This window comes from Eptatretus burgeri, chromosome 10, assembly GCF_056783735.1.
Source record: "Eptatretus burgeri isolate ZD-2024b chromosome 10, Ebu_testis_v1, whole genome shotgun sequence".
NCBI lineage: Eukaryota > Metazoa > Chordata > Myxini > Myxiniformes > Myxinidae > Eptatretus > Eptatretus burgeri.
Window position 1 is genome coordinate 53693718 of NC_140970.1, and position 72089 is coordinate 53765806.

At 44.0% G+C, this 72089-nt stretch overlaps 2 protein-coding genes across 2 annotated transcripts in view; one reads left to right on the top strand and one right to left on the bottom strand.

Annotated features, from left to right (window-relative positions):
- The first annotated feature begins 2636 nt into the window (after positions 1-2636).
- Positions 2637-45134, top strand: LOC147018595 (uncharacterized). Its single transcript, XM_085898399.1, has 4 exons — positions 2637-2786; positions 4471-4639; positions 42472-42948; positions 43816-45134. The coding sequence occupies exons 1-4, from the start codon at positions 2781-2783 to the stop codon at positions 44295-44297; spliced, it is 1134 nt and encodes a 377-aa protein (XP_085754525.1). The 5' UTR covers positions 2637-2780; the 3' UTR covers positions 44298-45134.
- Positions 45135-57996: 12862 nt separating this feature from the next.
- The window catches only part of TAFAZZIN (tafazzin, phospholipid-lysophospholipid transacylase), a 79856-nt gene continuing 65763 nt past the window's right edge, over positions 57997-72089 (bottom strand). Inside the window, exon 11 of the mRNA XM_085898413.1 lies at positions 57997-58134. Within this exon, the coding sequence (XP_085754539.1) occupies positions 58084-58134 (51 nt within the window). The 3' untranslated portion in view covers positions 57997-58083. The remainder of the gene's footprint in view (positions 58135-72089) is intronic.

Sequence of the window (72089 nt, forward strand, 5' to 3'; positions counted from 1 at the left end):
TGTTAGGGATATGCATCATTAGTTGATTTTAGATTGATTTGCAATCCAATATGGCGGATAAAACAAAAAATGGCCACCAAACTCCACTGAATCTCACTTTGCATACATTTTTTGGCCAGAAAATCTATTTTAGCCCATGGATGAAATTTGACTTTTTCCTGGTTGCCTGGCAAAACTTATCAAATCACTTTCTTTTCGAGTAATTTCCAGTCGACAAAAATTTAACATGACCGCAAAAATCCAAAATGGCCGCCAATACCCGTTGAATCTCACATCTTTCTGCTCCAAAACCATTTTTCAAATGACAGAATACTGTTCTTCTTTTTTCTGGTCACATGTTGGAGTATATATGTATAATTAGTTAATTTTGCAATGATTTGCTGTTGGTGCCAAAATCCAAAATGGCCAGCAGACCCCACTGATTCTCACTTGTGCACCTTTTTGGGCTGGAAAATTGTATTAGACAACTGCTGTTTCTCTTTGCAAACTGTATCTCTTTAAATTTGGGCTAGGGAGTTGCTTATTACATTTAGATACATAGCACAGTTTGTTTTGTCATTATTAATGACACCAATCTGATTATCGACTTTAAAATTACCTAAAAACAACAAATTAATGCTTCTTTTGTAGAAGAAGATGAGCCCCAGAGCTTTACCAACATTTAAACATGACGCTAACTCACAAGTAGTGAATGTTCAGCGATATTCATCCAAGGCCTTTAATTTTACAACATTGTCCATTTACATTCGTGTCATTCACTGATATCTAAATCGGTGTCTGTCTGGGATCCATGTGAGTGAACTTCATCAGGACTGACAGAAGTATCTTAAATATGGTCTTCAACAATGTTGCCATCACCCTCTGAAAATTTGTCCTCCCCTGAGTAGTCGGCTCTTTCAATTGTAATCACTGTGGCTGGAGCCCTTTCTTCTCTTCTTCTTTGGGGATTTGGTCGAGCACATACCTCCTCCACCCTGAACTAGTTTATCAAGGAATGACAAAGCACGCCCGATCAATGGACGTGTCATCTGGAGAAGGGCACTGGTCTGCTGTTTCAACCACGGAGTAGTCCTGCCCCCATCCCATGAAAATAAGTAAACCCCTGACTGATTTAATTGATGTGGCGTCGATAAAGTACAGACATGATGGGCCAAATGGCTCCCTGTGTCCAAGTTATTTTTTCCATCATCAGTCACTCGGTGGTCTCATGTTTAGATCTTCTACCCCCGAGTCTGGGGGGTTGGTGGTTCTAATCCTTGGCCGAGTCATACCAAAGTCTTTATTTAAATTTTTAATTTGCATATTTGGTCATTGAATTGGTTGCTGTTTCCTTGCTTGATGCTCAGAATTTAAGAATATATTGAGCAAACTATCAGAGTAAGGCAATGGCAAACAACCCATGATATTCCTTGTCCAGAAACTGCTTCGGCAGCATGTCCTGGTCATTTTTAGATCCTCGTGGAGGATCTCTAAGTCTGATTCACCTTGTTGTTCTTGTGGACTTTTTTGTTTCACAGCCTCCAGTTTTCATCAAAACTTCCTGAAACTTGGCATATACATGTAAAAATTCCCTGCGCAGACAGTAACCATCTCTGATTTTTAAAATTACTCCTAGAAAAAAAAGTTATGACGTCAAAATATCTCCGCTAATGGAAATCGCCTAAAAAATTATCTCCGAAACGAGGCAAGCTTTTTGAATTCTGTTTGCGGGAATCGAACAGGGCATTAGCAGAGATTAATTACCGCACATATGATACATCACTATGACGTCATATCAATTTTTATAACGTCATTCCTATTTTTTGACATTTTTTGTTTTTTGTTTAATTTGTTTCACAGCCTCCAGTTTTCATTGAAACTTCCTGAAACTTGGCATATACATGTAAAAATACCCTGCGCAGACAGTAACCATCTCCGATTTTTAAAATTACTCCTAGAAAAAAAAGTTATGACGTCAAAATATCTCCGCGAATGGAAATCGCCTAAAAAATTATCTCCGAAACTCGGCAAGCTTTTTGAATTCTGTTTGCGGGAATCGAACGGCATTAGCAGAGATGAATTACCGCACATATAATACATCACTATGACGTCATATCAATTTTTATAACGTCATTCCTATTTTTTGACTTTTTGTTTCACAACCCAGAGTTTTCATCGGGTCTTCGTGAAACTTGCCATGTATATGCAGAAAGTCCACGCGCAGACAGTAACCATCTCCGATTTTGGAAATTCTTCCTTGTTGTTTCACAACCCAGAGTTTTCATCGGATCTTCGTGAAACTTGCCATGTATATGCAGAAAGTCCACGCGCAGACAGTAACCATCTCCGATTTTGGAAATTCTTCCTAGAAAAAAAAGTTGACGTCATAATATCGCCGCTAATGGAAATCGCTTATTCCATTATCTCCGAAACGAGGCAAGCTGTTTGAATTTTGTTTGCGGGAATCAAGCCAGGCATTAGCACAGATAATTTATCGCAAACCTAATACATCACAATGACGTCATAGTCGTTTTTATGACGTCATCATTGTTTTTTTAAATTATTATAATAATAATTTTTATTATTATTATTGTTACGACATTAAATGTTCTGCACGTCCCGCCTAGTCCTCGTCATCTCGTTTAACTCTTCAGTCTGAGTGTTATATTTGCCCGTGTACGTCTTCATTAAAGGTGGTGATTTAAAGCACAGGTGCGTTTGTGGGCGGAGCTTGATGGACCGCCCACCAAGGGAAAGGGGAGGAGCCGGAAGCGCGCTTTGACAATCTTGGGACACCAGCGATGCAGGTGAGTCTCTCACTCGTCCTGAGTCACAATAAACGTTAAATCAATTCTAAACGTTTGTATGTGTTCATGAAATGGGCCAAACGGTTCGTCGTCAAGTGTGTAAAAAGGAGGAATGTTCGTGGGAGAGACCTTTTGGTGGTGGTGGTGGTGGTGGTGGTGGTAGACCAGGACAAACATACCTGATCGGTTTAAGCAGCAGCTTGGCTGCGTGGATCCGTTTCATTCGCTGGGGGTGTCCTGCGTCTGGGGCTCCAAAGACAATTCCATTTACGTGTCATGTCCGTTGAATGGGACCTGGAACAGAATTTCTCGAAAATATATAACATGAAAGTTCAACAGTAAAATGCACAACCTCACCTGGTTATGGGCGGTCTGACGACATGAAGTTAATAAATCCAATAACATGAGGAAAAGGTTTGGAAGCGGAGGGACTGGAGGAGAGAATGGTGACATCTGGGAGAATAGGGCGAGAGGGTGAGATGGAGTACCAAATTATTGAAGGTCCCCCACCTGCAGCACCCTTTGGCAAGAGAATCAAGAGGTTGAGATGTAGAATTTGGCTAGGGTACCGGCACACAGTGGCCTGTTGTTTTTTAAAACAATATGCTGTGCATTTTTACTGTGCACAAACGAGTGCTAGCAGATCGGACAGCCATATTACTGACTTTTATGGAGTTCCCTTTTCCTTTCTGATGAATACCTGGTTGAGAAGAGTCACGGCTTGCGGTTTCAATCCCATTCCTTTGATTGATTTTGATTCCCATCATTCTCAGGATGGACAACCCTGAGATGAGTATGCTCTCGATGAGCGACATTTTACCACCTCGAGGTGTTGTTGCTGTTTGATGACTTCGTACATACCAAAGGCGACCCAAATCAGCCTAAAAGTAGTCAGTGTTATGGTGTTCTGTTCTTTTGAAATGACTACATCCTTCATGCGGAATGATTTCTGATTTTCCGCAAAATTGATGCCAAGGAATTGGAGATTACTTTTCCTGCAATAAGGATCTGCACTGAATGATCATTATTGCAGACGAGGTTTCTCAAATCTTTTCCAAGTCCCTCCACCTCCGACGCTCTGCATTAATTTCATGTGAAACATTACCCGTGACATCAGGCAATGCAAGAAAATTATCTGTGGCCTGGCCTCTCGTGTCTGCACTCGATTTCACAATCTTCAATTACAGTACGAGTAGAGGAGCGCAAGAAAATTTATAACGTACAAGGTGGAGATGTTGTACAGATACGTGACAATGTGGAGGTCACAAGTTTGACTGAAACAAATATAAATTTGAAAATGATGACCATGGTGTATGGATGGTCAACAGCATTGCCATTGAGTCACTAAGAGGTATACAATGCGCGCTATCCCACAGCCAGGGCCGGATTACATTCGACGCACTAAAGGGATCTTTTGGTGTTTGGACACATTTTGCGTGAATCGTGGTTTTAAGCAACATGTTTGAAACGGACACCAGCCTTTGCTCAATAAGAGTTGAACGAGCTTCTAAATGGGAAGTTGAACTTTGAATCCCTTTTTCTCAAGACTTGGATGAGGTTGGATAGCCCACTATACTTCTCAGCAAATTGATGTTAAAGCAAAGGTTTAAAAAAAAAAAAAAGGCTGCTCTGGTAGTGAAGTAGAAAATGGGTAAAGATAGTGATGTCTATGTATGTCCTCCAGGCCAATATATGCTGCCTCTCTCGTGAGGAAGAGGAGTGCCTCAACTTCCTCGATAACACCATCGGCTCTCTGGACGAGTCGAGCCTGGTCCACAAAAACCTGGCTCTTGGCAGCATTAGAAGTCGTGAGGATACGGTGGACCTGCTAACTAATGCAGTGCAACAAAATGGTAACTTGTCATTTTCTCCCTAACACCCCCTTCCCAGTTGGGGTCATCTCTCTATTATATGGGGGAGAGGGAGGAGGTCATTACACACATTCCGCTTAGGAGAGGGGGTGACAGGGTACCATATGCATGAATCCGGATCTTTATGCAATATTAATATTGTTCTCCCTTTTTTTAAACGACTGTTTTGTCCTCTTAAAACTGATCAGTTGCCCTTATTTTATAATTGTCTCGCTGATCTTTAGTTTCACTTTGATTGGCGATGGGCTTTGTGACGAAATCTCACACGGTCCTCTAAATCCAATCACATGGAATTTTAAATGCAGTAATTAGTATAAAGATGCTGTTGATGTTGCACTTCAGGAGACAAATTGATATCGTAGATCTAAGTACTGAAGGCATAAATATTTTGTATATGGTTTTGCAATACGGTGAAATGGGCCAGCTGTGCAAAATAGTACTTAACTCCCCACCTGGTCCTCTTCCCAACTTGCTAAACAAGTTACGGCTGTTTACACACCCTTCCTTACAAAACATATTTACAATTCCATTTGCATTTCACATTTTAGAAGTTATGTATCTAGATTATAATAACTTGTATTGTGTGCCATCAGAGAGCTGGCATACCTGGGCAATGTTTCATTTCGGCCAGTAATACCTGTCTCATTTTGTTACCGATGAGGAAAGCCAAAATTGCACTTCAACTTGTGAAAATGGATGTGGCTGTTCCAAACTGCCCCTTTTTGATGGCAATCCGTGGCAATGCTTCTGGCGATCTCTCCCTGGATTATAATTCGGTTTGGTTGAGATTTTCTCCCATACAAGTTCATTTTTCCTTGTTCGGTGTTGATTCGTAATTCACTTGGTTATGGAGAAGAAAATTCGCTTGAGAAGGCTATTTGCTAAATTTTGTCGAAACAAGTTGGGTGATCACTCGCACTGAATGTGGGAGTCACAGGATGGGGCAACAACGACATGACAGATTACATTATCTACCAAATAAAACACAATGTGTGCTTGTGTATTTGTTTGTGTGATGTCTGTCCTCCTTCAAAAGGATGATTTAAGAAGGGTTTTACAGGCCAATTTTTTTTAACATGATTGTGTGTTCACTACGATCTATTTTTCAGGATTAACAAAAAACTCGAAAAACATTTTCCATTAAAGAGTAATTGCATCTCTTCTTTTGGAAATGTTGATGGTGACTTGCAACCGGGCCTCAATGGCGGTGTACAGAAGCATTTTTAATAAATAAATAAATAAATAAATACAAGGCGCAGAGAGGTGAAATTCGCTGCATGTGATGCGTAACATGCGCAGAGTAAAACGAGTGTTCATTTACATATATGCGATGTCGAATATATCAAGAAGATATAAGCACATCTGACACGAGGCCGAGGCTTCAGGCTTTGGCATGCTCATGAGGCTGTACCCTCGAAATGAAAGGTCCCAGGAGATAAAATAGAGTAATATTTGTACATATAGTGTTTTAAATGAACGCTTTTTCTTGCTGCAAAACATCATATCTTCCAGTGTCTGAATATTTCGAATAAAATAATTCCAACCGGGTTTTTATATTTTTGACAGGCTTTTATACTCGTCTAAATACTAATAAAAGGCTGTGTGCGCGTGCGTGTGTGCGTGCGTGCATGTGTGTGTGTGCGTGCGTGTGTGTGTGTGTGTGTGTGTGTGTGTGCGTGCGTGCGTGCGTGCGTGCGTGTGTGTGCATGCCTGCGTGCGTCCTCCATAACTCCAAAACTATAAAGCCTAGCAGCCTAAAACTTTGCATGCATACCAAGAAAACTCCAAGGAAGAACAAGAGTGAAAATTGCATGTTTGGGTTAATTAAAACACCCCTTTTGAAGATAATTAATGGCCTTATTTAATTATACCCTTCGTCAGGCGATCCTCGGCCATCTTGCTGTTGGGGTCTTAAGGCGTTTCCTGGGTAACCTCGCTGGGGTCTGAAGCCGCCATGTTTTTTGGCCTGCTCAAACTTACCTTAACTTGGAACAAGCTGTTCATTATAGCTACGAATCGCTGGGTACATTGCAATGCTTATAAACACCCGGAGACATCAGCGTTCATTTTATTTCATTTGCGCATGTGCGTTCATCTCTAGTATCTCTTGAACTAAAACGAATTACAAAATTTAAGCTCCAGAATCGAACTTGCAAGCAGTTTCGACTCCGAGAGACGTGTTTGTTTGTTTGTCCAATTCGGACATATGTGACATTCTGGGCGTCTCCGGGAGGTGTATGTTGAACATGACGGTTCGGTGATTGCCAATTGCGTGCCAAGGGAGCTGTTTCGTTGGAGTGCTTGCTTGGATGCTTAAGCCACTTGGTGAGTGCTCTCAAAGCTGCTTGGTTGTTTGTTTCGGGAATAAGTACACTTGCTTTCTATCTCACATCGATTAGACGTATGTTTTCACCTTTGTTGGGTCCCACGGTGCCATGTGGTGGGTGCCTCGGGAGGTGTCTTATCCACTGAAAATGTGCAAGGATCGCTTTGTGTGATCTCCATTTGTAATCCACCTCTCACTTTGACATCGATGCATATTAAAAAAAAAACAACGAGGTCCATCCAACCAGGTGTTCGCCATGTTTGTTTTAGCTGTGAAGGCATTGAGAATAGATCAACATTTTGTGTTCTGTGGCTTTATACATTTTTGAATTGAATTTCACTAATTGCCCACTTTAAATCCTCTTTCAAAGAACGGTTTTTTCAAGGTAAATCTTTGTGTTTGTCATTTTTATTTACTTGATGTGTGTGTACATTTGCACTTGTGTGTGTGTGTGTGTGTGTGTGTGTGTGTGTGTGTGTGTGTGTGTGTGTGTGTGTGTGTATCAACTGTATTACCACAATGGCATTTGGCACTGGTGTGTGTGGTGCTGTTGTTGTTGGTTGTTATCTCCATATGTGGGCTCCAGAATGTGGAATGGAGTCCTCCCAGGGTGGACTCAAAGTATCCACCTTCATTTCAGTAAGGGGTCACGATTCATGGATCAAGCTGTGAAGTTTTCTGTTCTCAAAGTTTTGTGCCGAGGGCTCTCTTCAGGATCGTCGCTGAGCCCCGGACGGCTTCCAACTGTAGTTTGTTTGTAGTAATATTCCCAGGGTTGGCTTTTAATATCTCTGTGAGGTTCTTTGTCATAATTCCCGTAGCTCAAACTATCACTGGTTCAACTTTGACATTCTTCAGCTTCCAGGATCTTTTCCTTTCATTCTTGAGGTCTTGGTGTTTGGTCATTTTTTGATTTCTGCATTGTTTAGTCAAAAATCACTGGTATTAACACCTCACTTAGCAATGCCTTCTTCTCCCTTTTGTACCCAAGTATGATATCTGGTCACAACGCTTTGTTTTTTCGATGTTCACGCTCGATGGGATCATTAGGTCGTACGTGAGCGGTACTTCAATGTTTTCAGTGATTGCTTTTGGCTCATTTTCCCACAAATTTTCTGGAACTGGGATATCAAAGTTTTTACAGATGTGCCAGTGGTTAACATTACAAACTCTGTTGTGTTGTCATGTGTATAGCTGCTCTCACATGAGTTATTCAAATTTATTTGTCTTCAGTCACTAAGCACAACATATCACTCTATTTGCAACCTCCACCCCTCGCCTATCTACTTTTTCCCCTCCCCCCCCCACACTTTCTCTCTCTGTCCCCTCCTCCCTCCCCCTCCGAATAAAATGCAGCACTCTCCTCCCCCACCTCTATCGCTCTCTCACTGTCTCTGTGTGTGTGTCTCTCTGGCTCGCACCCCTCAACGTTTTGTGAGGTGTTGCTCTCCCATATCCACACCCCTTCTGAGCTTCCCCTTCCTCACCCACTCCTCACTTCCCCTCCCTCTCTCCTCTCACAGCTTCTCCCTTCCCTCCGTCATCTCTGCCTCCCCTCCCCCCTCTCTCTCCCTTTCTCTTTCTTCACCCCTCCCCTTCACACCACCGTCAGCGAAGCGACGGGTTGTATTTGCGAGTAGTAAATAAACGTCGAAGAGGATTATAACTTCACGGTGATTTTGTCACGAATTAGTAAGTGCTGGAGTAAGACGAGTTCAGTTAAGTTAAAATCGATACCAAAAGAAACACAAATGAAAAGATTTGACATTGATAAGTTCAAAAATATAAATCGGAGAAAAGTCAAAGATCACTGAAGGAGGAATATTCAATGTACTATTTGGCCAAGAAGAGCTTGTGATGTCATTGAAAAGATGTGCAGGCATTAAGAAACAAAAGAAAAACTCCTTGGATAACAAAGAAAATGTTGACCCTCAAGTTACCAGAGCAAATATCTTATCATTAATAAATGACGTCAAAGATAAAATAAAAGATTCCAACAGATTAACGCAGGAAATTAATTAAACAGAAGACTCAAGACTGCGGAGAGAAATGGCTGAATGGCCAATGTGAGAAGATTGAAAATGCCTCTCAATGAAATAATACCCATATAAACCGTTCAAGAAGACGGAGAATTTGTGCAGCAAATTTACTACTAAATTACATATTGTTAGACATGGAAGAATATTAAATGTTAGATATGCAAGAGTGTGACGTAAACTAACTCAGTGGTTCAAAACTACAGTCGGAGGAAGAGAGTGATGCAATCTACCATTTTACCTGTTCTGAAAAGCACAACCTGATCCTAGAAGGTATGATGCAAAAAGCTTTGGAAACAAGAAAAGCACACGTGTTCATCAATAGTCAGGTAATCAATAATTGAAGGTTTGCAAATGACAGAAATCTGATAACCGAATCATTAAATGATTCGAGATCACTGGGCAAGTATATTTAGCATTAGCAGAAGAGTCTGACTCGGCATAAACGCCTAAAAACATTAACAATAGGGAAACATCAAGAAGAGCTGAAAATCAAGCTGGGAAATCAATAACTAGCATGAGTACAAGGTTTTATGTACCTAGGAGTGACAGTGACCGAGGATGATTCAAGCAAATCAGTTGTCAAATAAATAATTGGGTGAGCCTCAGCAACATTTAGGGAAATAACTAATATCTTCAAAGCAAAGTCGATGTCAAAGTTCACCAAAATCAGACTGTACGAGGCATTCGTGATTCCAGTTCTATTGTTACATTTATCTGAACCCAGGTGGCCAAAGATGTTGGACCAACCTTGGCTCAACACCCTTCGAGCTGTACCGACAGTTAGTCAGATTCAGTCTGGTGTCATTAACTACCGGGCAGTGTTGTAATTGAGTCCACCTGGTGCGAGTCCGAGTCCAAGCTGTCCGAGTCCGAGTCCTGTGCTGAAAGTGTATTGCAAAGTGGCAAAAAAAAAAAAAGAAGCAAATTTATTTGGGCTTATGTAAATGAAGACAATATATCAAAACCGACTAACAGTGTAACTTGTTACTTGCATCAAGATTTTATTTCATATTTTGGCCCTCGTGCTGTCGTTTTCTCAAAAACCTACTTAATAATAAATAACGAATTTTTTTTTAATAGTTGGAGTATGATTCCCGACGCCTCGATTAAAGTATAAAGCCTTGGTCGACCTTTTATAAAATCGATTAACTAACTTAATTAAACGCTTGTCTATGGATGATGTTGACATGTAGAAATTAAATGTACATGGAAACTACAAATCTCGAGGTTAAATGTTGAATAAAAAAAATGAAAGTTTAATGAGGAATAAAAGAGAAATTAGGTTGTATTTTAACAAAAAAAAAATCAACATCATTATAAGTGCTTTATCATCAACAAACGTTATATTTTTGGCAAGAGGAGAGATGGGAGACTTTTATATTTACATATATTTTATATTTAATTAAAAAAAAGACATTTCTGTGCTTTCAAGGGTTTAAAAACAAAACATTGCAAACTTTTAAGCAAGTTGACCAATATTACGTCCCACTTTAAAAGAAAATGATAAAAAAAACATCTGCAGATCAAACACGAAACGGACAAATTATTATATTTTTGGCAGGAGGAGATAAATGTGATCTTGCATGTTAGCTTTCATCTCTCTGTGAGTTTAAATAAAGATGTTTGACTTTGAAGTATTACATCACAAAAAAAATACAGTAAACTTTGCACAGGGATTAGCAACTCCAGATTGTCGGGAGCAAATTTGAAAAACATTGTTTTAAAAGACATTTTTTGGGTTACTTTGTGTTGAGGAAACCGATTCTGACCATATTTAGAAGATTCTGTAGCTTGTTTAAAATCGTGAATTTTGCTCCTTGTTTATGCTCTAATTCGTTTATTTATTTTGTTGTATGGAACATCTGATCACTTTTTGTACTCGTACAAATCCCCTTCACACGTGATATGAATTGTTTTAAAATTGCGCATGGAATTACATGACCCTAAGTTTCCATCCATGTCATTGAATTGCAATAGTTATTAATTTCAAAGCTTTATACATATAGTATATTTTATTTTTTCATAAACCCCACCACGAACTAACTCTATGCCTAATGCTGATAAATCAATGTTTATCGTGCATAAATTATGTGCATAAATTAGGCTTCATTCTTATGTGCATAAATTACTAACCCTAACACTGTGGCCCTGCAAAACTAACCCGATATGTAACGTGCAATAAATAAGATATTAGGTATGAAATTGAGAAATTGCACCAGTTGAATATAGATTCACATATACATCTGTCACTGTTTTTCTCTGTTTAATTGTTTGCCGTGTAACCACTTGCAAAACAACTATCTGCTCGCCATGTATGATCGCATGATCTCTTTGACCCGATACCCATGGGACTTTTCTTCCTGATACTATAAATGGCATCCCTTGTTATTTACAAAATGTATTTAGAAGATGTTTCATGTTAAAAGGTTGGAATACGGTATGGAAAGGATGCTCCAAACAACCATTTTACTTTTTTAATTTCTACGGCACACTAAAAGTTTTCCTGTCCACTAAATTTTGCCAGAATCAGACCAAGTCTGAGTCCTGAAAAGTCAAGTCCGAGTCCCCCCCCCCCAAAAAAAAATGGACTCGAGTCCTACATCACTGTGACTGGGGAATGCTCGACCACAAAAGAGAATGAAAGAATGATATTGGTGGAAGAAATGAATTTGTTGAGGAGAATCTTGGGAGCATCAAAAATTAAGAAACATAGCCATATATGTTTCACCATCGTACATAGCCATATCAGCTAAGGAGACAACTTCAATGGTTTTTGTGCAGATTTAAAAAGAATGAAGCCTAAAAAAAATTACCATTCTATGGTCTTGCACTGTTAAATACAACGAGAGAGAAGGAGAGGCCATCTACCCAAAAGATGGATTGATTGTATCAGAGTTGATGAAGAGATAACTTGAAAATGCAGGAAGTGATTGCTATGACCAGTGATCAAAAAGTGCAATCGTTTTCTCCAGCCTCATAGTCAATCATAAAGTTGACTGATGGAAGACAATGGATGGTGAAGCATTAATTGTGGGAACAACTTCTGACTGTGTTTGATTAATTTGTTCATTTCGAAGGACACTACAAAGCATTACAGTGTCTACAGAAAGTCTACACGCCCTTTCAAAATTTTCACCTTTTGTTACCTTATAGCCTGGAATTAAATTGCTTTAAATGAGACTCTTTCCACCTTTATTTACACATCGTTACCCACAACTTCCAAGTGAAAAACAATTTCTACAAATTTCAGAAAATTAATTGAAAATCCAAAACTAGAATATCTTGGTTGGATAAGTGTTCAGTGTTCACCCCCCTGAGTTAATACAAGGTTTAAGCTCCATTGACAGCAATTGCAGCTGAGTTTTTGGGATAGGTCTCTACCAACTTTTCACACCTTGATTGGGCAATATTTGCCCATTCTTCTGTACAAAACTGTTCAAGCCCAGTCAAGTTGCTTGGGGAGTGTTGATGGACAGCGATCTTCAAGTCATGGCATAGATTTTTGATTGGATTTAGGTTGGGACTCTGACTGGGCTATTCAAGGACATTTATCTTTTTGTTCCTTTGCCACTCCTGTGTACCTTTGGCTCTGTGCTTCAGATCGATGTCATGCTGAAAGGTAAACTTCCCTCCCAATTTCAGTTTCTTGCAGAGGGCAGCAGGGTTTCCTCTAGGATTTTTCTATATTTTACTCCATCCATTTTCCCTTCTATCCTGATGTGTGCCCCAGTCCCTGCTGATGATAACCATCCCCATGACATGGTGCTGCCACCACCATGCTTCACAGTGGAGATGGTGCTCTTTGGATGATGTGCTGTGTTGGGTTTGCACCAAATGTAACGTTTTGCATTTTGGCCAAAAAGTTCCATCTTTGTTTCATCAGACCATAAAAGTTTTTAATGTGTTTTTTTGCATACCTCAAATGGGACTCAAGGTGGACTTATTTGAGTAATGGCTTCCTTCTTGTCACTCTCCCGTACAGGCCTGACTTGGTGAGTGCTTGGGATATTGTTGCCACATGCACACAGTGACCAGTCTTTGCCATAAAGGCATGTCGCTCTTCCAAAGTTGCCATTGACCTCTTCTTGGTCTCTCTGATCAGTCTCCTTACTTGGTCATCCAGTTTGGAGGGATGGCCTGATCAAGGCAGGGTCTTGGTGGGACCATACTATACGCCTTTCACTTCCGAAAGATTGTTTTGACTGTGCTCCAAGGGATATTCAAGGCCTTGGAAATATTTTTATTCCCATCGCCTGATCTGTGCCTTTCCACAAATGTATCCTGGAGGTCTTTCGAAAGCTCTTTGTTCTCATGGTTGAGTTTTTGCTGTGAAATGCACACAACCCAGCAGAGGAAACGTGCTGGAAGAGCTGTGATTTCATTCTGAAATCATCAGAATCATCACAATTTAACACAGGTGGAGGCCAATTAACTTGGTGTGTGATTTTGAAGGTGATTGGTTACACCTGAGCTAATTTACAATTGCTATTATAAAAGGGGGGGGGGGTGGACACTTATCCAACCAAGATATTCTAGTTTTGTATTTTTAATTAATTTTCTGAAATTGGTAGAATTTGTTTTCACTTGGAAGTTGTGGGTTGCGATGTCTAAATAAAGGCGGAAAAAGTCTGATTTAATGCAATTTAATTCCAGGCTATAAAGTAACATTAGGTGAAAAATTTTAAAGGGGGTGTAGACTTTCTATAGGGACTGTAAAAAAACCCAAATACACACTCCTCCTCCTCTTCCTTCATATGTAGCACACGGCTGCGGGTAGCATCACTGGCAGAGGGCACAGCCCAATGTGCCTCTGATGCTGTGCCCCTTTTCCAGCGGACTGGTCCTCATTTTGCCAACCTCTGAAAGTTGACAGGCTGAGTCAACCCCACCTGGTGTTAATTCAATGGTTAAGGAGCTCAAACTCAGGACTCTGAGATCCTTAGCCAGCCACCCTCACCGCTAAGCCAACACCAGGCTTCCAAATATACACTACCAGAGGAACCCTAGCCACAAGCGTCATGCGTGGGACAGATCCATATATTCTGAGTGCAGAGGAGGCAAGTGATACTACCGTAACGTGAGTGACAGCCAACATAATGCAACTTGGAACCCTCATGAGGAATAGGAGAAGAAACTTATCGATAACTTGAAACAGAATCTCAAATATTTCTGGCATTATGTTAACTCAAAAGTAAAGATCAAAAAGAAAAGCATCGGTTCTTTGAAGCTGGGGGATGGAATGGAAGTGATTGACAAAGATAAGCTGAAGCATTCAACAAATTCTTCAGTAATGCGTTCACCAATGAAGACTTCAATGGTGTGCCTCTGCTAATTGGCAGTTCAACCAGGCACACCTTGAAAATATGAAGATCACATCAACGATCATTGGCATCTCCCACAATGAGGCCGAGTCTTTGGGCCTCTCACTCTCTCACCGCAGGCAGGTCGGTGGTCTTTCTGTCTTCTACCGTCTCCTCTCCGGTCTCGCCCCCCTTGCTCTGTCTTCAATATGTCTCCTCCATATTTCTGCAGGGCGCTCAAGGTCTGCCAGCAACTCGCTTCTGGTAAAACTACCAAAATCACGGATCACTGCTCACCTTCACTCTTTTATTCCTCTTTTTCCCCGCCTTTGGAATAAACTCCCACGCTCTCTTCAATCCCATTCTTCCCTCCAGGTCTTCAAAACAGCCGTTCACCACCATCTCATATCTTCCCCCATCCAAAACCTCCGTCTTTTCTACCCCCCGTTAATCCACCCCAAATCTAGCTCCTTCAAATTCCCTGCTTCCCTTCCTGAAAGTCCCTGTAGTGTCCATCTTGTATACCCAGTGTTCCCACCACATCCCTCTTCCTTCCACAGATCTCCTCATGTCTCTGTTCCCCACTGTTTTGTCCTTCCCTCTCCCACCCCTCTTGTCTCATGCCCCCCCCCCTAGCTGTGCATCGTGTGTTAGCTCTCACACGAGCCTTGCCAATGTATACAAAAAAAAATTAACTAGAAACGTCACAGAACATGATACCCCATACCGTGTTCAGGTATATACATACCTCAATTTTAATAAAATAATGATTTTAAAGATCGTTTAAAAAAAAATAAAAATCCAGAAGTCTAGCATGTCTGAAGCAGTCTTATTCACAATCATTATACACTGTAATAATATGGCATTGAGTCACAGTTTAAGAGATGGAGGCTTTATTGAATGCAGCGTCAATCGGCATCATGCAAAACCTATCAGTGGCCTCTTCTTCACCCCGACACTGCACCTTCTTGCATGCCATGCCCTCTTGTGCTATATTATTAATATATAGCATGGTTCTTCGAAGTAGTATGATGGCAATTTGTGTTGTTCAGTTTTCAAGTATATAATTCAATATTATATAAAGGTTTAAAGGCATATAAATAAATTAATTCCGTGCTTTACTGCTGTTTTACCCAGTCTATTACATCACCTTATCTAACACGTGACATCAGTTATTCGTGCCTGTTGTTTGTGTTCTTTATAACGTCCTTAAAAACAGTAACTTTCCTGTTGTGAATGATTTTCAATTTTATTTGACTGCCAGGCAGGCAGAGTAAAAAAATATGATGTCATTCCTCTCTGCGGCAGTCCTTAGAGCCAATCTGCAATCCAGGTCTTAGCATAAGTTGTTTTGAGTCTGCATTTCAGGTATTCTTGCGAGTGTTCCGATGAGTGCAAGGTGAAAAGCGTCAGCAATGTCTGTTCTTTTTTTTTTTTTCCAATATTTTGATTTGATACCTCTAAGTGATTATACACTTGAATATGTACTATCTGTGTTAAATGCAAATGATAAGAATGCACAAGAAAGTAATAAACAACAGTCATTTTTAAACAATCTGATCTTTGACCACCAGTTTCGATGCTGTCCTTGTCATTCAACTCTGGACATGTTTCTGCTCCTTTCCCAGCAATGGATGGAGACCCTCATTCTCAAACTAGAGATCACTGGGACCATCTCACTGGACGTATCGTGTGCATTGAACGTAGTCTGGCATCCTACTTTGTTTGCCAAGCCCTTTGCCTATGGCATAGAAGGCTGCCTTCATTCCTGGATTTCTGACTTCCTCCACTCATGCACTCAACATGTTGCCATCAATGGGACTCTCTCCTCCCCTCTCCCAGTGGAAACTGGAGTTTCCAAAAGCAGTTTTTTGGGACAATTTCATTCCATGTCTTTCTAAATTGACCTCTCCAATGCTCTGGAAAACCCTCTCTTCCTTTTTGCATACTCTACACTGTGTTGTGTCACCCTCTGATAAGCAGACAGCAGCTGCATCTCTCTGCTTATCTGAAAATGGTTATAGGAGCTGGTCTGATAAATGGAACCTGTCATTCAATCCTTGAAAATCTCCGTCTCACTTTATCACTCTGGAATCATCATCAAAAAAAAAAAACATATCTATATCCTTGGTCATCCTGGAAGAGGTTCAATGTCTTCAACTTCGAGGCCTTCCTATCAGCCATAACCTTTCTTTGGCCAACCACCTGTCAAAGTTAACCTCCAAAGCCAGCCGCAGACTGGGAATCTTCAGCTGCTGCAGATGTTTCATTGGGAAATTGGAACTCGGTCTAAAAGGCCTTTGTTCATAGCTCAATGGAATACTCCTCTGCTGTGGGTTTGCACCTCAGCTTCAAATCTATCTCTCTTGGATGTTGTGACTACTAAAGCTCTCATTGGAATTTCCTGTGGTGAGGCTGAAGCACAAGGTCTGTTGCTTTCACATCCAGGTGTGGCATTAGTCATTTGGGGTCCCGTGCAAAACACAATAATGGCCGAGTGGGGCTCCTGTCAACCTGTCAATCTGTCATCACACTAATATACGCATTTTGATGTCCATCTGTCTGACGTCGATGTATTCGGTCGTTACTTATGCAATCTCAACCGATTAAACGTACCAAGAGGACTACGGGTCAGATGGCAAAGGTTGCAGTGACTTCATTTGCTATCCTCACCAGGAATTCCGAAGGTGGTGTGATGCAAATTATCTTCGTCAATGTATACCATGTCGCGCTGCTCCCAGTGGTGGTGGGAGAGGGTATTACGAGTGACGCTTCAGAACCCTCGATTGTATCACGACTCACGAGTAAGACTCCAAGAGGACACGAGTAAGAGGTTATTTTCGCACTCGCTTAGCCTATGTTGCTTTTACCTCGTTTTCAAGAAAATCCGGAAGAATTCCTATTTTATTGCTTTTTCTGCATTGGAAAGGTGTATATATTGTTACTGCTGTGGAAATTCGCAGATAACCATAAAGGACCTTAGATCAGTTATGACGATAAGTAATTGTGTAGTTAGATTTCCCCACCGTTGTTTAGAGGGAATTTCCGTGTTCACCGGGCTGTGATCCTTTGAGTTCGCCGTTTTTCTTTTCTCTATCATTATTTTGGACCAATCATCCCCCAACAACCAAATCGCCACCACCAACATCATTCCCAAACAACCACAACTCAACTCCCACCACCTTCGCCTTTCTACCGAACATCGTGCCATGGGTTGTGAATGGGTTCCTTTCGCCTCGAAAAGCGGATCAGGAATGATTCACGCCCACTTTTCATCCATCCAATGGCTGAGCATCAGGTGGTGTAGCCCCGCCTCTGAACCTGCTGTGATCCACAAATTTGCATATACGCCCCTCCCCCAGCCTATATAAGTGTGAGCATGGCGCAACTAGTGACAGTCAAACAGTGTGTCGGTCGTGACAGTCAAGTGGCAGTCAAGCAGTGTGTCAGTGTCGGCAGTCAAGTGGCAGTCAAGTCTGGAGTCGGTGGAGTGGAAGTCAAGCAGTGTCGGCGGGGCAGTCAAGTCGAGTGCAGTGTTGGCAGACGGCGGCAGTGTCGGTGGGGCAGAGTCGGGAGACGGAGCTCGAAGCAGACGGGAAAGGCAGACGGGGAGCGCTCGAGAGAGCTCGCCGGCCACGCCAAGGGCACGAAGCCAGGCGCAGCTACGCTGACATCGCGGCTTGCCCGCCATCGCGCCACGAGGGCGTGGGTAAGACCCTTCGGTCTCGTGGACCTGGCCGCTCATCCAGGTTCCACGCACATTTGGTCCACGGACCTGTCTACCACCCTTGCCTTTGAGGGTGGCTTTTTCCTTTGCTTTTGTGTTAATGCATGTGGTGGCGCCATCTTATAAGTAGAATTGTCTAAGTGTGCGTGTGGAATAAAGACTTTATTCGGTTGTAACTCTGCCTTTGCTTGCTTTCACTGTATGCGTGCCTCAATTACTGTATGGCTGTAAAATACGTGCTTGGCTGAGTGTGCAATAAATGTGCTTGTTGAACTGTTCCCCGTTTCGTTGCGTCCTTTCCCTTGTTTGAAAGTTCCATCTTGCATCACGGAAGGAATTGGTAGGAGGGGTGTAAGCACCCGGTAAATAATCACGTCTGTCGGGGCCAGCGATAACACCGCTCGGTTATCACTGAAGCACGGAACGGACCGCTTCAGCAGTTCGTGTCCGAGGCCGGCCAGCGGCGAGGTACGATCGCCCGTTTAACTACCCACGCAGGGACTTTGGTAGGTCGAGTTTGGCGAACAACCCTATCCTGCGCGGGTGGCCGATTGGCACGATTGTGGTGGGGTCGAAAGACCCACCCGTGACTAGCTCCTGGCGATAGTTCCAAGGAGGGTCACGACTGAATTGTCCGTTCTGGTGGGCGACGCGGTCGCGATTTGAGTTACGTGGCCGATCGCACGCCGGGCGGACCGAAATTCGTAACCATATACACAGCAGCTTGAGCATTGTTCCACCTTATCGTGCCATTTTTCCAAGGATATCTCAGAATAATGATAATAGCATATTAATAATAAGAGCATTACAATATTGCAAAATAATAATTGATCTATAATTCCAGCAGTGTGTGTGTGTGTGTGTGTGTGTGTGTGTGTGTGTGTGTGTGTGTGTGTGTGTGTGTGTGTGTGTGTGTGTGTGTGTGTGTGTGTGTGTGTGTCTGTGTGTCTGTGTGTGTGTGTGTATGACCGCTGTTTCTCAACAACCACTGGTCCGATCTAATTGAAACCTGCAAGCTATATTGCTCGGGACCTGAGTATGTGTCTTTTCAAGGTTTGATATTAATCAGACTAGTGCTTCCCAAGTTATGGCCATTTATTTACCAAACCAATGACAAGACACGTTGCTGCGTCGGCGTGGCCGATGGGGAAAGGGCGCCATTTAGTTACCATGGCGTAGGAGTGGCAATGGTCAATGGCAGTGAATGTCATGGCAAGTAAAGACAGGGAGGCAAACTTGATTTTAATTAACTCTGTGTGTGTAAGTATCACAGCAGTTGTTACTTCAATGCAAGCGATAATTTGTGGAATGATGTGAACATTCCGTACGGGCACGCACCACTTCCGGATAGTGATGACACTGCATTTCAATAATTTCTCGATTTCTTATGCGCATTTATAGATAAACACAATGCCCAAATCCAGTCGTCGTTTACGAGAGCGAAGGAACGGCCTGTGTGGTTGTTTGAAAGTTGTTTTGGGGGGGTTTGCACGTACGGCCACACACGTACGGGCTCGCGAGAGCGAAGGAACGGCCTGTGTAGTTGTTGTTTCTGGCTCATGATTTGAAAGTTTTTTTTGTTTTTTTTTTGCACGTACGGCCACGCACGTACGGGCACGCGAGAGTGAAGGAACGGCCTGTGTGGTTGTTTGAAAGTTGTTGTTTTGGGGGGGGGGGGGTTGCACGTACGGCCACGCACGTACAGGCACGTGAGAGCGAAGGAACGGCCTGTGTGGTTGTTGTTTCTGGCTCATGATTTGAAAGTTTTTTTTTGTTTTTTTTTTGCACGTACGGCCACGCACGTACGGGCACGCGAGAGCGAAGGAACGGCCTGTGTGGTTGTTGTTTCTGGCTCATGATTTGAAAGTTTTTTTTTTTTTTTGCACGTACGGCCACGCACGTACGGGCACGCAAGAGCGAAGGAACGGCCTGTGTGGTTGTTGTTTCTGGCACGCGGTTTAAAAGTTTTTTGTTTTTCTTGCACGTACAGGCACGTACTAGTAATAATAATAATCGTAATCGGACAATAATTGGCAGTATTACAAAGAGTAACGTGATCCCTCCTGGCTGCTTCCATTGATAAGTTTCAAATTATTTTATGTGATTAGAATAATGATAACCTCCTTATCTCACCACCAGCCATAAACACAAATTTGCCCAAAAAGCTGATCCGCGGGGTGTGTTCCATTATCAATCAGCGAGCTATCACTTGCCTAGCTCGCTGTTCCTTATCAAACATTTCGTTGGACCGCTTGCTTGAGTGCTGAAGTCACTTGGTGAGCGTTATACAAACTGTTTGGTAAAGGAACACATGCCAGCACATGTGCTCGGCGTCGGACCCTTTTCTGGTTCTGCTGTTTGTCGAATGAAAAGTGAATTTCGGAAAAACACATTTAGTCGATTTATTTTGCCACAGTGCTTTCTTTCCTTGAGATGGAGCGGTCCCTTTGCGCTGTGTTTATCAGCGCTCACAAGTTTATATGTTTTGTCAGAAAAGTGAGACTCTACCCTCGAGGACCCCATCTCGAAACATTGTGAACCACGATCAGTCATGCTGGGGGGGGGGGGTCCCTCGTCATCTCGGGGCCCCGTACAATTGCGCAGGATGCATGCCCCTAACGCCACCTCTGTTCACATCGCAGGCAGGTCGGCGATCTCTCTATTTTCGTATCGTCTGTTCTCCAACATTGCTCCCTCTGCTGTCTCAGTCCTCCGATCCCTCCCAGCAACCGCACATGTTCTTACGGAACCCCCCCCCCAACCTTCTGGTTAAACATACCATAGAACAACCTCTGGAAGGTGGTTCCATCTCAATCTTTCCTCCAGGACTTGAAGAAATCAGTGCCCTACCATCTCTTGTCGTTCCCCATTCTGACCCGTGATATCTTTTACCCTCACAATAACCTTTCTTCCCTCAATCATTTTACTTGCTGGTTTGTTTCCTCACCGTTTTCTTCTCCTCTTTCTTGTTCATTTATTCCCTTGATGTTTGTCCCACTGTCAGTTATACTTTGCTCTTCCATGAACCTCACTCCTGTAGATAATAAATAAATAAAAACCATTGCACTGACATACAGGGTGGGAGAAGGGGCTATGAGGGGGGGGCATACTATTGTCAAAACGGTTATATCCGTGTCCACAGATGACTCTCCCACCCCTGTCAATGGGTCATCAACACCACAGTGTTTCTTCAAGTAGCCCTGGGCTGCGAACGGTCACTTCTATCCTCTTACCTTTTCAGGCTTTTGCTTCCTGTTTCCTCTTCCTAGCATCCTCCCAGCAGGCCTTGTGTTATTTTTTGTTGTTGTGTCTTATCCTTGCAATTATTTCTCCCATCTGATTTTCTTACTCTTGGTCTTTCATTTCCACAACCAGCCCTCATCATTATAGTTGATGATTGTCATCGGTTATTTATTATTTTGTGTGGTTGAGTTTCTATTTCTGAAAGTTTTTAATTTTTTTTTTTGGTTTATAATGAAGGTCGGTGTTGCTTCACTTCTGTAGTGAAATTAGTCTTTGTTATAATTGAGGAGGTTAAAAGAGCAGTTTTTCCAATCCACTATGACGATACAGTACTTATGAATCACGTGTCCTAAAAACCTACTCTGCTCCTCTTGCACTTCATATCTCCTTGTCCTTTTCACCCTGTCATTTGCCCTTGGTCATATTCAATTTGCTTGGAAATCAGCCAACATCACTGCACTACATAAAAAAAAAACAGGTGCAAACCCGGTCCTGTTAACTACAGTCCATTTGGCTTACTTCCAATCAACAACAAGGTCATGGAATCCATCACCACACTTGATATGAAATCCTTCCTTTTCTCAAACAACCTCATCTCAGGTCACCAACTCAGATTCAGACCAGATCACTCCACCTTGATCATGGTGCTTCTGCTCTCCTAAAAAATGGATGAAGGCCCTCAATATCAGACATGAGATCAGGGCCATCTCTCTGGATATATCTTGAGCTTTCAATACAGTCTGGCATCCTGCTTTGCTCTCCAAACTCTGCCTATGGCATCCAAAGCCAACTCCACTCTTGGGTTATTGAGTATCTCTACTCAATGGAAGTGAGTAACCCAAGAGTGGAGTTGGAGCCAACTTGTGGCGGTCAATGGAATCCTTTCATCTCCTTCCCCGTCAAGGCTCGACTGCCCCCAAGGCTCTCGGCCCAGTTATCCAGTGTTCGTGGCCCAGTTATGTTCCTGGTCTTCATAAATTATCTCTCTGACTCTGGAAAATCCTTCATCCTCTTTGCGGATGACTCCACCCTCTTCTGTGACACCCCTCATCATTCCAACAGGTAGGCTGCAGCCTCTTTCCTCTCTTCAGATCTCGACAAAATCACAAGCTGGTCAAACACTTGGAATATGTCTTTCATTCTTGACAAATCTCACACTCACTCTGTCTGTCTGCTTGCTTGCGCTCTCTGTCTCTGTGTCTCTCTCTCTCTCTCTCTCTCTCTCTCTCTCTCTCTCTCTCTCTCTCTCTCTCTCTCTCTCTCTCTCTCTCTCTCTCCCTCTCTCTCTCTCTCTCTCTCTCTCTCTGTCTTGCTCTCCCCCCCCCCCCTTAACAACTCTCTCAAAGAAGTTCAGTCACTCACTCTCCTCAGTTTCACTATTAGCCATGATCTTTCTTGGGCAAACCACATTTCAAAGTTGACCTCCAAGGCCAGTCGCCGACTGAGCATCCTCTGTCGTGCAAAGTCCTTCCTTGGCACACCTGAACTCTTACCAACCTACAAGGTCTTCATCCACAGCCCGATTGAATACTGCTCTCCCCTCTTGGCTGGTGCCCCTGCCTCACACATTGCTCAGCTGGACTCTATGAAAACCAAGCCCTTCAAGATTATTGGAATCTCCCACGATGAAACTGAGTCTATGGGCCGATCACTTTGTCATCGCAGACAGGTCGGTGGTCTCTCTGTCTTCTTCCACCTCCTTTCTGGTCTTGTACGCTTTGCCCTCTCCATGGTACCCTCTGCCCTCTCCATGGTACTCTCTGCCCTCTCCATGGTACTCTCTGTCCTCTCCATGGTACCCTCTGCCCTCTCCATGGTACTCTCTGCCCTCCCCATGGTACCCTCTGCCCTCTCCATGGTACCCTCTGCCCTCTCCATGGTACCCTCTGCCCTCCCCATGGTACCCTCTGCCCTCTCCACGGTACCCGCTGCCCTCTCCACGGTACCCGCTGCCCTCTCCACGGTACCCTCTGCCCTCCCCATGGTACCCTCTGCCCTCTCCATGGTACCCTCTGCCCTCCCCATGGTACCCTCTGCCCTCTCCATGGTACCCTCTGCCCTCTCCATGGTACCCTCTGCCCTCTCCATGGTACCCTCTGCCCTCTCCATGGTACCCTCTGCCCTCTCCATGGTACTCTCTGCCCTCTCCATGGTACTCTCTGCCCTCTCCATGGTACTCTCTGCCCTCTCCATGGTACTCTCTGCCCTCTCCATGCTTTTTCGCCCCGAGATTTCTGCAGGGCTCACACAGTCCACCAGCAACCCCCTTCTCGCAAAACTCCCAAAATCCAGAATTACTGCTCACGTCCACTCATTTGCTGCTCTTCTTTCCCACCTGTGGGATCATCTTCCATATTATTTCATCTCATTCTTCCTTCCAAGTTTTCAAGACTGTTGTTCCACATTTAATGTTTTGGTTCAACATGGAAACGATGTAGACAATCTGAGGTTACTGACAAGTCTCGTGTACATATTTTCAAGTTGGTACACGAGATACGAGAAGTAAATTTAACATAACTTTATTTTTGTTTGGAACAAAACCAAAAATGTCCACTGTATGAAGTTGGCAAAAAAGAAAACTTGAATTAAACAGCTTTTCAGAACATGCAATGAATGAAACCCTGTGTCTTAGTTCCTTGAGAGCTTCAACTCCAAGGTTTATAAGTAAATATGGAACTTGACACAAGTTGAAGTAATGCAAGACATGTGCAAGGAATCTGAAGGGGTAGAGCATCCCCTATGGTCAAGTGATTCTCGTCCTGCTTACAGGGGAATTCGTGCATTGCGTTCCTCCAAGGCCATCCCTCGGTGTACTGCAGTTAGATCGGAGGGCGGTGGGCTCTTGACAGAGGAGTCCGAAGTGAAGGTCCGCTGGGCCGGTTATTTTGAGTGGCTGTACCAAGCTGATCCACCAGCTGTTGAGTTGCATGTCAGGGATGTCAGGATATCCCTATTGCTGACCCTCCAATCAACTGTGATCCACCTTCATTTGTGGAAACACGGACTACGGTGAACCGGATGAGATGGGGTAAAGCTCCTGGGACCTGTGCCATCCATGTTGAACCTTTCAAGGCTGGTGGAAATGCCGTACTCGTGTCATTGCATGCAGTTCTGTGCTCTGCCTGGAACACAGGAATCATCTCAACTGATGGGAATAGGGGCCTTGTTGTCCCTCTCTGGAAAGGGAAGGGTGATCGCCAGGACTGCAGTAACTACCGAGGGTGACGCTGCTCTCAGTGCCGGGCAAGGTCTTTGCTCGGATAATTCTTGATTGGGTTCGCCACCATCTGCTTGAGCACCAGCGTCCAGAGCAGTCGGGCTTTACACCGAAGAGGTCAACGATTGACCGTATCCTTGCTCTTCGGGTCCTCACTGAATGCAGACGAGAGTTTTGAAAGGGGCTGCTTGCAGCCTATGTTGATTTATGCAAAGTGTTTGATTCAGTGAATCGGGATGCCCTCTGGAGGATATTTGGTCTTCATGGGGTGCCACCACAACTGATCAATCTGATGTCTGAACTATACTCTGGTACTGAGAGTGCTGTGAGATGTGATACCATCTCCAACTTATTTCCAGTTGCTACTGGAGTTTGTCAGGGGTGTGTACTGGCCCCCACACTTTTCAGCGCCTATATGCACTGTACTGGATTCTGGGAAGATGTCAGGGAGATCAAGTTGCGGAGTATCATTTGGCAATGTCAAGATCTCTGACCTTGATTTCACAGAAGATGCAGTCATCTTTACGGAGACTCTGGACATCCTTTTGGGGGCCCTCGAGGAGGTGCTGAATGAGGAGTTGGCGCCACTGGTATTACGCGTTTCATTGGTCAAAACTAAGATCCAGGCTTTCAATAACATATTGGATGCTGATATCTTGTCTGTACCCATTTGTGGTGAGGATGTTGAAGTCATGGAGAGATTCACTTTCCTTGGCCTTGGTATTCATATCTCTGCCTGATGTGAGCCAGAGGTCAATAGATGTCTGGATAGGGCCTGGGGAGTCATGGGGTGTGGCACTGTTGATACCTGTGCAGGCGGACATAGTCCAAGTCTTCAAATCCTTGGTGCTTCCAGTCTTGCTTTATGGATGTGAGACTTGGACTCTGACCAGGGATCTGAGATAGTGACTTAATTCCTTTGCTACCAGGTCTCTTTGGAGAATCCTTGGCGATCGCTCATTGGACTTTGTGTCCAACGAGCGGTTGATAAGAGAGACTCTCAGATGAAATTTGTTACCTGCATCGTCCGTGAGCATCAGCTGCGGCTGTATGGACATGTGGCTCATTTTACTGATGCTGATCCTGCTCACTAGATTCTCTCCGCAAGGGAGCCTCATGAGTGGAGGAGGCCAATGGGTCGACCACGTGTGTCGTGGTTGCAACAGGTTGATCAGCATCTCAAGGAGATGGGGATGGCCAGATGGAGGCCCCTGGTGTACTGGCGGAAAGTGTACACAGTGACGCGCTGCTCTGGCGCATGCTCCCATACCTGACCTGACCTGAAGTAGTATTGTTACGAATCTGGAACCCATCGCACACAACAGCCAGGGTCCCTATAGAATAGTTATATCGGTAAGTGTGTGTTTAGAGTTAGGGCCCCCTACCTGTGTCTAACGGGAATTACGTGTGTGCGCTGTGGAGATTCGTTTACAACAACACTCCTTCACCTCGCTTCCTCACACCGATGCCATTGTCTATGTGTGTTTGACCACGTACGTGGGCGGAGTTTCCTCGGCCACCAGAGCTCCGACTCCGCCCCAGAGAGATGGAATGTTCCCCGTGACCAATGAGAGGAGAGACGTCTCAGACACCGACTTTCTCACGAACCCCGAACCAATGGGAGGCGAGACGTCTCAGACGGCAAACTTTCCCACAGCCTCTCGACCAATGGGGGGCGTGAGACGTCTCAGACACCAATGTTCTCACGAACCCCGGACCAATGGGAGCGAGATGTCTCAGAAGGCGAACTTTCCCACAGTCTCTCGACCAATGAGAGGCGAGATGTCTCAGACGGCGATCCTTCCCATGACACCCCAGCCCGCAGGAGAAATGCAATATAAGAAATGCCAGGGCCTTGGAAAGAGCGTCAGGGTTGGGCGATCAGGTTCCAGGTGCTGGAGATTGACTCGTCTGGTCTGGTCAGCTTGGCAGTGATCGGGTTCGAGGTGCCGGAGATCGACTCGTCCGATCTGGTCAGTTTGGCAGCGATCGGGTTTGAGGTGCCGGAGATTGACTCGTCCGGTCTGGTCGGCTTGGCAGTGCTCGGGTTGTCTCTCGTCTCGTCCACCTGGCGTCCGACGCTTTTCCTCCGTCCTTGGTGCTTGGAGTGGCATCGTGTTGCGGCTTCGATTCCCGTCGAGCCGGATCGTCAAAGACCACACAAGGTGGACAGGTCCAAGCGCAGGCTCTGGTCTCCAGCTCCCTTTCCTCGAGCTGGAAGACTTCAATAAAGAAGATTGGGGTCTGTGTGTGTGTGTGTGTGTGTGTGTGTGTGTGTGTGTGTGTGTGTGTGTGTGTGTGTGTGTGTGTGTGTGTGTGTGTGTGTGTGTGTGTGTGTGCCTGTCTATAAGTAGCAACTGTTAAGTGCTTTTTGCTTGTACATTGACTGCATTTCTTATAGTCGGATAACCCTGCCTTTACGTGCTCCCCTCATTTCTCTATTGTTTAATAAATATCCCCATTTGTGAAATGTATCAGCTCGTTCATGTCCTTTCCTCCATTGGCTTAGCGTGCTGCGTGTTGGAAAACTAGCAAGGCCGTTGTGCTGCCGTAAGGGGACCTTTGGACCGACGGATCTCGATGACCATCCGCTCGGGTCACACACGGTTCGAGTACGCTAGCGGCTCATTCCGTACGGGTGCCGTCGAGGGTGGGGAGATTCGGTAAATCGCCACGTGGATATCTCGGTATTTTGAAAATTGGCAAATAACCCTGTACCACGTGGTAGAAATATTGACGCTTCACGGTCCAATAAGGGACCCGTATTCTTCGGAGTTTTCCGAAGAAGTACGATCTACATTCCGGGTGATCGGTGGAGCCGACCCTACTGCTCCATCTAGCGGTCATGCTCGTCGCCGACGCCCGGCCCGCAACAGTATTACGGTGACACTTGAGACTTGGCAAAAGTGACCTGTTCACATCTCTGCCACTCAGGTTTTAAATGAAGTCGCAGAGTCCTTTCTTGTTGAAACAAACAGGAAAAAGGCACTGCCTGACTGAGGTCTGCATTGACTGAGGTCTCAAATGTTGCCTCTGCATCTGCAGTATGTGCTGATTGGGAAGTCGGCAAGCACACTTCACCAAAAGCACCTTAAATGGATGAACTCCTTGTTGCTTTAAATGTAGTCTTCAATTCTTACAGCTTTGCCTCTTAGTGAAGCAATGATCACATCATTAATACTGGTGGAGCCTTCATCTGTGTTGTCAGAAGCCTGTGCTGTCTATTTTAAGTAACGACATGGTGGAAGATTTGACACACAGCGAAGCTGTATTGAAGGGGAGAGACGATGAGCTCCCAAACAGTGAAGATCAGGGAAGCATTGGTGACTGGGAGGGATATCAAGGAGCAATGATGATCTTGGAGTCAGAACTGTCTTCAGGGAATCATTCTTGCAATCCTGACTATGAGATATTAGAGTTCCTTGAAAGAGGTTCACATCGTCAGAAGAAAGTTGAAACTGCCTTAAAGCAGTGGAAATATTAATTTATGAGTGCATTCCCTGTAGGTACTGAGAAGAGAAGGACAGAAAGTAAGACTTCAGACTCTGCTGAACAAGTCCAAGTCAGGAAGTTTCTTTTACAGCTGTTGAGTTTTGGGTTTAAGCATGAATTGGCTTAGATTGTGGGTTTTCTCCTTTGTAAAGAAATGGAACTCCAGTTTATACAATGATGGTAATCGGTATTTGTCTGGGATCATTGAACATTAATGGGTGGAAAGATGCGTTCTGGGTGCATCAAGTATTGTCCTTCTGTTTGAAGGAGAAACTTGGACCCTCACAACTCAAGAGGTTGCCTTCTGATGGAGAAGTCAACAGCAAGGATTAAAAAAAAAATAAAAAAAATTCAGTCATTTAAGGGATACATCCTGCAGAGAGTGGCTTTCTTCTTCTCATTAGTCTTTCAACCTGATGTACTGTACGTTGTAAATTAAATGAGGTCAGTTTAGGTCGTTTGGTGCGCGTGAAAATACAGTTTGAAGATTTTTATCAACGTCATGAACATTTCTGCGTCATGTGTTGGAGCCGCAAAAGTGCGTTTCTTCGACGACATGTGGACATTTATGCTCATCTTGCCTGGCGAGGAATATGTAATTCTTGGAGGTGAATTTAACTGCACTCTCCAGGTCGTCAAGACAGCTGCCCTGACTTCACCCCACTGCTTTACACCCATGGGCTGGACATCTGACCTGACTCCACTCGAATAAAATCATGCGCCGCCATTCCATGAAACAGCACAGATCGGCAGGCCTTTGGCCTGGGTGTTAGTCCATGGCCCTGTTGAATTGGAATGATCCCAGGTATATAACCATGATACAGTGCCTATCGAAAATCTACACCCTCTTTCAAAATTTTCACCTTTTGTTGCCTTATATCCTGGAATTAAATTGAATTAAACAGAATTTTTCCACCTTTATTTACACATCGTAACTCAGAACTTCCAAGTGAAAAACAAATTCGACAAATTTCAGAAAATTAATGAAAAATACAAAACGAGAATATCTTGGTTGGATGAGTGTCCACCACCCTTAAAATAGCAATTGTAAATTAGCTCAGGTATAACCAATCACCTTCAAAATCGTACACTAAGTTAGTTGGCCTCCACCTGTGTTAAATTGTGGTGGTTCTGATTATTTTAGAATAAAATCGGCTGTTCCTGTAGGTTTCCTCCGCTGGGTAGTGCATTTCACAGCAAAGACTCAACCATGAGCTCCAAGGAGCTTTCAAAAGACCTCTTGGATAAAGTTGTGGAAAGGCACAGATCAGGGTATGGGTATAAAAATATTTCTAAAGCCTTGAGTATCCCTTGGAGCACAGTCAAGACCATCATTAAGAAGTGGAAGGCGTATGGTACCACCAAGACCCTGCCTACATCAGGCCGTCCCTCCAAACTGGATGACCCAGCAAGGAGGAGAATGATCAAGGAAGCCACCAAGAGGCCAATGGCAACTTTGAAAGAACTACATGCTTTTATGGTGAAGACTGGTCACTGTGTGCATGTGACAACAATATCCCAAGCACTCCACAAGTCCGGCCTGTATGGTAAGGTGGAAAGTAGGAAGCCATCACTGAAAAAAGCCCACCTTGAGTCCCACTTGAGGTATGCAAAAAAACACTCATGAGATTATGAAGCCATGTGGAAAAAAGTTTTGTTGTCTGATGAAACCAAGATGGAACTTTTTGGCCCAAATGTAAAACGTTACGTTTGGCGTAAACCCAACACAGTACATCACCCAAAGAACACCATCCCGACTGTGCGGCATGGCGGTGGCAGCATCATGTTATGGGGATGTTTCTCATCAGCAGGGACTGGGGAACTTTTCAGGATCGAAGAGAAAATGGATGCAGCAAAATACAGAAAAATCCCAGAGGAAAACCTGCTGCCCTCTGCAAGAAAACTGAAATTGCACACAAAAACCCACATTTATCTTGCCTCTGTGTAAATAGCATCATTAATCGGTGTCGGTGGATGGCGTGCGGTCGTACACACTCGTCTATGTCCGGGCGGAGTTCGAATCCCGTTCCAGCTATGAACTGTCACACGCATCTTTTTTGCTTCATGTGTGTACACCGGGTTATTTCACATACTATACCAGTCGGGGACATGTTTCACAAAGCAATTCTCACTCTTGTTTTCTTTCTTTCTCACTCCTTATCTGTCCTGCTCGTGCTTTCTCTTTGAGATGCTTCACCTTGTCCAACGCAGTTCTGAACATGGATTATCAGGGATGAGGAATTCGGGTATCATTCAATAGAAAACTTGTGATTACTTGAGCTTTCTTGCACCCTGAGTGCAAGCTTCTAAAGCCATTCTAACAAAAGTACTACTACTACTACTACTACTACTACTACTACTACTACTACTAATACTATTACTACTACTACTACTACTACTACTACTACTACTCTACTACTATTACTACAAGCCTAATTACCCCCACCTCATGGGGTCCATTGGGTGGAGTTTTTTTGCCCACGTCTTTCATGAGCTGGTTGGTCAAGTTTAGCATTCACCAAGGTGACAGGAATTTGGAATTTGTTCAGGGTACCATTGATAACTTGCATCCATCCATCCATCCATTGGGACCATATTCTGTGCAGAGCGTTGCTGCTGCTTAAGCAGTGTCCTTGGCTATTGGGTACAATCCTGGATGGGTCGCCACTCCGACACAGGATACCAGCAAGTTGGTACTCATTTTGCCGACCTCGGAAGGATGACAGGCAGAGTCAACCCCACCTGGTTTCAAATTCAACGGCCGAGGTGGATTTGAACTCAGGATCCTAAGATCCCAAGCCCGCCACCCTAACTAGTAAGCCAACACCAGGCAGATAACCCCCGTTTTCTACCCCCGTTAATCCACCCCAAACCCACCTCCTTCATATTCCCTGCTTTCCTTCCTGAATGTCCCTGTTGTGTCCATCTTGTTTACCTCATATACCCTGCCCCATCCCTCTCCCTTCCACACATCTCCTCATGTGTCTATTCCCCCATTGTTTCCTGCTTCCCTCTCCCATCCCTCCTGTCTCCTCCTCCCCTTGTTATACGTTCTGTGTGTTAGCTCTTATATGAGCCTTGACATTGTGTAAAAAAAACAAAAAACACAAAAAGGAACTCCAATTGCTCATAAAATGTGTTTTCTGAATTTGCAGAGATCTCTCTAAAAGTGTAGGGGGCCTATTCTTTACTTTAACAAAGGAATGGTCCTGGAATACGATGCACAGATCATGAGCATGAAGGAAACTTCTGGTGTGTGGATGTTGAACAGCGAGGGTGTGACAACACTACCTTGAGTTAACCCATTCGTCTGTCTGCTCCATTTGCTTCACTCGCTGCTGAAGACCACAGTCACAGAGATGGACAGAATGATAATTGTCCCTCTCCCTGATGGCCATTAATAAGCCAGCTGGCTTTCTACCATTCCCGTAGTTACGTGGTCATTTTGCTGAATACTGTTTCCAAAAGGATAGAATCCAAACCCTTAATATATTGCCGTTTTCTGGTGTGTTCCTGCGTCCATGGGCATGCAATTAAAAAAAAAAAAAAAAAAATAATAATAATAATAATAATAATAATAATAAAATTCAAACCAAACTTAAATTCCAAACCATAATAAAAAAATATACATTTTCTGCTGAGAAATCATAAATGTTTTAAAATAATTTTCTTTAGTATTGTAGTTTGAATAAAACGTCATGTTAGCATTATGTATCAGTCTCACTTGGGACACTTGGAATCTTTGGAATAAGGGTTATAAAGGAAGGCCTTGAGGTGGAGGAAAGAGCTGGAATGGACATAATTAAAAGGGTCGAATTAACAACAAAATAAAAACCAATGTCACCCTCAGGGTGACCCGAATCTTGCCAAAAGGTGACTACGTGTGACTTCTTTAAGGTCACACTGAGGTGAACAGAGCTGCTATCCACCAGGAGCGACTCCTTGAGGAATATCTGCCTACGAGAGATTCCGATGAGAATCGTTCTACAGAGTAACCATGAAAAATATACTTTTTCCTCATAACGTCACCAAATGACGTCATAATGTCTCAAGCTTGACATATCAAGAAAGCACTCATCGAGGTGTTCAATTTGAGGTACTACACGATATGGTTCCTAAAACTTGAAAATTTGACCTTGGGGTCAAATATGTTTGACCTTAGGCGCTAACCATGAAGGTCAAGGCCAATCGCCACCAAAAATTAATCAGCTGAGCGCCAGACCATGAACTATATTCCCATGAAGTTTGAAGACGATCCGATCAAAATTACTCAAAAAATAAGGGTTTCGTCGACTCCCCTGATTTGTGACAAAGTGACCTTGACCTTTGACCTTGACCTTCAAAATTTTGTCCGCTGAAAGGGACCTCTATAGGCCTCTGATATGCGAAGTTACAAAAATTTCCGATGATAACTGTGCTCTGCAGAATTTTTTATACGTGATTACAGACAAACAAACAAACAAACAAACAAACAAAAATAAATTAAAAAAAACCATCCAAGCTGACTAACATATCTTGCAAAAACTTAGTTTTGGCAAGATAATAACTTTTTGCTTTCTGACTTTAGATAATATTTTGAGGCTATCCAAATTTGCACGAGTTTAACCCAGGTCGGTTGAAATTTTGGATCTGTTGAATAGCATCAGCTTCCAAGATGATGAGCTACAAGGAGTCAAAAGGCATCCCCCGGATGGTTCAATTTGTTTCTGTGACTTCTAAATAAATGTTCTGCCTTTAGATAGTACAAGTGACCTGCTTCCTGGTAGTAGAGGGCAATTGAAGTTCTGTGGTTAAAGTAGTCACAGGAGGTTTTTCTTTCCTTCCCCAAAAAGGCAGTCCAGACTTAGACAAGACAGTTTGTCTAATGTGCTTCATCGAATCGGCTGATCTGAGCTGCCTTTTGAATACAAAGTCGAGGGTTGTGGAAGAGCGAAAACACAGAACAGAACAAGAAGAACTCGAAGCGCACTTGGTAGAGCGCATACCTCCGCTCCGTAATGCCTGACCCACGAGAACATATCAGGTCCAATCCATTTTTGAAATATGCTATCTATCCTTTTTTGCCTCATCTCTCAATGGTGAAGAATCACTTAAAAAAATTAAATAATTCTCGTAGTCAGATCAGGATTCGGATCTTCACCAAAATTGAATGAATTCCTCGTCGTCACACACCTAACCTGTCCACCAAGTTTCATCTGAATCCGTCCACAACTGTTTGAGATATTTTGTTGAGGAATTTAGAAATTCCACCTTAGTTGTTGACCTTTTGACCTCAAACAATAGGCTTCTTCCTTTTGACAAGCTCTACCAATGTAGTGAAGTTTCATGAAGATCAGTTTGAAATTGTAGCCGAAAAGGCAACAGGAGATAAGAGAATGCCTTTGAGAGTCATGTGCTGAGTGTGAGAGTTGAGGAAACCAGAAATCCATGGGAGGAGGTGGCCTTGAATGCCGGAGGCTGAGAGTTTGAAGAGGAAAGAAGGATGGGTGCCAGATTGTGTCAAGTGCTCGAGATATGTCCAGAGAACCCTGATTTCATGTCTCAGATTGAGGGCCTCCATCCATTGTTGCATGGACACAAGTCAGCATGTTCAAGATAGAGTGACCGGGTCTGAATCCAAACTGATTGTCCAATACCAGGTCGTTGGAGAAAAGGAAGGATTTCATATCAAGTGTGATGATGGATTCAATGAGCTCACTGATGGATTGTAAGTGACCTAATAGGTCTGTAGTTTAGAGTATCTGTGAGTTTTGTGTAATGCTAGGATGTTTGCTGACTTCCAAGTAGACTGAAGGGGATTTAGGGATAAGTTGAACTGAGCAGAAAGACGATGAGCAAGAGTGGAAAAGCAGGTTTTCAGGACACGCGTGTGCTAACGCCGTCTCGGTCTGTCACAGAATCGGATTCTCAGGTTACAAGAGATTTCACCACTTGAGTGTGAAACACTGTTGAGGACCATTTGGCTGTGAGTGTGTGGGCTAGGTTCAGGGAACACATGGTGGGGTGCAGGAGATTCGGAAACAAAAACAGAATAAACACATTTGGCCTTCTCACCAGCAGAGCCATCTTTTTTTTGTCTTCACATTTGGCTACAGTCGCATGTAACGCAGTTTTCCGTGGGTTTTCATTTATATATATATATATTTTTTATTTTTTTATTTTTATTTTTAATTTGTTTGACAAAATATCCATTCTCCCATTCATGCCTCAAAAATATTTTTCGCTTGATGCTGCGATGTTGTTCTTTGGAAACTTAGTTTGGCAGAAATAACGAGGACATTGTACACTATTCGGAATATACCTAATATAAGTTCAAGGAAATCACAAGTTATGAGATATAAAGTGGAATATTTTACACAGAGAGCCGGCTGTCTTGTGAACAGGCAAGGATGTTAGTTGTGTTCTATTTATAGTTTGCTGCCATTTTGTTTATTTTGATTTTCAACCTCAATAATTTAGCTTTCAGCATGTTACATTCTTTCTTTCTGCATGCCATCTCTGGCATGCCAATCTAAATGCATACTCTTATAGTGCCTTTATGCCTGGTGTTGGCTTAATGGTTAGGGTGGTGGGCTTAGGATCTGAGGATCCTGAGTTCAAATCCCACTCGGCTGTTGAATTAATACCAGGTGGGGTTGACTCTGCCTGTCATCCTTCCGAGGTCGGCAAAATGAGTGCCAGCATGCTGGTATCCTGTGTCCGAGTGGCGACCCGTCCAGAATTGTACCCAATAGCCAAGGAGACTGCTTAGGCAGCACCAACGCTCTGCACAGAGTATGGTCCCAGTGGATGGATAGTGCCTTTGTTTTGGGCTTTGTGACGCTTTGCTTACCTGTCCCTGCGTCCCCCCCCCCCCCCGCCCTCCTCTGAGCCATTTGTTTATCTCCTCTGGCTCTTCACCTGATTCGTTTCATACAACATGCATGTTTTGCCGTATTTCTCGCATTTTAATCGTTGATTGAATTTTTAGATGATGGAATAAAAAGACGAATTTTATTTTGGCAGCTTTCTTGATTATTCCACCTCCAATGTCTTCATCTTTCGCTTGATGTTATACTGCTCTCCCCTCTGGGATGGCTCCCCTGGCTCCCCTGGCTCACACCTTACTCATCTTGATGCCATGGAAACCAAGGCCTGTCCCACATTGATGCTGAGTCTATGGACCTATCACTTTTCAATCGCAAATAGGTCAGTGGTCTCTGTGTTCTACCACATCTCCCCCCCCCCCCCCCAAGGTTTCTGCAGGGCACACATGGTCGACCATCAACCTCCTTCTGGTAAAACTACCTAAATCCAGAATCACTGCTCACCTCCACTCACTAGTTCATCTGTTTTTCCCCACCTGTGGAACCAACTTCCACACCCTCTCCAATCTCATTCTTCCCTCCAAATCTTAAAGTCAGCCGTTCACCACCATCTCACATCATCCCCAATCCAAAACCATGATCTTTTCCACCCTCATTAACCACCCTCAAGCCCACCTCCTTCCAAATTTACAGTTTTTCTTTCTGTATCCTTCTTGTCCACCTCATGCATCCTTTCCTGTCCTTAGTTTGGAAGGAAGGAGTTTGGAAACACTGTCCTTAGTGTTTCCCCCCTCCACATTCCACCCCACACCCATTGTTTGTGTGTCATTCACCTCTACAATTAGTGCCCCCCCAATCTGCTGTTCCTTTTTATCTGTTGCATCCGGATCTGTTCAGTGTTCTCGCACTTACACGAGCCTTGACCGGATACAAATCTTATTTTTATCTTTTATCTTGTACAATGCATCTTTCAACAACTCATTCCCTTTTGAGATGGCAATTTTATGACTACCCCTGAGCGGGTGTTTGACATCATCATGTGCAGCAAAAAAAAAAAAAGCCTCTCCTCGGGCGATGCCTCGATCTCTGCTGAACGTATATCTGAGGTTATTGTTGCAGGAATGGAGGCTTATATCCCCTTGTCTTTCAAATCTATCTGTCTTACCAATTCTTGGTTCAATAATTCCTGCTCTGCTGCCATTCGTACAAGGGATGCCGCATATCGGACATGGAAAAACTCTTCTTCCTCCGACTCGCATTCAGCTTTCATTACAAACAGAAATCATGACAAACATGTTATTCGTGAAGCAAAACATTCCTTTATTTAAAAGAAATGTGACCTCCTCTCATCTTCTTCCACTAATAGATCTTGCTGGTCCTGAGCTAAAAGTATCTCCAACAACTTCTGTCACTCTACCTTTCCTCCGCTTTTCCGTTCCGGTGATACCATCGTTGTCTCTCCGACCGATAAAGAAAATCGATTTTGAAAAATTTTTCTCCTCTAACTCCACACTGGATGACTCTAACATTCCATCTCTCTCTGATGCTCCTCTCGCCAATCCTATGTCCCTCCCGAGAATCTCTTTTCATGTAGTCAAAAAATACTCCTCAAATAAAGGCAAGGCCTACGGGCAGGATGGCATTCCTCTCCGTGTCTTGAAGGAATGTGCTGCAGAACTTCCACCCGTGCTAACTCGCTTGTTTCGTTTTTGTTTAAAAACCCAAACTCTTCCTCTTTCCTAGAAACATGCCTTAGTACAGCCTATTTTAAAGTAGGGTGATCGATCAAACCCTTCTAACTACCGTCTAATTGCTCTGACTTCTACTGTTTACGAAGTCTTTGAATGTCTTCTCAATTCCCATTTCCTCAAGCATCTTGGATCTCACAGTCGTCTATCTGACCACCAACATGGCTTTCGCAAGGCAAGATCTACAGGTGGATATCCTTTCTTACATTACGAATGTCTGGGCCTCCTCTTTGAGAGACTTTGGGGAATCCTTTGTTGTTGGCCTCGATATCTCAAAAGCCTTTGACAGAGTTTGGCATCGGGGTCTGATATCCAAACTTCCCTCTTTCGGCTTTCCTCAATCACTCTGCTCTCTCATATCGAGATTTCTCTCTGACTGTTGTATCTCCGTAATTGTTGATGGTTCATCATCTCCCCCCTTCACTATCAACAGCGGTGTACCTCAGGGTTCCGTTCTGTCTCCAACACTCTTCCTTCTTTTTATCAATGACCTTCTTTCTTCCACAAATAACCAAATGTACTCGTCCGCTGATGACTCAACATTACATTCCTCCATGTTTTTCCCATCTTCCCCGTCTTCCCTCACTCGATCTACATCTCGTTTCATCACAGCCAACTCTTTAAATTCGGATTTCGACAAGATCTCCCACCGAGGTAAATGTAATCAAGTTAAGTTTTTAATGCTTCAAAAACTCGATTTCTTCTCATCTCTCTCTCGAAAACTCCTCTCAACGCTCCAATCTCCTTTGAAAGCTCTGCAATTACACCATGTGATGCAATAAACCTACTAGGTATCACTCTAACATCAAATTTATCCTGGAATCCACAAATTACACAAATAGCTAAGTCTGCCTCTAAGACACTCGAAGTCCTGTTCAGATTTAGAAGATTCTTCTCCTCTGAACATTTGCTTTAACTACATAAAGGATTGATTCGTCCTTGTGTAGAGTACCGCTTTCACATCTGGGGAGGATGTAGCTCCACATACTTACTGGACAGAATTGAATCCAAAGTAATCCGACTTGTCAACTCTTCCAATCTGACCTCCAACGTCGCCCCGTTCAAATTACGCCGCAAAGTTGACTCTTTCTCTTTTCGACAGATATTACTTCGGTTTCTTTTTCCAATAACTTGCTGCTTGTGTACCTCCACCATTAGCGAGACCACCAGATACTCAACAAGTCACTACATCACATGATTATTGTGTGGCCATTGGCAACTCAAGGGTGGGCCGTTGTGATGTTTGTTTCTTCCCTTCCACTGCCAAACTCTGGAACTCTTTACCTTCTCATGTCTTTCCAAACACTTTTGAACTTCCCCTTTTCAAAAAGCAAAAAAAAAAAATTCACTTCTTCAAAACAATTCGACTATTCTCTCTTTCTTCATTTTTATATCTACGCAGTTCTTTTATTTAAGGCTTGTCCTCAATGAGGACTATGTAGTCCGTGAGTAGAGCCGTTCACATAAATAACAAGAAAGAGCAATCAGAGATTTCAGACCCTTGCCACTCCAACTGTTCACTGTCAGTCTTTGCCTTTGCCTGCTTAATTATTCCTATCGCACTCAGGGTCTTCGGGGTCTTTCAGGGTATTTTGGGATTTTTGTGGGTCTTTTGGGTTCTAAACAGTCTGAAATGATCTTCGGGTTATGAAGGGTCTGAGGGTCTTATGGGTCTCAAAAGGTTTTAGGGTTCCTAAGAATTTTAAGGGTTTCTCCCATTGTTTGTTATCTCCATTTGGGTTTCAGGAGGTGGGAAACTCAAAATATCCACCTCCTACTTTTTTTTTTTGGTAAAGGATCGTGATTCATGAACCAAACTGTGAAGTTTCGTTCTCCGAGCGTCGTTCCAAGGGCTCTATTCAAAATCTTCACTGAACCTCTTTTCAGAACCACTTGTAGCTCATTTGTAGTGATATTCCCCAGAATGATTTTGAAGTACTCAGAAAGGGTTTCCTTTATCATTCCTGAAGCTCCGATCATCACTGGTACAATTTCAGCTTTCTTCAATTTCCACATCCTCTTGTCCTCATTTTTCAGATCCTGGTATTTGGTTATTTTCCCAATTTCTGTGGCATTTCGTCCAAAGTCATTGGGAACTGAAACCTCGATCAACAGTGCCGACTTTTCCTTTTTGTGTTTGAGCGCTATGTCCGGATGCAATGTTTTGTTCGCAGTGTCCACACTTGATGGGATCATCTTCTCATACGTGAGCATTATTTGCTCATTATCAAGGATCGGCTCTTGTTTGTGTTTCCATTATTGTTCTGGGACCGGAATGTTGAAATGTTTACAGATGTGCCAGTGGATTACTCTGCAGACGCTGTCATGGCTTTCTGTGTACAGCTGTTCCGACATGAGTTTTTTACATTCCGAAAGGAGGTGACTGGTACTTTCTGTTTCTTCCCGACAAAACCAGCGCTTGTCCGATTGACTCGATCCCACCATTTTCTTCAAGGCATTAGTGTAATGTCCTTGGTCTTGAGCATTTATGATGACTCATTCTCAATCCCAACTAATTTGACCTCTTCTTAGCCATTCCAATGAACCTTTCTTGTCAATCCTGAACTTATCAAGCTCTTTTTAAAAAAATCTTCCTGCTCTTTTGTCATTCTCCCATTTGTCAGAGTGTATCTGCTGATATTTCCTTTTGTAGTTTTCCTTGTTTTTTTCTTTTCTTTGCAATCATTGGGGCTGTGTTTGTTTCTGTAATGTGTTTTCCTGTCTAGTATCCATCATTTGCACCTGTCTTTGGAAGTTTGTTGCTAAATGGATGAAGGATCCCATTTCTGGTTTGTTGTTTTCTTGCTCATGTACAAATCTCATCCGATAGTCTGTTGAGCTCTTCACATACTCTGCTAGTCTAACACATGTTGTTCTGTTCACTTGGTTAAGTTCCATCAGACCACCTCCTCATTCTCATCTCTGGAAGCACAACCTCGGTATGCATTGGTTTTTATCGAACATCTTGTGAATAGTTAGAAGTTTCCTTGTTTTTGTGTCTAAGTTGATGATTTCTAATTGTGACCAGTTTATAATTGCACTGCTATATTTGAATACCAACACTGCAAGTTGGTTTATAGCTTTAGGTTTGTTTCTTGAATAGAGGGATGACTTCAGAATTCGTCTTATTCTGCGTAAGTACTCTTTACAGCTTATTTCATGCATTTTTTGTGTTGCCCCTTTGTGTAAGGGTCTTTGTGGTGGTCTCAGGGTCTCAGGGTTGTGAAGGTTCGACATGGTCTTCGGGGTCATAAAGGGTCTTGGGGTGATAAAGGGTCAACTGTAATTGATACGCACAACTCACATTTTGTGTGCACAAACAAAAAAGAAGGCGTCGGGCAGAAGCCTGACAGGTACAGTGCCTTCAGAACGTATTCGCACCCCTCGTCTTTTGTCACATTTTCTTGTGTTACAGCCTGAATTTAAAATGGATTAAAAAAAAATGTCACTGATCTACACAAAATACCTCATAATGACAAAGTGAAAGCATCTCTTGAGAGATTTTTACAAATTATTTAAAAATGAAAAGCTCAAATGTCTTGTGTCAATAAGTATTCCACCCCTTTGCTCTGGCATCTAACCCCTTTGCTCAGGTGCATCCAATTTCGTTTGATCTTCCTTGAAATGTCGACAACTTGATTGGATCTGTGGCCAATGCAATTGAATGGACATGATTTCGAAAGACACACTTTTCTATATAAGGTCCCACAGTTGACGGTGCGCGTCAGAGCAGAAACTTTACCATGAACTCCAAAGAACTGTCTGTATAACTCCAAGATAGAATTGTGAAGAGGTACAGATCTGGGGAAGTGTATAAAACAATTTCTCGTGTTGAAAGTTCCCAAGAGCACAATGAGCTCCATCATTGGAAAATGGAAAGAATATGGAAATGCACACTCTTCCTTGAGCTGGCCATCCGACCAAACTGAGCAACCAGGCAAGAAGGACCTTGGTCAGGGAGGTGACTTAGAATCCAATGCCCACTCCAACAAAACTATGGAGTTCCTTGGCTGAAATTGGAGATCCTGCCAGAAGGACAACAGTCTCTGAAAGCCACTCCTGAGAAAAAGGCACAAGTTGCAGAGACATCTCAAGGATGATCAAAGGAAATTGGATGAACCTGAGCTCAATTTGCATTGCCATAACAAAGGGGTTGAATACTTATCGACACAAGATATTTCAGCTTTTCATTTTTAATTAATTGATAAAAATTTCTAAAAACATGTTTTCACTTTTTCATTATGGGGTATTTTGTGGAGACCAGTGACAAAAAAATTAATTTTAATCCATTTTATATTCAGGCTGTAACACAAGAAAATGTGACAAAACTCAAGGGGTGTGAATACTTTCTGAAGGCACTGTCACAAAAATCGTGCAAATGACGTCACTGCTTCCTTGACCTTTGAATGTCATTGCAATTTTCTACCTATATCTTGAAGCGTTTCTGAGTTATCGCCTTTTTTTTGTCCCCTGTACTTCAACATGGGCAACTTCGTTGCCAGGGAAACAATGTTATACATCAATGGATTGACACCGTTTTGGAAATGTATCATCTGTCCCACAGCCCCAACAGAAACCTTGCATTTTAATCATGATCAGATTATCAAATATGCTCGGAATTTGTAGGTGATGTTTTCCAACTCATTTGTGTCAAGTTTGATGTGATGACGATTAAAAACACTTTTTGTTGAATCTGTTTTATGCAAATGACATCACTGTTACCTTGAGCTTTGACATATATTTTGGCAAAAAAAATTGACAGCCTCACTTTTGTCCTTTGGAATAGTTTGGTAAAATTTGATGAAGATAGCTGAAAGCGTTTGCGAGTTATCGCAATCAAAGACAAACAAACAAATGAGACAGACTGACTTTTTAACTTTCATCATAATAACAAACAAGACCAACCAATATACTTTTAAAATCTTTGATTTTCACAAGTCACAAGAAAGATGTTGTGTATAGCACGACACTTGTGAATTCCATCAAACAAATTTGACTTTAAAAATAATTGGTGGTTCAATTCAATGGCCAAATATGCAAATCCTTTTCAAATTTCAAGTCAATCCGATGAAAATTGACAATTTTAGAAATTTGGCCAATGTTGCCGTTTTGGCCTTTGTTGACCTCAAAAATAAATGATGGTTGAATTTAGTGACCTGAAGTATAAATCCACTTCAAATTTCAAGTCAATCGGATTAAAATTGAAGATTTTAGAAATTTGACAAAGCTGTTGACATTTGACCTTTGTTGACCTTTTCAGCTATATAGGAAAAAAAAAAAAACATTGACAATCTCACTTTTATCCTTCAGAATCCACTGTTAAAGTTTGACGAAGATAGCTGTAAGCGTTCGTGAGTTATCACACTCGCAGACAAACATACAAACGAGACAGACCGACACGTGACATATGTCATAACAAACAAACAAACTGACCCAAATGCAATATTCTCTCCTCCGGCGAGGGTAATAATAACAATAATAATAATAATAAAAATAAATCACCTCTTTATCATGACAGTGATTTTTGCGTTTTTGTTGCTCATTTTCCTCCAATTTAACCTCAAACCTTTCATGTACTTGTTACACTTTTTGAATAAAAGATTGAGTTGCAAATGAGGAGGTAAAAAAAAATATAAAAAAGTTATTGTTGAAATGAGTACAACTTGTGTAATCGTCAGACAAAAGAGACCAATGGTTGTCAAGTATGAAGAAGTGATCGCAAATTTCTATTTGTGACAAAGTCTTCATATTGGGCAAATTTTGATTTCAAATGGAACGTACAGATACGAAAAATGTGCTGTCTTTAAAAAAAAACGTAGTAATTATGATGAAATCACGAGAATAATTTGATGACTAATGATTGAGATTGTAGTTGTGGAAGTTCAGTGTGGCTGACAAAGTTCTCTTTTTATGCAGATGGGGCTGATGTTGCTGCTGTATTTACCAGCACGAAACATCCATCAGAAGCAGAACCTGTGGAGCACACCTTGTCAGACTCATCATCTCAACAGAGCAGCGAAGGATCATTGACTTCAGCTTTCGAAAATAACAGAACCACGCACCCAGCACAACAGCAGCAACGGGTGATGGATACACAACTCTTTGGACCCGGATCGATGCCTGGAGCAAACGCTGAAGCACTCACTGTTTCAACAATGATAGAGAACGGGAGCCAAATTTCTCCAGATGAGCTATCTCTGGAAAACAAGGAGGAAGCTGGAGTTAGTAGAGATGAGCAAGGACGAGGCAGTGAGAGTGATTGGCCTTCACATTCACCTGCAGAGAACTTTCATTCTCCATCGGATCCCAAGGAGCTTCATATCTGCGGTGCCGGTCGAATTCCTGGGCGCATTGGTCCTGCACAAACGAAGAACTTCGATACAATCATGAAAGGTACTTAATCTTAATTAGTCCCTGTTGGACTTCGTCTGAAACGGGAGCTTTTGGATTTGGTCTCGATTTTCCGTGTCCATGCGTGCGTGTGTGCGTCCACAACCATATCTCGGACATGTCTGGACCGATTTTATTCGTACTTGGCAGAAAGACAACACATGATGGTATACATATGCACGTCATTTTTTTTCGAGATAATTTCCAAGATGGCTGACTGACGGCCATTTCGTTGTAAATAACAAAACAACAACAAAAAAATGGTGTCGAACACGTCCTCAAACATTTCTCGTACATGCATTTACCAATGTTGATCAAACTTGGCGCACCGATAACGAATGTTGGCTTACATATGCACATCAGTTTTTTTTTTGTCGAGACGAGATCCAAGATAGCCGACCGGCGGCCATTTTGTTACTTAAACATGTCCTCAACCATTTATCAGACATACATGGTCTGATTTTGTTCAAACTTGGCACAAGCATAGTACATGATGCCAACCACGTGCCCCTCACTTTATTTTGCAATTTGATCATAAATGGTCGACTGATAAACTGGCGGCCATTTTTTGTTGTACATAAATATGGGCTCGCCCTTTAACTCCGTTCAGCGAAATTACCAAAACAATGGGGGCTATGACATTTGATGTCTTTTAAAAATTTGTTTTCCAAGGAATCTGATTGTGCCAAATTGCATTGTACTATATCACCATCATTACACTCGTATCTCTTCACCCTCTCTTTCTTCTACTATTGAAAATGTTGAAGCTATTTTATTTCCCTTCCTGCCTTGCATGTTTTTTTTCTTTCCATCCTGCATGGTTTTACATTCTTCCTCACAACTCTTTTCTTCCATTTCCCAATCTTGTAGCTGGAGTAAATGTGCAGAAACGGAGGGCAGTGATGCTGGATCTTCTCAACCACCACAATAACAACAACAACAACAACAACAACAGCAATGATAGTGATTCAGGCTTGGGTCTCAGCCCAAGGGATCAGAATCTTTTTGTTCCCTCTTTTTCAACTTCTGTCCCCTTGACCGAGCAACCTTTTGTGATTAAAGGTGATGTCAGAAGTTTTGAGAGATCTGAGTTTCGAGACAAAAGGGACTCCAATTCAGTCTCTCAGCCACCATCTCGGTCAGGCTCTTTGGTTGAAGCTCCAACCAATATGTGGCCAATCTCTCGCTCATGCTCCGAGCGCCGTATCATGTTGAATGGGAAAACGATCGCCAAATATCCATCTTTCGAAGATGAAATGAAAAAAAGTGTTTGTGCACTTCAAAAGCCTGTCACTCAACAAATAACATTTGTAGGGCCAGGACATTGGAAGATTATTGCACCAAAAAGTTAACTTCCCTCGAGTCATGATGAAAGATGAAAAGCTCAACTTGCTGCAAGCCATCTTTATGTTTTTAAAAGTATTTTTCTCATTGTTTGTATACTATGTATAGATATCTGTGCCATTTGGAACTGTGCTTTACTGCCAATTGGTTGTAGTTTTGGTACCTATTTAGGATGGTTGTCCATGCTTTATCAACGTTATTCATGGAGTACAATTTCTGTCTCGACAGTACCATTTCCTACTGGTTTCAGCTTTCTTTTTCTTAAAAAAAAAAAAAAAAATCTAATGTTTAACCCATCACTTCTCCTTCATGAGTTTCTAATCATAACTTATTCTATGAGTCGACGAATGACATTATTACCCCCATTATGAAACTACCAATGATTACGAACCAGAAGGAGTGGCACTAAAAGTTTCGCAAGTCGCCTTGGATACCCTAGAGGAAACGAGATAAAGATTACAAATGTTTACGAACACTATAAACTGCTACAGTATGAGCTATGCATGTCATATATGACACAATGACATGCAAGTCTCAATTGCCTATTTGAAGGGGGGGTTTTAGCATTTACATTATCTTCAGCTATATTTATAAATTAATCTTTCATGTGAACTTTGCAATGGCCATGACACTGAGTCACGAGCTTTGATAATGACTTAACCTGCAGTACGAGCCAAACTTGTTTAAGGAAAAATGAAACATGTTTGGTATGCTTACTTTGTTCCTTATTGTAGTGGCAGCATTATGCTATAATCACCTCTTTGCTGTAATACATTTTTCCATAATGCTTCGTTGTAATAATATTTTATTTTTGTTGTGCTTATGAAATAAAACATCGACTCGAATTGGTGTGTGTTTACGCCGTATGTACGTATGTTTCACGGGTTCTACGGGTCGTTGTCGGGGAAATAATTCCCTATAGTGTGTGGAATATTTGGAGAGTTTGCTGGGAATGTCCTTTGTCAGCATCATAATCATTAACTGTTTAGACTGCGAAAGTTTCTCGGTGAAGTAAATCAAGGAAAAGGTAATTATATGTTGGACGGAATTGACTGAATAGGTTGTGGCTATATATATATATATATACATATATATATATATATATATATATATATATATATATATATATATATATATATATATATATATATATATATATATATATATATATATACCGTATACAACTTCTGATAGGTGTGCGAAGCAGCAACTCTGAGCCTATACACTGCCAGTGTGCGCAAACAAGGTAGAAAATAAGCATTACTCAAAATTGCATGAATATTGATAGTGTTATGGCTGTGGAAATTCGCATTACACCATGAAGGGCCCGTAGGTGAGATATCTCTAAGTACATGTGTAGTTAGCCCAAACCTGTTGTATAGAGGGAAATTATGTGATTCATCCGGGCTGGGACGCTTTGAGATAGCCGTTTTTCTGTTCTATCTTATTTGAACCAACCACGTCTCAACCACCATCGCACAACAACCACCACACCAGCCATCGTCACCAACTGCAACCACGCTCCAACCCGCGGACAACAACAATGCCAACAGCCACGACCTTTACCTTCACAACTCAATCCCACATCATCGCATCACCGCCATTCCCAAACGGCACCATAACCATCAAACCACCACCGAAAACCCTCCACCACCTTCACCTCTCTCCTTCTACAGCCATTCCCGCACCACCTGTGAACACTGAGCGTCGGGCTGTCTCGGGCCCGTTTGGCGATTGGTGCCGAACGCACCGAGCCGGAAGCGCAAATAGCGGCCTTTCCGAGGGAAAATTCGGATCAGGAACGCTACACGCCCACTTTTGCTCCGTCCAATTAGCAAGCATGGGGCGGCTTGGCCCCGTCTCCAGGCGCATCTGTGTGAAATCGATATATGCAAATTCTAGGATCAGGGGAGATCCACGCCCCGTTTCCTCCAACCAATGGGCGAGCGTGGCTCCACCCCCGAGGTAATCCTGATCTGGATATTTGCATATTAACTGCTCCTGCCGGCCTATAAGAAGGCGAGCGCAAGGCGAATGAAGTCAGTCGAGTCGGGTGGCGAAGTGATCGGTGTGTCTTCGAGTTGGGTTCTGGAGTCGGTTGAGAAGAGTTGTATTGCGGGAAGAGGCAAAGGAGCTCGGGTCCGAGGTGAGAAGGACGGCGGTCTGCGACAAGGCCATGGTGTGGGATCGCTCGTCGCGGGACCCAAGCCAGCCAGCCATCTCCCTCCCCCAGGGCATCAACAATTCCCCCTTTCCCCCACGCTGCGATAGTGCAAAAAGGGGGCCCGTTCCCACCCCACTCCAAACGTCGTGCCAACGAAACCCGCCAAGGAGCACGGGGTCGGGGCAGAGCCACACGGCCACATCTGCGGCTCGTCTGCCGACGTGGGTAGGACCCCCCCCGGTCTCGCGGGCCTGGCCGCTCCTCCAGGTCATGCGCACAATTGGCCTACAGGCCCGTCTGCCCCCTTGTCTATGAGGGTGGTTTCTTTCCTTTGCTTTTGAGTAAATGTGTGTCGGCGCCGTCTGTAAAGTAGAACTGTATAAGTGTTGCCGTGTGAGCGCCTAGTCGGTAGTAACTCTGCGTCGTTGTTGCTTTTGTTTTGGTTGCTATATGTGCATTTGACTGTTTGGCTGTATATGTGTGCTTTCCGTGTGCCGGGAAATAAATGTGCTTTGTGTGAACTGTTTTCCCGTTTCGCTTCGTCTTTTCTTTATTGACCCTCCATCCTGCTTCACGTAAAGGGTTCGTGGTGGGCTTAATACGCCCGGTAATTAATCGGAACCGTCGAGGCTGACGATAACACCGCTAGGTTATCACTGTAGCACGGAACGAACCGCTTAAGCGGTTCGTGTCCAGAGTCGACCTGCAGCGAGGTACGATCGCCCGGTTTACCGTCCGTGTGGGTACTTAGGTAGGTCGAGTTTGGCGAACAACCCTATCCTACGCGGGTGGCCGATTGGCACGATTGTGATGAGGTCAAAAGGCCCACCCGTGACTGGCTCCGGGCGATAGTTCCCGGAGGGTCACGACTGAATTGTCTGTCCGGTGGGCGGTGCGGTCGCGATTCGAGTGACGCAGCCGTCCGCACGCCGGCGGGCGCGAATTCGCAACACTATTTTTAGATCTCTGCATGTACTGTCTGGATCCAATGGCTCTTAAAAGAAGTATCATTCAGAATTATACATGCTGTGGTTATGACGTTCACCCTGTTCAGACACAATCATGCAACTTGCATTCATATAGGTAATATAGAATGTATATGCTGTTGCGGTGATGGAAAAGACCCTCATGTGCATTCAGAGATGTGTATAATTTTTCCCAGACAGATCTTTCTTTAGTTGATGTGAGATAGATTTCCTACCTTTTGTGTTGAGGGACTTTGGAAAGGATATGCTTTGTGAGTTAGAATGTTTGGGTCTCTTTCATCCCTCCATCTATCAGTCCATCTTTTGATCCTTCTATGGCTCCAGCTGCCCATCTACCGCCAGTCTCTCACCATGTTCGCCTTGAAAGCTAGTAACTCCTCGTAATTCATCATAACCCTTCACTTTGCCTGACCTCCTTTTCATTCCACGTCCGAAACCATACCCCTACCGCGCACGTCACCATCCCCCGTCACAAGTCCACACGTCATGAATCGCTTATTAGTTCAGTACAATGGACCAAAATCACTTATGACTCATAAAAAATATTATTAAGCATGTCATGAAAAACAAATTGGCTTGTTCTTTTCAATTGCAGCAAAAAAGAAAAACATTTGGACACAATTGAGGCAATTATTACCCCTGCAGTAGTCCTTTTGTTCTTTTGTTTATTTGCAAAACACATTCAGAGCTAAAAGATAATGCGGCAGCTGTGGTTCAACGGGCAGCTGACGTCAAGTGCACGTCAGTGTGTTCAATGGGAGCATCATCGTGCGTTCCATGAACAACAACACATCCTCTCCAAGTAGTTGTAAAAAACACAGATTGAGCTTGACCTTGGTAGCGGGAGGACGTGAAACACAGTGGATCAATTGGTTGTGGAGAACAGATAGTTTAACCTCCGTGCAACAGCAGATCAGTTTTAACCTTTGCAAAGGAAGAGTTGATGTTCATGAAGGACCCTGGAACAAAGGACATTTCGGGTTGCCTTTTCTTGTATTTGATTTACCGAGCATTCAATCTGCTGAGTGCTCCAACTGTTGACACCTTTTTATTTGCCGGGATTTTTGATTTGTCTCGCTCTCATCATCAAGCTCTCCTTACCACGAGTCATTTGGCCAAGCCTGCGCTCATGTCTGCCTGTTCGGACCACGAGAGCCAACAAGGGGAAGCTTGCACACTGCATGAGTCTGCACAGGGTATGAGTTTGCACGCATCTGTATAAGGTGGGGAGGAGCCGTACCCATGCTTTGCTCTGCACTCTATCTACTCTTTCCTTCCTCTCTAATTTTTTCCGGTTGTGATTCTGATTGGTGCCATGTCTCGTGTGTAGATAATTAAGTAAGATTGTAGAAGGGGCTGATAAGTGTCAAGGGTACAAGTTCTGCTCTGTGTGTGTCATCCATTTGCTGTACATGCATGGCACATGAATTTCCCCCATTGTATATGTGTCGCACCCTCACAAACATCCTGAATATGTGCTTTGCCATTCTTTGTGAATAAAACCTTTCCTGTATGTAAGTGCCACACAAATTACCCCCGTCTTCCCCCTCTATAAATAAACCCGTACATATTTTCTTCCAACCTGCTCGCTGCGTCTTCACCATGTTGGTCAAACATCGTCCGCGCCATCTGATAGACGTGAAGTTCTGTCCCATTGATTGGCTCCGTGATTAGTCTTTTCTGTACATAAAAAATATTGTTGCGAATTCGCGCCCGCCGACGTGCAAACGGCCACGTGACTCGAATCGCGGCACGTCGCCCACCGGACGGACAATTCTGTCGCGACCCTCCGGGAACTATCGCCCGCAGCTAGTCACGGGTGGGCCTTTCGACCTCACCACAATCGTGCCAATCGGCCACCCGCGTAGGATAGGGTTGTTCGCCAAACTCGACCTACCTAAGTACCCACGCGGATGGTAGACCGGGCGATCGTACCTCGCCGCAGGCCGACTCCGGACACGAACCGCTTAAGCGGTCCGTTCCGTGCTATCGGGATAACCGAGTGGTGTTATCGTCGGCCTCGACGTTTCCGATTAATTATCGGGCGTTTTAAGCCCACTACGAACGAACCCTTTACGAGAAGCAAGATGGAGATTCAATTAAAGAAAAGACGAAGCAAAACGGGAAAACAGTTCAACATAATGCACATTTATTCCGCGGCACACGGAGAGCACACATATACAGCCAAACAGAATGCACATATATCAAATGCAACAAAAGAAACAATGACGCAGAGATACTACCGACTACGCGTACACACGGCAGCACTTATACGGTTTTACTTCACAGACGGCGCCGACACACATTTACTCAAAAACAAAGGAAAGAAGCCACCCTCATAGGCAAGGGGGCAGACAGGTCCATAGGCCAATGTGTGTGCGGGACCTGAAGGAGCGGTCAGGTCCGCGAGACCGGGGGGGTCCTACCTGCGTCCTCGTGACGAGCCGCAAATGTGGCTGCGCGGCGGTGCCCCGACTTCGTGCTCCTTCGCGGGTTTCGTTGGCACCGCTTGGAGTGGGGTGGGAACGGGGCCCCTTTTTTGCACTATCTCAGCGCGGGGGAAAGAAGGGGAATTGTTGATGCCCTGGGGGAAGGAGAATGGTTGGCTGGCTTGGGTCCCGCGACGAGCGATCCCACCGCGACCTCGTCGCCGACTTCCCTGCCTCGGACCCGAGCTCCTTGGACTCTTCCCCCAATTCTCCTCAGCCGACGACAGAAAACCACCTTGACGCCTTCGCCTCCCGACTCCACTCCGCTCCGCTCTCCAACCCGACTTGACTGCCTCGCAACAACTCCAACCAAAAACGAACTCTCTGCGCAACAACTCCAACCAAAAACTTACTCTCTGCACAACAACTCTTCTCATTCGCCTCGCGCTCGCCGTTTTATAGGCCGGCAGGAGAAAACAATATGCAAATTTCCGGATCAGGATCTCCTCGAGGGCGGAGCCACGCTCGCCGATTGGACAGAGGAAAAGGGGCGTGAATCTCCCCTGATCCTAGAATTTGCATATCTCGATTCCAGACAGACGCGCCTGAAGGCGGGGCCAAGCCGCCCCGCGCTTCCTAATTGGACGGATCAGAAGTGGGCGTGTAGCATTCCTGATCCGAATTCTCCTCGGAAAGGCCGCTATTTGCACTCGCGGCTCGGCGCGTATCTTGGACGAGCCCAGGACAGCCCGATGCTCGGTGCTCACAGGTGGTGCGGGAATGGCCATAGAAGGAGGGAGGTGAAGGTGGTGGAGGGTTTCCGGCGGTGGCCTATGGCCATGGTGCCGTTTGGAATGGCGGTGATGTGATTTTTGCGGGAGTGAGTGGTGAAGGTAAAGGTCGTGGCTGTTGGCGTTGTTGTTGTTGTCTGACGGTTGGAGCATGGTTGGTTCAAAATAAAGATAGAACAGAAAAACGGCTATCTCAAAGCGTCGCAGCCCGAATGAATCACATTAATTCCCTCTAAACAACGGGTTTGGGGCTAACTACACAGGTACTGAAGAGATATCTCACCTACGGGACCTGAATGGTGGTTCGCGAATTTCCACAGCCGTAACACTATATAACTTTTCTATATTCTGATTCAACTCATAACTTTACAAAAGTATAAGAACATGGCTGTGTCTGTAAAAGGGTGTTGTAGCAGTTGAGTCTCATCATGTGGTGCCTCTGGAAATGTGAGGAATGCATTGTTTATCCTTAGCAGTATGAGGAACAAGCTGAAGTAATTGGTCACTCTTTTTATCTGTGCAGTTGTTTGAACTTTACTACTGTTGAAAACCTGTTTGGACCTTGAGTAATTGTTTGTGCTCTCTTCTCATTGGCTGACCTTAGTTCGACTCATCTTTACCTGCCTGGACCACCTGGTACTGTACCATTGTTTAATCTTTGTTCCACTCCTTTTCCTTTCCGATTGGACGGACCTGAATCTCACCCCAGAGTTATCTGACTTGAAGCCTTGAGCAGGCAAGCTGCCTTTCCTAAACAAAGGCTGACCACAGGTATTTCTTATCTGACCCTCTATACCCCCCTCCCACTTGTTGCTGCCTGGGTATAAAAGAGCTGGGCTGGAGCACTTACTTTAGAGAAGTTCATTGATGGTGTTCTGTGTATTTCTCTCATTACCTTCGCATTCTGCGAAAGGTTATGTTTTGGCCGGCGTGTATTTATTTATTTATTTATTTATTTGTAATCTTGTGATTCGTATAACTCAAAAAGTATTAAACCGAATTGCATGAAATTTGGTGGGATGATTGGTTATTAGCCAGGAAGCATTCGATTAGATTTTGGGATCGTTCGGGTCAAAGGTCAAGGTCAAGGTCACGAAAAGGTCAAAATCGTTTTTTTTATGATAACACGGTCAATTTTTATTCAATTTGCATGCAACTAACGCCAAAATGTTCAGAATTCAACGCCTCATCTTGTGATATGCAATATGACACAATGACGCCCATACTCTTGTTACCGGTTAGGGGTCAAAGGTCAGGGAGGTCACGACCTTGAAAAAATATGCGGTTTTTGTCATAACGCGGTCAATTCTTGTCCGCTTTACATGAACCAGCACCAAAATGTTCAGAATTTAATGCCCAATCTTGTGACACAATGACGTCACAACACATGTCACCGGTTGGGGTAAAATGTCGGGGGGGGGGGGTCATGCCCTTGAAAAATATGCGGTTTTCGGCATAACTCAGTCAATTCTTATTCGATTTGCATGAAACCAGCATCAAACGAGATTACCTTCTCTTGTTGAAACGTTGTATTCACCGAGCTTGCGAGTGAAGACTCGCCAAAACGACGTGAGTTGATTGTTGTTTAGTCCGTAGCCCCCGAAAGTCGGGGGGGGGTTCATGACATTATAGATATGTGGTTTGTGTCATAAGACCATTCATATGAAACCAGTTCCCCGATGGTCCGATTTTGTTCAAACGTGGCACAAGCATAGTGCATGATGGCGTACACGTGCACCTCACTTTATTTTGCGATCTGATTACAGATGGCCGACTGGTAGACTGACAGCCATTTTAGTTGTCCATAAAAAAGGACGAGGTCTTTCAGTCCATATGGCAAAATTAAAAGAACAACGGGGGTTATGAGATTTTACGTTGTTTTTAAAATTTATTTGTTTATTGATAGAATATCCTCCTGTTCTTCATTTTTCTCAGTAACAGCTGTTACCCCACCTTTGGCGAGGGTATTGCACTTGGGTCCGTTTGGTTGTCTGTTTGTCCAGATTGAGACAAAATTTTCTTGTCGGATTGAGACAAAATTTTCGCCATTGGTGTGACTACTGACGTAGAATGTTATAATGATAATTATGACGCCGTAGGTCACGTGGTGTGGCAGACATCTTGGAAAAACGGAAAACATTTGGACCTCTGTATCTCTGAAACCACACCAATTAAAAAAATTGAAGCTTGGCACATGGGAAGTACTCCTCATGGGGAATGAGTTTGACTTTTTTTATGATGTCATAGATGCCCTCGTTAAGACGTCATAATTGCATATGTAGAATTCCACATCCGATCAGTATGAAAAGTTTTGAGGGTCATCTAGGGATAAAATGGCACACCAAAAAAGATTTGATGACGTCATCGGTCACGTGATTCAGCAGCCATTTTTTTTTTTTTTTAAACCTTCAAAAATCATCTTCTCTGAAGTGGCTGAACAGATCGAAGTGAAACGTTACACGTATGACTGCCTATCCATGAGGAACAAAAGGTTCTCGCACATGATATCATAGGTCACATGGTTGGCAGCTATTGTGGATTTACCCTAAAACCTCTAAAAATACACCACTCAAAAGAAGTCCTGGTGAGGGTCGACAATCTCTCATTGCTCTTTTTCTTCTTGTTTCATGTACTCCTTCCTTGGTTTCACACTTGTCAACTCTCACATATTTGTCGTGAGACTCGTGACTTTCTGTGGAAAGTCACTTTCTCATGTTCTCGCGATAAATTCTCACACTTTTTTTTTAATTTATTTTTAAATCTCTGAGCAACAAAAAATATTTCCAACATTGTTGCATTGCGACTGATTCATCCTTGAATACCGACTTGAATCCGATTGCTTCGCGTCATTCCGCACATCCTACATGAGAGACGGAGTACGATTGTTCAATTATATCAACGACCATCCTGATCCAATGAAATGTCTTGTTCCTGGGGGGTTCATTTTTCGTGTGAAATCGCCGCAAAATACTGAGAAATACTATCGACATGCTGAAATAATACATCTTAATTACAAGGATGGTGAGTGTTCTCATTCCTACATGGCATTTGATCTGTTGATGAAAATAAAATATATGTCTTGTTTGTTCATGTTGTTGGTTCATTTCTTTTAGTCCATGCAGTGGACAAAACAGAAACAACATGATGCAAAAACCTATCTTCTGATTGAAAAAATATGGATGAATTTGGCATGAGAATGCAGAAATTGCATCTAAGACACACCAGAAAGCAAATATTTTCTGGGGGGCATGCCCCCAGACCCCCTAGACTTTTCGGGCGCTTCATGCCCTCAATTCTCGGTCACTTCACGACCTCACTGGACACATTTTACATTCTCACGCTTTTTCATAATTTGGGGGTTGACATGTCTGTGGTTTCATTTTACATATTTTATTAACCTGAATGATTGATGACTTCTAACAGCCTGATGTTGGCTTTGTGGTTAGGGTGGCTAGCTTGGGATCTTCTGGTCCTGAGTTTGAGCCCTGTTGACTGCTGAATTAACACCAGGTGGGGTTGAATCAGCCTGTCATCCTTCTGAGGTTGGCAAAAATGAGTACCAGTGTATTGGTATAGAGGCACAACATCAGTGGAAAAGTTGTGCCCCAACAAAATTATAGCTACCTGGCAGCCAAGCTGCCAAACACAAGAAGATTCATTATTTTTTGTTGGTTCTCAGGCTCATTCACTTTGTCCGTGAGCGAGTAAATTGCCAGCAGGAACACGCGAGTGAGGTTCTAGGCATGTGTACCCAAAATGAAGATCTTTTGGGTACAATCCATTTGGCACTTTCTCATTTAAATGGATGCCTCCTCTTGGTGTCTTGGGAGTTTATCTCCAGCATTCTTGCATCACCCATAAAGGAGACCGAGATCGTTACACTTGTGCCAGGAGTGGGATTTCAAAACCCATATAGAGTCCGTTACACTGGTAGTCAGCAAGTGGGATCATTCCCCTCATAAATATTGTTAATTTGATTTGGGTTGTCAGGAAAATTTCAATTTGGGTTTAAATTGAGTGTGATTTAGCAAAAACAATTCTATTTTTAAAATTCGAAGTGGGAGTATTTTTTTTTTATTTTGGGGGGGGGGGGTGATGGGGGTTGGGGGTGGAACTAACGTGATGGTAAGTTTGTTTTATGCTGCTACAAGTTAAGTGTTTGATTACAATGCAAAACAAACAGTGATTGTCTTTGGACTGGTTGATGTCATAAGTCAACTGTTGAATGTCACTGATCTGCTTTCCAGGTTGGTTACTTGATTCATGCCTGTACAATTATGTGTTTTTGATTAGATTACAAATTATTATGCCTCCACAGAATGAACCCCTTTGCCCCCCAGCAGCATTTTCAGTTAGTGGGGTTGATTGAATATGATAACTGATTCATATTACGAGGTCCCAAGATCATGGCCTTGATTGTCCGACTTGGCTTTCCCACTGCCTTTGGGTTTACAAGAGGGGTTTTGAGTATTTTTTCACTCTTGAGAAAGGTTAATGGAGGATTAGTTCATGCTTGTTTTGTGTTGCTAACCATAACATTGAGTCATTTGTTCAATGAATGGTTGGCGCACTTTTTGGAATCACGTGATTTTACCCCAAATCACAAATCTTTATTCATAAATGTTGGCAAAAGCTTTTGGCAGGACATAACCAAGCAATGCTGTCGCTGCTCCAACCGAATTGACCAAGGCACGTCACGATACGTCTGCCTGAATGCCGATGTGCTTCCAAAGTCTCTCCATTTCAGACCGTCCTTGCTGGGTGAGGAAGCTCGGCAAATCATGTACTCAACAGGATGGAGGTTCCTTCTATTGTGCATGTTGGCCTGTCATAATCTGCTCATAAGGCATGCCGACCATATCCAATGTGTGGCCAATGTGATCTAATCGGACGATAGGGAGTGCACTTATGCCAACAACATCAGAGCATCGTGATGAAGCAATCAAAACAAGTTTGCCATGTTGAGGTGAAGTCGGGGATGATGTAAGCCCCCCCTCCACAAAGCAACCCCCTTTTCAGTACTGATGGGTGGTTAATCTTTCGAGTGGATGGCTCACAGAGGCACAAGCGAGCCTTCTACAAAAAGGCCTCAACTTCAGGATTACTCCACGTGGATTACCTCTTGACTTGATTGCATCCCAAATAGCAACTTCAATTGCACAACTTCCTGACGATACCAAGAATGAGGTGAGATCACATGCGGCTACTCCTTTATTCCATCGACTGCGTCCTTCCTCAAACAAATTTAACTTGGATGTGGAACAGCAATGGGCCTTGCAAAAGCTATGCAAGATGTATGATGTGGCGATCGTCTGAGCAGATAGTGGACTCATCCTCAGATAAGACAATCCATGTTGGTGGATGTAACCACCTATGAGGGTCCAACCTCCAATCCAACAAGAAAGGAGTGTTTGACAAACTGTGTGTGCTAAAATAAAAACAGGAAGGTTGGTAGTTCTTGATTACAAATTTTTGTATGGCAGTAATGGAGTTGCTCCAGGGCTTATGTGTGACCAACAATCCACAAGCAAGGAATTCCATTATGATGCATTGCTTCCTGTATCAATGGACCCTCCTCTGGTTTGTCCAAGTTTCTCTAAAAGATCCTTAAAAGAAAAAAAAAAAAACCAGACAGAACTTTGCACAACAGCACCGATTTTACGGAGTGAGTGAAGCGCGTCACAATCGAACCGCTTGAAATGAAGACGTCTTTCAACGTGCTCTTGTTTCTCACCAATGTGCTCGTCGCTCTGGCAGGTGAAGTGGCTGGACACATTTTTCACTCTTGAGAAAGGTGAGCGGATGCACATTTGTTTTGTGTTGTTAACAGGACACGGACATTGCGAGGTGTTGTCCTCGCGAGGTGCGACAGCGAACAATCCTGCCTCTCATGGCATACGTAAAAACAGAGCAATTTCACTCGAAGGGGTCCCTGGTTACAGAAAATGATCGAACCTACGGGGGCACGCGGACCACACAAACTTAACATCATAACTTTACAGTGTCCTGCAAAACCCCCTACCAATAATGCCACATTTAAATAAATTGTGTAGAACTAATTTTCCAAATTAACTTTTTATTATTCATAACTGAAGGGATCAAACTAAAGGCTGTTAATGTTGAAGGAGGTTACATGTCAGGAATACCTGCAAGATAACATGTACAGATCAAAATTCACTGGTTGGAAAAGTATTCAACTCCTTCGGTCAGTACTTGGTGGAAGCTCCTTTTACAGCAATGACTGCTATGAGACTTTTTGGGTCGATGTCTACCTTCAGCTTTGCACAGTGAGATGGTGAAATCTTTGCCCATTCTTCTCTAGTTCTGCCAAGTTTGATGGGGATCGGCGATGGACTACAATCTTCAAGTCTCACCGTAAATGTTCAAATTGGGTTCAAGTCAGGACTTTGGGCAACTCAAGAACATTAATTTTCTTCTTATTCAGCCACTCCAGTGTGGCTTTAGCTTCGTGCTTCGGATCATTGTCCTGCTGAAATGTGAATCTCCGACCCAGTTTCAGATTCATGGCTGACTCGAGCAGGTTTTCTTCAACGATCCTCCTGTACTTTGCACCGTCCATTGTCCCTTCTATCCTGACAAGTTTGCCAGCCCCTGCTGATGAAAAATGGCTCCATAATATGATGTTGCCACCACCATGCTTGACAGTGGGGATGGTGTTGACTGGGTGATGTGCAATGTTCGGCATTGAATTTAGACCAAAAATTTCCATTTTCTTCTCGTCTGATCACAAAACCTTTCTTCACATGTCTGCAGTGTCAGCACAGCCACATCCTCAGCCAGTGATGCCACCTGCAGCCTTGTGTTGCATATGGAGGAGGTGGAGGAGGAGGAGGAGGAGGAGTGAAGCTTTGGGAAAGTCATAAATGCACCGTCGAGAGGAACAGGGATTACCTTGAAAAGGTTTGTTACATTGTCCAGTAACTCTCAAAGCTTGGCTTAACCTTCCGTGAGGCCAACGAGGGAAAGGAAGCTAAAATGAAAGGGAATTTCCTTGAATTTTGTGATTTTATTTTCAACGTACAGCAAAACTTTCAAGAAAATTCAGGCTAACCTGAACATAACCTGAACATTTAATTTGAAAACAGAGCTACAGATCTGTGCAGATTTTAATTTGTAAAGAAATTGTCCAGATGGTGAATAAAACTGGGATTTTTGCAAGAATAGCAGATAAGGTGAGATCGTTTTAAGACAGAGAGACTTTCAATTTGTATCAAATGCACAGAAAACCTCAAGATCAGGGAAAGCTTCCTGTACTTTGTCATCTACTCACCTTCCAAAAATGCAGAAGACATTTATACTGCCGTGAAGAAAGCTTTGGAGACGAATGGATTGCAGAATGTGCCGCGAGTTGCCCAATCTTATGATGGTGCTCCGATTGAGACAGTTTGTAGCCGGGCCGAGATTCAAACCCAGCTTGACAGCTTAGAGGTGAGTGTGCGTACCTCTAGGTCATCCTGCCAGCCCACATGAAAGGTAGAACAGCATTTATATGAAGACAATGTTTATGTATGTGTAACACCTGGGAGACATGATTCATAAAGTGCTCTTTTGTTTATTCAATTATTTGTTGTTATGGCAATGGTGGTTCCTGGTAAAAAAAAATGTCCACTAATCAGGCGAAAACAAAACATAAGGGTGATTAAACAATGAACATCAACTGCATTTGTGATTTCAAGTACACTAACACCGTAACTAAACGAACGAGCAGTAAATTCTCAAGTTCGACCAAGCTACCAGTTATTAATATTAACCACTCTGTATCTCTCCCCCTCCTCCTCCTCCTCCTCCTCCTCCTCCTCCTCCTCGAAATACTGAAATGAAACTCCACCTGTGATCAAATCTAAATTCTGAATGGAGTTGCAATGATTTTTGATCGGTTCTGCCCGAGTCCTGAGAAATCAGTTTTTGTAAGAAGCTGTTTGATAACAGCTAACATGTATTTTCTGCCATGTCTAACATGTTTCAGAAAACAAACCCCGAGAAAACAATACCAGCTCGGTACTGCTGGAGCAGGTTCTTGGCAAGGGTCATACTGGGTCGTTTGCCATTGCCTTCCCAGCAGTAGTTCGGACAGGAATTTGGAATTTGTTCATGGTGCCGGTGATAGAGTGTCTACTCTTCACGAAGCACACCGTGCCATCTTTACCGTCCACTAACTCCTGCCGGAAGACAGGGACGCCCAGTTAGACGTCACCCGAGAGACAGATCTGGATACGAGAAGCTTTTAATTATTATTTTTTTTTAAAGTGTTTCTTCACCATTGACGGATGAGCCAAAAACTATATATAGCATGGTATCTCAAAAAGTTGTGGACGACTGATGACAAAACTGGGTCAACGAGTTGGTTCGGTGGTGAAGTTAACAAGCCAATTCCATTTTGGTTAAGGTCTGGATCCAGATCCTATCGGTGGGACACAAAAGGTAAACGGAGCGAATCGAGGTCGAGGCCATTTACTCCCGATACGCAAAACACCCTGCGGCCCATGCCTGCGGAAAACGGAGTTTTTTTTGGAATGCCGGCCACATTTTCCATCCAATCATCATGTAACTTGGTTTTCACATTTTCCATGGGTAGGTGCTCCTATTTTGAAAGTTTCGTGACGATTGCTCAAGTGGTTACAGAGAAAACGAATTTAAAAGCGAATAAAGGTGGAAAAAAGTGAGGGCCTCGTCGGACGTTCCACACCATGGTCAAGGATGGTCGTGGACACCTCTCACGAGTTTATTTAAAACTGTTCCCAGAAGCAACGAAGTGAGAAATTGAAGGGACGAGCTTTCATTTGGCACAGGTGAGAAACTTGAACCTGTCTTCAAGAACAGAGGTGCTAATCGGTCAATGCTGGAAAGAGGTTCACAACGTTCCTGATGCAGACTCTTCGGACATGACCTCTTGTTGTCGTTGATAAGTGTCGATGTTGAGAAGCTAAATTCACGAAGGCATGTTGTTGGAAAAAATGGAGCAATAGTCCAAGAGCATTAGGGTTTAACCTGGACATTTTTGGTAACAAGCTGATTTTTTCAGGAAAGGTCCAGGAATGTGTGTGAAATAACATACTAAAAGTCCTCATGAATCCTTCTTGAGCGTTTTCCGCAATCCAAGATGGCCGCCATTTCCTGTTTTTCTCATAACTTTGCAAGTAGGTTTACCTATAACACATTTTAAATGTCTACACATATGTTTTGAAGTATAAGGAACTCAATACAATACATATCGGAAGATTTTGAAACACACAAAAACGAATAAAACCGCTTAAGCTCTTTCAGAAATCCAAAATGGCGTCTGAAATTGCTGCTGTTTCTGGTTTTACACCAAGGTACTTCAACACGCACTTTAAATGTCTTAATATATGTTTTGCGACTCAATGAAATGAATCATATACTTATTGGGAATTTTTCAAAAACACGCATTTACCAATAAAAACACTTGAGCTCATCCTGAAATTCAAAATGGCGCCCGAAATGCCCCTTTTCCTGTTGTTGTTTTCTCATAACTCTGCAACTAAGTAACCCAATAAAGCACACTAAAATGTCTTTATATATGTTATGGGAGTCAAGGAATCTAGATAAATTCTTATTCGCAGATTTGAAACACGCATATCTATGCCAATAAAACTACTTGAACTAGTCCCAAAATCCAAAATGGCGCCAAAGATGGTTGCAATTTTCTCGTGACCCTGTGACTAAGTTACCTCAATATGCACTTTAAATCTCTAAATATATTATGTCTTGAGAAATAAGGAACTCATTCAGATACTTTGAAGTACAAAGGAAACAATAAAACCGCTGAAGTTCTTTCTGAAATTCAAATGGTGCTCAAAATGTCCGCCACTTATCAACACACTGCTGTTTTAGCCTGTTTCAAGAGGCAAAGACATTCAAAACAAGATCATGCTAGAGATTCAAACCTCAAAAGTTTCAGATGAATCTTTACCTTACGCATGCACACACCTAGTTGCATCAGTCATTGTCTTCATCGTCGGATGCTGTATCTTCAATGTTGATGTCCTCTGAAGTTGGGGTAATATCATCGTCGGCATCTATAAGAGTCGGTGCTGTATTGTTGCAATTGAGACCACTGCATTTACTGCACATTGAGGTACAAAAGAGCCCAAGTTTCTTGCAGCTACATGTCATGCTTCTGCAACCATCTGGTTTACACCCACATGCCACCATGTTCAGCAAAGTGTCGGGTGCAACAGCAATGTCTGTTTCTACCGGGGTAAGAGTCCCGTCCTGAAATCGCCAGCCCCATTCTGTTGGAGATAAGGAGTTACCCATCCATTCCTGGACGGTAAGATAGGCGCGATATGAATGTTGCTTTGCTGCAGCACTAGTTGGAGGTAGACTTTCTAGCTGAAAGGATGAACTCAGGGAACTGCGACCGATTGCCCGTTTGTATGCGATGTGACGGTAGTCATCAAGAGATTCAAAACTGCTGGCTCCATAAAGCTTAAGAATGAAGCCTTCCCCAGCTTTTTCCACCTCGTCATGGGTGCTTCCACTGTTTGTGAAGGTATCCAGCAAGTCGTAGTCCCGCTTCTTGTGCACCATCTTGAAAGCTTTACGCTTGCCCTGACGATAGATCGCAGAGACCGTGTCACATCCCGTCACAGCATGAAGAAACATCAAGTGATTTCTTGTGTCCCCTATGGCATGCTGAATCTCATGAATGTTGAAGACCGTGACAGGATTACTGCGGCATAGCATGTACACATCTGTGGAAGAGGTTGCCCGAGCAACTAGCATTACCAGTAAGTCTGTGTCCGTACCAACGACAGCAACTGGCACATGTTCTGACTCTGCCAGTGCTAGTGCTGTGGAGACAATCAGGGTGTCGGCGTCTGCTTCTGCCTGGACTTTTGGAAGAACTCAAGAGGTCTTATTGGTACTTGCGTGCTTCAGCATCTCTTAAGATGTATTCTAATGAGTTCCTCATACTTCAAAACATAAATGTAGACATTTAAAGTGTGTTTTGGGGAAACCTGCTTTCAAAGTTATGAGAAAAACAGAAGAGGCGGCCATTTTGGACGCCATTTTGGATTGCGGAAAACGCTCAAGGAGGATTTATGAGGACTTTTAGTATGTTATTCTAGACATATTCCTGGACCTATCCTGAAAAAATCAGCTTGTTACCAAAAATGTCCAGGTTAGGGCCTATTTTGACCTAATGCTCTTGGACTATTAACCACTTCCTCCACCGTATACGTGTCCATCGCTGTAATGTAAAAAAGAAAGTTTAAAAAGTATTTTTGAATGTACATTCTATGTTGCATACTTGTTTTTAGAATAAATTGTACTTTCTACTTTCTAATATGTTGCATTCTGTCACTTCATTTACCTGCGATACTCGCAATAACGTGAGTGACTGTTGCCGGATACGCGGCGTCTGCACCATAATCACCAGCTGCATCACTGGGAGCGGCGTCCGTATCACCGTCCCATTTACAACATGGACACACATCCTTCAGAAAGTCGAGTTGCTGCTCGACTTCCTCCGCTGTTATCTCGGGGACCCTTTCTCTTAGGCCGAGGTCACATTTGTCACGGCGGCCGTGGGGTCTCCAAAATCTACAGCCACTAGCAATTATACGGCGGCCGCAGTATTTCCGCGGTCACACAATGTAGCAGTCACATATGTTTTTATTTTTCGGGTAGCCGCACGGCATATTTATAAATTGTGGAGACTGAAAACGTGGGGTTGCCGTACGGTCTTTGATTTGATGTCGCACGGTGACCTTAAGGGGGCCCTGTGGCGGCTATAGAATTTTCAAGGCAGATGCAAGGTGCCCGCAAGGCGACCGCAGGGGGCCATAAGGTGAACGTGTGGCCAGATGGACAGTAACGAATGGGTTAATTTTTTTTTTCGGCTTGTCGAATTGCTACGGCGAACGAAGAAATGAAAAAAGTTATAACTCCACGTTATAATTCCACAGCGATCTTACGACCTGTAAAAGATAGCTAAACAGCGAAGGGCCACCCTGAGGCCACCGCAGAAACTCTGCGGCTGCTGCACGTTTCTGTCAATTCAGAGGGCGTATGGACGCCGTATCCTCGCCGTAGAGCAAATGTGATTTAGGCCTTAGTCGACGTTTTTTACGTGATGTAAAACCGTGATGGGGATGACTGAGATCCAGATCTTCAGCCCTGGATGGAGCTACGTCCTTTTTATAGTACTTGCTCCATATGCACTTCACACTCGTACAGGCTTCATCTGAATGAACCGCACTACACGTGACGGCTTCGATTGCGAAAAGGATTGCAGACACGTGGCTACAGCACTCGCCCAAACCTGCCATACAATTGCAATGGGCCGCTATGACATAGCCATGTGTTTTATCTAGGCAAAGCCATGGTTCATACGGTTTGTCGGTCACGCGCTGTCCGGGTACAACAAATCCCTTAATGAAAACAGCACTAACTGCGGGTATTTCATGCTGGAGCACCTCATGAACATGGCCCGAAATGAAATAATTATAGGCATCCGGTGATTTATAGGCCTGTAGCGCTTCTCCCGTGAATGGTCCTGGTGTTCGAATGAGGTAATTATATATGCCGGGGTACTGGAGCGGGGGCAGCTGCCTTGGATTACATATCCACCTCCTGGTCGGAATGGAATAAGGATCAGGCAGAACAATGTCCACTTCACCCACGCAAACTTTCAACTTTTCCTCACATCTCGCCCGATCGGTGGTAGACGGGGATAGAAAATAGATCGAAGGAGTGCCCACATGGAATGATCAGGTTCGAAATCGATCAAATTTGAAGGAAACAATATTCAAAGATACCGCCACACTTTATCTCCACACAAAGCCGAAGTAGACCGGAAGTTGGACTGCCACCCAATAGTTCGCACACAAACGTTTACATACAGCGGTCGCTCGTATAATTTATCTACAATAAATTATAAAGACGGAAGAGGCGAGACTTATCGTGAATATGCGATGCAGTATTTACAATGATGAAATAAACACTTAAACAGTTCTACTTATAGACGGGCCCACACGCAGACACACACACAAAAAGAAAGGAAACCCTGGAGTTCTTTATTGGACCCTCCAGCCGATGAGAGAGATGAGCTGGGGGTCAGAATCCGGATGGGTACCTGGCCGTCCGAGAAAGGGGGTACTCCGTGCTGCGGCACCTGCCAATGGTCGGCGGCCGAGTCCCAGTCGCATGTGGAGGACTCGTGGTTCGTGGCGGAGCTCGGCTGGTGAATGGTCGGGGTCCACAGAACTTCTCTCCCGGTAACAGCCACCGTGATGAACGTGACCACTCCAGAACTCCAGTACTTCTTCTCAGAGGGTGCTCGGGGATCTTTATCCGCCTCCCTCGTGAAACACACACAGCTCTCGCACAGCTCTGCTCTCAGACACCACCAGCGCCAACGCCGACAACGACAACCCTCAAGTGTCTCTGAGATATATATCTCCTCCCACACGGGGAGGGGCCTTGGCCAGAATCATCTCGCTGTCCGTCCCTCATTGGCCCACGGCCGCACCCCACTGGGGCGGAGCCGTGGCCCCTGTTCGGAGACCTCACATTCTCCACGTGGCTCCGCTCTCGAACAGTAACAGTATCCATGTTGCGTTGGTGCAAGAGTTAAAACGTTTGTGGAAGGAGCGTTGGTGGGAGCGGCAAGGAACGGCTGCAGGACCCTGCCCTGGCAGGTCAGAGTGCTTGTAGACCGCGGGTGGGTAGTGGATCATGATGGGGGATGGATCATGCAGATGGGATGGTTGTTGGTTGTTAGATGGTTTGTTGGAGGGTTCGTTGGATATAAAACCGAAATAAAGACGTCGCAACGCACACATTTAATCCTCCCGCTAAACAAAAGGACGGGGTCCTGACTACACACGTACTTACCGGCATAACTAGCTTTGGGACCTGAATGTTGAGTGCACATGGTTTCCAGATTCGTAACAATATATATATATATATATATATATATATATATATATATATATATATATATATATATATACATACATACACACACACACACACACACACACACACACACACACACACACACACACACGCAATCTCCTTTTTTTGTTTGAGTGGACATCTGACATCTCTACTAAATCATTTGATTCACCCTACCATGCTGGGAGAGATGTAGGGAGGAACATGTGGGGAAATCTAGCGAAACACGTGACGTCCCGACCTTTGTTAAACCACCACAATGTGCTCAACGTTGCAAGCAAGAGGTGCAGCTGCTGCAAAGATGTGATTCCATCATTTTTTTCAAATCAACCGTCCACACCTGTATGTATGTATGTATCTTCACCTTCCACACCTGTATGTATGTATGTATCTTCACCTTCCACACCTGTATGTATGTATGTATCTTCACCTTCCACACCTGTATGTATGTATCTTCACCTTCCACACCTGTATGTATGTATCTTCACCTCCCACACCTGTATGTATGTATCTTCACCTTCCACACATGTATGTATGTATCTTCATCTCCCACACCTGTATGTATGTATCTTCACCTTCCACACCTGTATGTATGTATGTATCTCCACCTCCCACACCTGTATGTATGTATCTTCACCTTCCACACCTGTATGTATGTATGTATGTATCTCCACCTCCCACACCTGTATGTATGTATCTTCACCTTCCACACCTGTATGTATGTATCTTCCTCTTCTACACTTGTACCTCCATCGAAGGTCGGTGAACACGATATCTCAAGGTGTTATGGACGGATTCGGCCGAAACTTTGCGGACAGGTTAGGTGTGTGACGAGGAAGAATCGTTTGGATTTTGGTGAAGATCCGGATCTGCAAACTGGAATTATTTTTCTATTTTGAAAGTGATTCTTCACCATTGAGAGAAGGGGCCAAAAACTGTCCGGCATGATATCTCAAAAAGTTGTGGACGAGTTATAACAAAAGTCACTGGATGAGTTAGGTAGGTGACGAGAAAAAGCTGATTGGGTTTTGGAGGTCCTGATCCAGGTCCTATCGGTGGACACTAGAGGTAAATTGTTGAGCCTGCTGGAGGTGTGCGCTCTCCACCGAGTACCGCTCTTGTTGTTCTTGTCCTTGTTTTTTCCTTGTGTGCTGGGCTGGCTGTTTGGAGACAGTTTGTTTGCCTCTTTATTTTGCTGTTTGTCGGTGCAGGAACAACGTGTTCGTTTCCTGAACACTGACAGGCCACGATACCTTCAAACACTTCATCTATTGGGAAATATTTATATTCATTTGAATGAATTTGAGAATTTTAAAATCTCACGAGTAAATCAGGCAATCAAACACTGGCATTATGTGTCCAAACACCTCGGGCGATGACAAATGTCCAAACGGCTCGTAATGACGACCAACGTCCAAACACCTCGGGTAATGACGACCAACGTCCAAACACCTCGGGTAATGACGACCAACGTCCAAACACCTCGGGTAATGACGACCAACGTCCAAACACCTCGGGTAATGATGAGCAACGTCCAAACGGCTCGTAATGATGAGCAACGTCCAAACACCTCGGGTAATGACGACCAACGTCCAAACGGCTCGTAATGATGAGCAACGTCCAAACACCTCGGGTAATGACGACCAACGTCCAAACACCTCGGGTAATGATGACCAACGTTCAAACGGCTTGTAATGATGACCAACGTCCAAACACCTCGGGTAATGATGACCAACGTCCAAACACCTCGGGTAATGATGAGCAACGTCCAAACACCTCGGGTAATGACGACCAACGTCCAAATGGCTCGTAATGATGACCAAAGTCCAAACACCTCGGGTATTGACGACCAACGTCCAAATGGCTCGTAATGATGACCAACGTCCAAACGGTTTGTAATGATGACCAATGTCCAAACACCTCGGGCGATGACAAATGTCCAAACGGCTCGTAATGATGAGCAACGTCCAAACGGCTCGTAATGATGAGCAATGTCCAAACACCTCGGGTAATGACGACCAACGTCCAAACGGCTCGTAATGACGACCAACGTCCAAACACCTCGGGTATTGACGACCAACGTCCAAACAGCTCGTAATGATGAGCAACGTCCAAACACCTCGGGTAATGACGACCAACGTCCAAACAGCTCGTAATGACGACCAACGTCCAAACGGCTCGTAATGATGAGCAACGTCCAAACACCTCGGGTAATGACGACCAACGTCCATACGGCTCGTAATGATGACCAACGTCCAAACACCTCGGGTAATGACGACCAACGTCCAAACACCTCGGGTAATGACGACCAACGTCCAAACGGCTCGTAATGATGAGCAATGTCCAAACGGCTCGTAATGATGAGCAACGTCCAAACACCTCGGGTAATGACGACCAACGTCCAAACGGCTCGTAATGACGACCAACGTCCAAACACCTCGGGTAATGACGACCAACGTCCAAACGGCTCGTAATGACGACCAACGTCCAAACACCTCGGGTAATGACGACCAACGTCCAAACGGCTCGTAATGATGAGCAACGTCCAAACACCTCGGGTAATGACGACCAACGTCCATATGGCTCGTAATGACGACCAACGTCCAAACACCTCGGGTAATGACGACCAACGTCCAAACGGCTCGTAATGATGAGCAACGTCCAAACACCTCGGGTAATGACGACCAACGTCCATATGGCTCGTAATGATGACCAACGTCCAAACACCTCGGTAATGATGACCAACGTCCAAACACCTCGGGTAATGACGACCAACGTCCAAACACCTCGGGTAATGACGACCAACGTCCAAACGGCTCGTAATGATGAGCAATGTCCAAACGGCTCGTAATGATGAGCAACGTCCAAACACCTCGGGTAATGACGACCAACGTCCAAACGGCTCGTAATAACGACCAACGTCCAAACACCTCGGGTAATGATGACCAACGTCCAAACGGCTCGTAATGATGAGCAACGTCCAAACACCTCGGGTAATGACGACCAACGTCCAAATGGCTCGTAATGATGACCAAAGTCCAAACACCTCGGGTATTGACGACCAACGTCCAAATGGCTCGTAATGATGACCAACGTCCAAACGGTTTGTAATGATGACCAATGTCCAAACACCTCGGGCGATGACAAATGTCCAAACGGCTCGTAATGATGAGCAACGTCCAAACGGCTCGTAATGATGAGCAATGTCCAAACACCTCGGGTAATGACGACCAACGTCCAAACGGCTCGTAATGACGACCAACGTCCAAACACCTCGGGTATTGACGACCAACGTCCAAACAGCTCGTAATGATGAGCAACGTCCAAACACCTCGGGTAATGACGACCAACGTCCAAACAGCTCGTAATGACGACCAACGTCCAAACGGCTCGTAATGATGAGCAACGTCCAAACACCTCGGGTAATGACGACCAACGTCCATACGGCTCGTAATGATGACCAACGTCCAAACACCTCGGGTAATGACGACCAACGTCCAAACACCTCGGGTAATGACGACCAACGTCCAAACGGCTCGTAATGATGAGCAATGTCCAAACGGCTCGTAATGATGAGCAACGTCCAAACACCTCGGGTAATGACGACCAACGTCCAAACGGCTCGTAATGACGACCAACGTCCAAACACCTCGGGTAATGACGACCAACGTCCAAACGGCTCGTAATGACGACCAACGTCCAAACACCTCGGGTAATGATGACCAACGTCCAAACGGCTCGTAATGATGAGCAACGTCCAAACACCTCGGGTAATGACGACCAACGTCCAAACGGCTCGTAATGATGACCAAAGTCCAAACACCTCGGGTATTGACGACCAACGTCCAAACGGCTCGTAATGATGAGCAACGTCCAAACGGCTCGTAATGATGAGCAACGTTCAAACACCTCGGGTAATGACGACCAACGTCCAAACGGCTCGTAATGATGACCAATGTCCAAACGGCTCGTAATGATGAGCAACGTCCAAACACCTCGGGTAATGACGACCAACGTCCAAACGGCTCGTAATGACGACCAACGTCCAAACACCTCGGGTAATGATGACCAACGTCCAAACGGCTCGTAATGACGACCAACGTCCAAACACCTCGGGTAATGACGACCAACGTCCAAACGGCTCGTAATGATGAGCAATGTCCAAACGGCTCGTAATGATGAGCAACGTCCAAACACCTCGGGTAATGACGACCAACGTCCAAACACCTCGGGTAATGACGACCAACGTCCAAACGGCTCGTAATGACGACCAACGTCCAAACACCTCGGGTAATGATGACCAACGTCCAAACGGCTCGTAATGATGAGCAACGTCCAAACACCTCGGGTAATGACGACCAACGTCCAAACGGCTCGTAATGATGACCAAAGTCCAAACACCTCGGGTATTGACGACCAACGTCCAAACGGCTCGTAATGATGAGCAACGTCCAAACACCTCGGGTAATGACGACCAACGTCCAAACGGCTCGTAATGACGACCAACGTCCAAACACCTCGGGTAATGACGACCAACGTCCAAACGGCTCGTAATGATGAGCAATGTCCAAACGGCTCGTAATGATGAGCAACGTCCAAACACCTCGGGTAATGACGACCAACGTCCAAACACCTCGGGTAATGACGACCAACGTCCAAACGGCTCGTAATGACGACCAACGTCCAAACACCTCGGGTAATGATGACCAACGTCCAAACGGCTCGTAATGATGAGCAACGTCCAAACACCTCGGGTAATGACGACCAACGTCCAAACGGCTCGTAATGATGACCAAAGTCCAAACACCTCGGGTATTGACGACCAACGTCCAAACGGCTCGTAATGATGAGCAACGTCCAAACGGCTCGTAATGATGAGCAACGTTCAAACACCTCGGGTAATGATGACCAACGTCCAAACGGCTCGTAATGATGACCAATGTCCAAACACCTCGGGTAATGATGACCAACGTCCAAACGGCTCGTAATGATGAGCAACGTCCAAACGCCTCGTAATGATGAGCAACCTCCAAACACCTCGGGTAATGACGACCAACGTCCAAACACCTCGGGTAATGATGACCAACGTCCAAACACCTCGGGTAATGACGACCAACGTCCAAACACCTCGGGTAATGACGACCAACGTTCAAACGGCTCGTTCGTAATGATGACCAATGTCCAAACACCTCGGGTAATGACGACCAACGTTCAAACGCCTCGTAATGATGACCAACGTCCAAACACCACGGGTACTGGCGACCAACGTCCAAATAGCTCGAGTAATGACGACCAACGTCCAAATAGCTCGTAGTGACGACCAACTTCTAAACAGCTCGGGTAATGATCACCATAATCACCAAACATGATTTACAAGACAGCTCGTATGGTGTTGCCCATTTCTCCCACATGCTGTTTTGTGACAACCAATTTCAAAAGACCTGTTTTGTTTGTAATTGATTATTGGTCTTGGTCTTACTTGTACACCTCTAGGTTTTAAAAATATTTTTAATTCCCTCCAAAAACACCTTTGGATTGAGGCCTCAGACTGTTTTTTTTTGCAGCCAAATGACGTCAACGTTAACTCAATTTTTAACGCTTGGCATAAAATAGGGGCAGCACATGATCTTTTGAATGAATGCCAAGGTATGAATGAAATGTTAATAACATTGTCCTCCGACTCTTACAGATCCCAAGAGCGATATGAATGCAGAGACAATCTTTTTCTTCTTCGACATGCAGCACGAGGTTGTGGGGAAGCATCATCGGCTGAGGGCGGGACTGCATCCGCTGATGACCTTGTGTAGGTAAGGGCAAGCATTTGTAGTTTGTTCATGGTGCCACCAATCGATCGCAAACTCTTCGTGAAGGACACCGTGGGATCTTTAACGTCCACCAACTAACGCGGGTTAGATTGGCCACCTGCTTAACGTCCATCCGAGGGACAACACACCCATTGATGAAACACCGGGACGACGGTTTTTAGTTGGGTCGGGATTCAAACCCAGGCTAGACAGCTTCGAGGCAGGTGCACGTACCTCTTGGTCATCTTTTGAGCCCAATTGAAGGATGAGAGTGCAAAAAGACTCGGCACCCTGGGACGTTCTTGGGTCTCTCTTCCTCCAAATGCATCCTTCCATTCACAAAACATGGATCGGCCAGTTTGGCGTTGCCCTCCGTTGGGACATCCCTCGGGATGCTGAAACCCCTGATTCAAATCTGAGATACTACGTCCATTGCAGTTCACATCAAAGTAAACCGATGTCTCCTAATATCCGCCCGAGATGCCAAAGCCCTCTCCCCACCCCAAAAGTGAGCCTTAAATCATAATTATCAAAAAACAACCTCACTGTGCCCTTAAAACAGTCTTTCTTTGCTTTTCCACAAACTATTCTCAAACCTCACAGATATATCTTCCAAAGTAAATAATAGAGCAACCCAACCTTGTATTGGTGGTGCTTGCTTGTCACACCTAGCAGGCAGATGTTTGCTTTTCCCCTCTTTCGAACCAGCCAGGCTGGTTCAGCAGGAATTTTCAGTTCATCTTTTATCAAATATCAAACTCTTGTCCAACTTGTCACCAAATGAAAACGGATGGAACAAACATACTCCATGCATTCATATATTCCTCTTGACATATCAAGTACAACACCTGGATCTTGATAATAAATGTCAGTAAATCAAAGTTGTGAAAACTGGACTGAACAAGTGCTTGGCAAATTGTATAACACAGTATTATGAATGAACGTACACTCGAGTACATCATCCTGGAACCGTCATTTTACTGCAACTTTCCTCATTTCTTAGACTACACAATTTTATATCCCACTGATTGAAAGTTTCGGAATATTTCCAAAAGCTTTGTGGTTAGATCATCTTCTCAGTGTCTAGAAGGTCGACCGCTCGATTCATAGTACGCGCTGCTTCCTTCATTCAATGGTACGCGCTGCTTCCTCGCTTGAAGCTCAGCATTTTAGAGATTAGAGCACGGGCAAACCCCGTGGGTCGACGCTTCATGGATAGGAGGAAATGTCTTCTTACTCGCCCTGCCGGCCACAGAGATAAAAGCCTGGGCTCCGTCGGGCAGGACAGGCTGTGCCACTGATGCAGTGCCCCGTTTTCAGTAAGCTGGCACTCATTTTGCCGACCTCAGAAGGATGACAGGCTGAGTCAACCGACCTGGTGTTATTTAACGGCACGACAAGGGCTCAAACTCAAGACCCTAAGATCTTAAGGCAGCCACTTTAACCGATAAGCAAACACCAGGTTTACGTTCCTGTATTAAGAACATAAAATAAAGTTTATTTTCTTGAGTTATTAAGATCATGAAACTTACCTTTAATAATATTGATGACACTTGATCCAATAATGCAATGTTGATGATGGAGATGATAAAGACGAGTTGATGGAGATGGTGTTGGGGGTGTTTGAGGAGGTTATTGTGTTGACGACCCATGTTTACGAGATGAAGACTTTATTGAAT

Coding starts and splice junctions, on each gene's coding strand:
- LOC147018595 (XM_085898399.1), top strand. Junction 4,640..42,471: donor TAATGCAGTGCAACAAAATG/GTAACTTGTCAT, acceptor CTTTTTATGCAG/ATGGGGCTGATGTTGCTGCT. Junction 42,949..43,815: donor CTTCGATACAATCATGAAAG/GTACTTAATCTT, acceptor CCAATCTTGTAG/CTGGAGTAAATGTGCAGAAA.